General features: G+C 41.6%; 1 gene segment (V, D, J or C); it reads left to right on the top strand.

Moving 5' to 3' along the window:
• The first annotated feature begins 30,028 nt into the window (after positions 1-30,028).
• On the top strand, positions 30,029-30,568 carry LOC134612149 (immunoglobulin heavy variable 5-10-1-like). The segment is given in 2 exon segments: positions 30,029-30,104; positions 30,186-30,568. Coding segments are annotated over 2 exon segments (444 nt in total).
• Positions 30,569-72,089: the final 41,521 nt, after the last annotated feature.

Raw genomic sequence — 72,089 nt, forward strand, 5'->3', positions numbered from 1 at the left:
CTAGTGGTGTTGTGCAGAGAGGCACTGAGGCTAGAGGTGTTGTGGAGAGAGGCACTGAGGCTTGTGGTGTTGTGGAGAGAGGCACTGAGGCTAGTGGTGTTGTGCAGAGAGGCTTGAAGACTATGGTGAGGCCTAATAGAAAGCAGTTGTTGTTGGGGGATTCCATCATAAGAGGTGTGGAGATGGACAATGGTGGTCTTGTGAGGTGTCTTCCTGGAGCTACTGCTCACAGAGACAGGAGACGTATCTGTAATATTGTTAAGCAAGCAAAGCAGGAAGGGGAATTGGATGTACTTGTCCATTTAGGGACAAATTACTTGGCTTGCAGTGAGGTTTCAGAGGTTAAGGAGGTTTTTAGTGTTTTTGCCAATGATATACGGCAGGTTGCTTCCACACTGTCATTCTCTGAAGTTCTGCCTGTGCATAACACTCAGAATGACAGGCGGATGCGTATTAGGGACTTTAACTTGTGAATGGTGTCGGGAGGAAGGATTTGGCTTTATTGCTCATGGTAGCTCTGTTTGGAATGGAAATAAACTGTACAAAAAAGATGGTTTGCATCTTTCTCAAAAGGGAACAAATGTTCTCAGTGAGCAGTTCAGAGGTTTTGCTAGGATGTATTTAAACTAGGATGGGGGGGGGGGGGGCAAAAGGGTGATAAAACATCAATCCAATTGTCCCCCAAAACAAGGACAGAAGGTGCCTGTAGCAAGTGTGTTAAAAAATGATAAGCTTAGAGTCATGTCTACAAATGCTCGCAGTTTAGGGAATAAGATCCATGAACTTGTGGCAATAATGGCAACTGATAGTGTAGATTTAGTCGCTGTTACTGAGACATGATATAATGAGAAAAATGACTGGGACATAGCAATACCAGGGTACTCTTTATATAGAAAAGACAGGGAAGGCTAGAAAGGGGAGGGGTGGTCCTGTATGTGAAGGATAGCATAAAATCTAGCCTAATAAAGGTTAGTGAGGCGAACATAGAGTCCGTCTGGGTTACGTTAGAATTTGGTAATCACACAGTAACTCGTGTAGGTGTGATTTATAGGCCCCCAGGACAAATTGAAGAGTTAGATAATCTACTAGTTGAAGAAATAGCTTAAATGACAATGAAGGGGGAAGTTATCATCATGGGTGACTTTAATCTTCCTGATGTGAATTGGAAAACAAAAATAGCTACTTGTGCCAGGAGCACACATATTCTAAACTCCCTACTGGGATTGTCTCTAAAACAAGTCATTGAGGAGCCAACTCGTAAAGAGGCCATACTAGATTTAGTGTTAACAAATGGAGATTTGGTATCAGAAATTACTGTAGGTGAAAGTTTAGGATCCAGTGATCATCAGTCAGTGTGGTTTAATATAAGAACAGTGACTGAGTCACACCACACAAAAACTAAAGTTTTAGACTTTAGAAAAACAAACGTTTCTAAAATTAGAATATGTGTAAAGGAGTCATTATCAGACTGGAGCAATTTAAATGGAGTCCAAAAGAAATGGGATTATTTACAAGTTGCACTACTGGAGGCAACAGAAAATTGCATTAGGCTTGTCAGTAAAAGCAAAAAATTCAAGAAACCACTGTGGTACTCCGCATATGTGGCCAAAATAGTAAAAAACAAAAAAGTTAGCATTTAGTAATTATAAAAAAACCAGAGTGAGGAAGACAGAATGACCTTTAAGATTAGGCAGAAAGAGGCTAAGCAAGTTATAAGAGCTTCCAAATCACACACAGAAGAGAAAATAGCACAGTCAGTAAAAAAGGGGGACAAAACCTTTTTTAGATACATAAATGAGAAAAGAAAAGTAAAACAAGGATTAGTTAGATTAAAAACAAAAGAAGGAAGGTATGTAGATGAGGATTAAGGTCTAGCTGACTGCCTCAATGAATATTTTTGTTCGGTATTTACAGATGAAAATGAAGGAAAGGGACCTCAGTTAAGAAAAAGGATAAATGAGTCATTTATTACACGTGAGTTTGCAGAGGAAGAGGTTCTATTTCAACTGTCAAAAGTAAAGACAAATAAGTCAATGGGACCTGATGGAATACACCCAAAGCTATTAAAAGAGCTTAGTGGTGTACTAGCAAAACCATTAACAGATTTATTTAACCAATCATTGTTAACAGGAGTAGTCCCAGAGGATTGGAAGTTAGCGAATGTTGTGCCCATTCACAAGAAAGGTAATAGGGAGGAGTCGGGCAACTATAGACCAGTAAGCCTTACTTCAGTAGTGGGGAAAGTGATGGAAACCATGTTAAAGGATATGGTTGTTGAGCATCTACAAACACATGGATTTGAAGATCAGAGACAACATGGGTTTACTTCAGGGAGATCATGCCAAACTAATCTTATTATTTTTTTTGATTGGGTAACTAAAATTATAGATCAGGGTGGTGCAGTAGACATTGCTTACCTAGATTTCAGTAAGGCTCTTGACACTGTTGTACATAGAAGGCTTATCAATAAACTACAATCTTTGAGTTTGGATTCCAATATTGTTGAATGGGTAAGGCAGTGGCTGAGTGACAGGCAACAGAGGGTTGTAGTCAATGGAGTATATTCGAAGCTTGGGCTTGTCACCAGTGGGGTACCTCAGGGATCTGTACTTGGACCCATTCTCTTTAATATTTTTATTAGTGATATTGCAGAAGGTCTTGATGGTAAGGTGTGTCTTTTTGCAGATGATACTAAGATATGTAACAGGGTTGATGTTCCAGGAGGGATAAGCCAAATGGCAAATGATTTAGGTAAACTAGAAAAATGGTCAGAGTTGTGGCAACTGACATTTAATGTGGATAAGTGCAAGATAATGCATATTGGACGTAAAAACACAAGGGCAGAGTACAGAATATTTGATAGACTCCTAACCTCAACATCTGAGGAAAGGGATTTAGGGGTGATTATTTCTGATGACTTAAAGGTAGGCAGACAATGTAATAGAGCAGCAGGAAATGCTAGCAGAATGCTTGGTTGTATAGGGAGAGGTATTAGCAGTAGAAAGAGGGAAGTGCTCATGCCATTGTACAGAACACTGGTGAGACCTCACTTGGAGTACTGTACACAGAAGGGTTACTAAACTGGTTCACGGATTGCAGGATAAAACTTACCAGTTAAGGTTAAAGGATCTTAACATGTATAGCTTGGAGGAAAGACGAGACAGGGGGGATATGATAGAAACATTTAAATACATAAAGGGAATCAACACAGTAAAGGAGGAGACTATATTTAAAATAAAAAAACTACCACAACAAGAGGACATAGTCTCAAATTAGAGGGGCAAAGGTTTAAAAACATTACCAGGAAGTATTACTTTACTGAGAGGGTAGTGGATGCATGGAATAGCCTTCCATCTGAAGTGGTAGAGGTTAACACAGTAAAGGAGTTTAAGCATGTGTGGGAAAGGCATAAGGCTATCCTAACTATAAGATAAGGCCAGGGACTAATGAAAGTATTTAGAAAACTGGGCAGACTAGATGGGCCGAATGGTTCTTATCTGCCGTCACATTATATGTTTCTATGTTTCTATGTTTCTATAAAAATATGTGAATGAGCTAAACACTTTTATGATATAACCATTTAACACTGATTGATTTTAACAAAGATTATTATCTGATTTAATAAAATCCAAAATTCAGCTTAATTTATTAATGCATGGAAAAGCCAGCCCAAGCATCACAAGAATTTACACTTACTTTTATTTATTTTGAGAGATCCATGAGATTTACTAATCTGACTAGTAATATTGGATGGTAAAGTCAATGCAAAATATAAATTTCCTGGCATAAAACATTCAAAGTAGTATCCACATCAGATCCGCCAGACCAACCCTATGTTCCTCAAAAACAAAGTGACAATTTGCTGTCACTCCTTTTCCAACAGCAAAATTACATAAACATTTTAATAAGTCAATTCGGATGCTTAGCAGCAGCTGGTAAAAGTAGAATTGGAACTAGTTACTAAATATTCCTTAAATAATGGGATATGTAAGAGATGTAGCAGCTGCTGGTAATTCCTTATCACTAATTTCGTAAATGACTTGTAGCCATTACCTAAAATTGGTGACATGCACATTAGCAAGTAGTAGTTGGCCAGTAAATAGAAGCAACAAGTATGGAGTATGCTTAATTATAAGTATTCTTAGGGCAGGAGTAGGATTCTGGCATAACAGTATACAGGTTTTGTGTGTACGTTGCTGAGTCTATCTAATAAATGTCAAAATTATTGCTATTTGTATGTTCTATTGAGGGAGTTGTTCTACTCACTTGCAGAGTTTTCTACACTAATGTAATTTATTATATAGGGACAGTAGTAAGTGCCTTTTTTTGTATAACCTTTTACCCGGTGAGAAATAAAATGTAATGCCTGCCTCTAATAAATTGAAGGTAATGTGTTTTTCCATATCTGCAAAGTTATGACAAAATGCTATTTACTAATTCATGGAATTCAGCAATAATGCCAATTTTTTTTATTAATCTATCACAGGAAACCATAGAGACTGCAATCAGCTATTTATTAGCCATTAAATGTTTCCTATATGGTTTTGTTGTTTATATTTATAAAAAAAAGTCATTCTCTTCTAAATATATTTTCTACTTAGACCAGTTTTATCATCCTACTAGGCGTGTGGTGCAAGTACAATTAATTGTATTTGTGCCAATGAGACAGTGAATGGGAAATACAAGATTTTATTATAATAAATACTGGGGTCTCATACACTTCTTATAATTAAATAAAATGTAAAAATATCACAGGAACCATTAGGGAGGCCCAGCAAGTATCATCCGCTGCGTGGAAGACAGCCATAGCTAAGCAGTTTACTTGTGGATATACTATTTTCCTACTACTGAAGTCTGTGAATAATTGAGGTTGGACCAGACTGTAATATCTTGAATCTTTATCTTTTCTGTTTCCATTTTGTGCAATTTTCACTGGGATTGTATGGTTATTCCAGTGGTTTTGTTTATGCATGGTGACTTGTGATATTCAATATACGATTCGTAATTGCGTATTTTTATTGTGAACAGATGCATAAACTCTCATTTGAGATCTTTAGCATCTTGCACACTTTTTTTTTTAGCTATTAAACTATAGGTAGTGTTGCATTATTTGGTCCATATCCTTTTTTTCACTACTTGAATTGTAACGTGGAGGGTATTATGTCCTTAGCCACCTTGAGGGTTCCCAAATGTATTTGCCCTAATAAACTAATAATCGTCTCCTCTTTTTTTCTTCAAGGTTTAATCTTATTTTTTCTTTATTCAGTCATTAAAAACATTGACAAAACAAAAACCAACATACACCATATCCCTGCAATTATGATAAAACTGAAAATGCCTGATTTAAAAAAATGTTGAAGATATAAAACCTCCAACTCAACACTTCCATACCCTGCAGCTGGAGGGAGAATGAATGAAGAGATTCAATCAGAAGTGGTTTTATATATGATCCTGCAAACTTGTAACCATTCACAAACATTGTAACTTGTTAAAGGGACTGTAACAGGCTTTATATCATTGAAGTGGTTATAATGTCTGTGATCCCCTGGTTCAGTCCTTCCATTCAGTTTAAAATGTTTTTCTTTTTTAGCTATAATTACTGACTTCTAGTGTATTCCTGACATAGTGTAAACTTTGAATTATGCTGGAAATATGGATCCAGTTACACTTCACAATTCAGTTTGTAAGCCGTGATAGGAAATACTAATTTCAAGCATAACTATTTATTTAACTAAAACAGTTACTGTTTTAAAACGATGTAAGTGAGAAAACCTACACCTCTAAGTGGATCGCTAAAACAAATCAAAAACGTACCACACGTTACTTGGTTAAAGGTATTGGTGTGGAGTACATGTAAAAAAACAAAAACAAAGGTTACAAGATAGTGCAGATGGTACTTAAAAGTGGAATCCACTATATAATATAACAAACAGGACACTCACATTTAAAGGAGCCTGTGTGTGAGTACTGGCTCCGTAATCAAGCTGATGTGCTTATATGGTAGCACCACTCTTCCGCTGCGTTGTGGAGTGATTCTCATAGACCAAACATAAGTGAAAACAAACCAATGTGTAGCCTGTAAAACTGGAGGGGGGAAATGTAGACAACAAATGGGGTGCTCACCTAATTCTGAGCCGAGTGGTCCTGGCTCTGAGGTGTGCAGGTGTTGTGCCAAACTGGGTGGGGATGGCACTACCCCTGTGAAGATTCCTGGGGGCTCCAAAGAAGGACTTGAATAGGATGTTTTGGATAAAAAAAATAATAATAATAATTAACATCATTATTAATAATCTTTTGCCATGTTGCCTCGAAAGCAGAAAGCAGAATGAAGTTATGGGCACAAATATCAATATCATATTTTTTTTTTCTATTTATATTGATAAACAAATCAATAATAAAGTAGTATTCTGTACATTTAGAAAACTGAAATATGTAAAGTACCCTCAAACAGAGAGCTGAATTCTGTATCTCACCATACAGACATATGGCTGAGCAAACTACAAGCGTTTGTTTGTTTGTTTGTTTGATTCGATACTTCGATATCCCGGCTGTGTCAAAAAAATAAATAAATAGATGATTGATGGTAAAAACGATGATTGATTGCTAGGGGACAGCCACAAAATATAAATTTTATTCACAGATAAAGTGGGAAGTGACCAAAAAAGGGAAAAAAGGAGACCCGGTAAAAATTCTATAATTGTATATGATTTATTTAACAAATATATAATATATAAATATAATGTATTGTTTTTAATGCTCATCCTCTTTTATTATTCATTGGATACTTTTTTCTCACATAATATGTGAACCAAATGACTGGAAAATTGCTTCTACCAGTGTACTGCAAAAATATATTATGTATACATTTTGAGATACTGATTGCCATATTCTTGCTCCCTTTTTGGTTTGTCCAAATGTTTGGATTGGCTGATTCTCTTAGTCAGGACAGAGTGCTGACCACATTAAGACTGAAGATGTGGGGACCCAAAAATCTATGAATAATGAATAATGAAACGGTAATGTGGCATGAGAAAGGAATTATAACTATATGAGGCATAAGTTATAATGCTGTTACTATACATGTACTGGAAGTTACAGTAGTAATGCATAAACATGTGATTAGCTTTCTAAGTAACAGTTTAAAAAGGGTAACTAGCATATGTGATTTTGAGTCAAACCTAGCTTCATAGTTTCAGAACATAAGTCATAGTGAAATAGTCTGGACTCTGATAAAAATTACAGATCTATTGCATGAAACAAACAGGTGGCAGGAAATTACTGGAAACCCTATGTACAATGAAAATCAAGCCAGTGGTTTGAACTTAAAGTAAAACGATGCTTAAAGAAGACCAATACGTTCTAGCACCCTTACAATACATTGAAATAAAAATTAATGGTATACAAAAGGTTCATTTTGATTTTAAAAATCAAAATGTGCATGTAAAAAATCAATGTCTACCAAGTGTATTTTAGCATATTCTCATATGTATTTGATATGTTCACATTTATTCACCAATAACACAATAAAGTCTGATTTGTTGGAAATTCTAAGTAAATTTTTACTTTTAGGCAATTAAGCTCATGGTAAATATAGTGCCAGGAGTGCCTGGGTGCCCTCCACTGCCCCCTTTGTATTGCTGCTTACCGCCTCCACTTCCATCTGTCAAGATCATGACGTTTCTCAGAAAGTTGACCTTCACAGCTTTGAAGCTAATCCCTGCATTGAATGGCTTAGTTCAGAGGAGCTAAAGGAAGTTCCTACTGTCTGGCTCTTGAAATATGGTAAAATATACCTTAAGATAGGGGGTTCCAGAACATTCTTGGCACCATGACCCCATAATAATGAGACAGCAACCCCAATGTTCAAAGTTAATTTAAGAAATGTTTCACAGAATACGATAATTGTCAGGTAGCTGTAGCTGAATCCTTATCTCAGCATCATTCTCATGCCAAATTAAAAACCTTATCTCCTTCTCAGGAACATAGTTGTGTCAGTTTTGATGCTGACTACGTGAATTTCTTGAGTCAATGTGATGTCAACATTGGTTGCTTTACAATTGCCAAAATTATTGTCACCTCTCAGTTCCAAGTTCCTGACTGTAGTCAGTTCTAAAATAATAAATCCATACAAAAGTTAACTGTGCACTATCCCAAATCACCATGCACAATTAAATTATTGGATTTTTTTTATTATCCCTCCAATGGCTTTTAAAGTGTTCTCACCTGCCACATGAAGGCAAAGCTCTTTGTGTGTCCTACACTAATAATTCACCTTGCTTTCAGTTAAAAGGCAAATGTTGTTTATTAGTCCTGCATTATTATTGACACGGGAATACTGCTATGGAACGTGATTTTATAGACACTCTGCTTCACAATTTGTGTGCAAACAGCCCCAGGTCACCACAACACTGAGACACACACACACACACTCTCTCTTTCTCTCTCTCTCTCTCTCTCTCTCTCTCTCTCTCTCTCTCTCTCACTATTTTTAGTGCATAGGAGGTTTAAAAAGTGAATAATAATTGGCCCCCTGGACCCTGCATCTCCACCCACCCCTCCCCAACGCAGTGTAAAATCAAAAGTAGAAAGGGCCCTTGTGCAAGAATTGTATTTATTTTTATTGCAAGGGTGTCCAAAAGGTAGATCCCTATCTGTCATGCAAATCCAACAATGCTTTAACAGTTAAGGCTCTACCATTTTTCCATCCATGCAGGGTTGTATTTAGCACTTAGCAGTATTTGTGTGTTTGAATGTAAGCATTTTTGTATATTTATGTGAATGTAGGGGTGTGTTTGTATGTGGTGTTGGCATTTGAATGCAAACATGCATTTATGTGTAGTGTTGGTTTTTGAAGGCAAGAGTGTGTATAAATATATGTTAGTGTTTAACACAGAGGTGTGTTTGTATGTAGTGTTGATGTTTCAATGCAGGTGTGTGTTGGTATGTAGTGTTAAACTCTGAATGCAGGGATGTATTTGTATTGGTGTTTGAATTCTGAGATGTATATACATATGCACATATATTGCCACACATACATTGTGATACACACACACACACACACACGCATAAACACACTGAAAAACAAGCAGATACACAGATATACACACTGAAACACAGACACGCATGCAGATATACAGACACATATACACAAACTGCCACACATACAGATACAGACAGTGCCGGACTGGGGAAAGAATTCACCCGGGCATTTTTTTATTCACAGCATCCCACTGAAAAGGGGCAGGGGCAGGGCCAGATAGGGTGTGTTTTGTCATCGCCAATCACAAGCACGCCCCATCTCAAAGTGAGCATGTTGGTTCAATGCTCTTCCAGGGCATGAGAAAAGGGCCCTGTATTTGTTCTGCACAGCGCAAGCAAATGTAATAACATGCTTGTGTTGTGTTTGCTTGAAACTTGTCTCACGTGTTTCCATACTTGGGATCACTGTATCCCATTTAAGGAGACACAATGTGTTTGCGTAAATGGAATCTAGTGTGTGCATAGGGGATCCAGAGTGTGTATGTCAGAAATGTAGTGTGTGTGTAGGTGGTGGTGTCTGTGTGTAGGGGATCTAGTGTGTGTTTGAAGGACTCAGGAGTGTGTATAGGAGATCTAGTGAGTGTGTGTGTGTGTATGTGTGTAAGATGATTCAGAGTGTATATAGAGAGCTAGTGTGTGTATATCTGTAGATGATCCAGAGTTGGGTAATGAATCTAGTGTTTGTCTGGAATTTAATGTGCTTAGGGGTGCAGTATGTGTGTGAGGGGTTCTATAGTATACATACATATATGTTTGGAAGTATTGTGTGTGTGAGTGGTGCAGCATGTGAGGTGTGTGAGTGAGGGGTGTAGTGTGCATTTGTGAAGAGTGTGCTGTGTATGTGGGAGGGTGCTGTGTGTGTGTGGGGGTGCAGTATGTGTGTGTGAGGGTGCAGTATGTGTGTGCGAGGGTGCTGTGTTAGGGTGCTATGTGTTAGGGTGCTGTGCGAGGGTGATGTGTGTGTTAGGGTGCTGTGCAAGGGTTCTGTGTGTGTTAGTGAGGGTGCCGTGTGTATTAGGGTGATGTGTGTGTTAGGGTGCTGTGTGTGTGTTAGGGTGATGTGTGTTAGGGTGCTTTGTGTGTATGTTAGGGGTGATGTGTGTGTTAGGGTGATGTGTGTATTAGGGTGCTGTGTGAGTGAGGGTGCTGTGTGTGTGTGTTAAGGTGATCTGTGTGTGTTAGGGTGCTGTGTGTGTGTTAGGATGCTGTGTGTGTTAGGGTGCTGTGTGTTTGTTAGGGTCATGTGTGTTAGGGTGCTGTGTGTGTGTGTGTGTAAGGGTGATGTGTGTGTTAGGGTGCTGTGTGAGTTAGGGTGCTGTGTGAGTGTTAGGGTGATGTGTTAGGATGCTGTGTAAGGGTGATATATGTGTGTGTGTTAAGGTGCTGTGTGAGGGTGATGTGTGTTAGGGTGCTGGGTGAGGGTGATGGGTGAGGGTGATGTGTGTGTGTCTGTGTTAGGGTGCTGTGTTAGGATGCTGTGTAAGGGTGATGTGTGTGTGTGTTAGGGTGCTGTGTGTGGGTGATGTGTGTATGCTAGGGTGCTGGGTGAGGGTGATGTGTGTGATTGTAAGGTTTGTGTGCTGGGGGGAGGCAGGTAAATGCCAATATTGATGTATTAATTTTTATAATAATAATAAAAAAAAAGACATTATACCCCCCTCCCTTCTTACCTGTAGCCTGGAAGGGGGTCGTGCTGCTGACATCCATCCCTGGTGGTCCTAATGGTAAGTGAACTCTAGCCTGTGGGGCTAGAGTTCACTCTCGCGAGAACCATGGCAACGGTCCGGATCTCGCAAAAGAAACCCGGTGGAGCTGCAAGTTAGAGCTCCTCCAGGTTCTTCTCCTGGCTGGCTGTCTCCCTCCCTCTCTCCCCCGCCGGGGGGACAAACATGTGGGCCGGTGAGGAAGATCTATCATCTCCCCACCGGCCCTTCATGGAACACAGCGGGGCAAGCGCTCGGATAGCGCCAGCATTCATGAACCGGCTGGATCTCCCCGGCCTCAGCCCGTGGCCATCGAAGCCCACCGGGCATTTGCCCGGTTTGCCCGATGGCCAGTCCGGGCCTGGATACAGACAGATAGATACACAGACTGACACAGATACACACACTGATACATCTTGCAAACAAATACAAAACATGACACAGAAGCAGATACACAGATACAAACACTGACACACATGCAGATACTCAGACACACAGATGCACATGCAGATACACACACTGTCTACATACAGGTACACACACTGACAAAATACAGATACACACACAGATATACACACTGGCACATACACATATATATATGCATACTTACAACATACAGATACACAGATACGTACAAAAAACATACAGATACACAAACAACTACACTGGCAGACAAATTGACACACAGAGACACATACACTGACAGACATACTGACATAAACACACAGATACATACACTGGCAGACATACTGACACACATGCTGACACAAACAGACACATACACTGACAGACATGCTGACACATAAACTAATACGGACAGACACACTGACATACAAGCATATATACATACACAGACACATACAATGACAGACATACTGACACACACAGATACATACACTAATAGGCATAGTGACATGCAGATACATACACTGACAGACATTGGGACACACAGACACATACACTGATAGACATACTGACACACAGATACATACAATGACAGACATACTGACACATACATTCAGACACACATACACCCTCCATTCTGATCTTTTGCCGGAGGGTGGCTTCCCCGTTATCCAGAGGCAGGCTGAGGTTGTTTTGAGTTAGGCTTTGTCTTTCCCGGTCCAACCCTTGATCTCAGTGCTCCCTCTCGCAGAGCTCTGTGTTCTTTGGGAGGAAGTTACTGGCTGTCACTTCCTCCCATGCTTCAGACTGGACCGGGCCCCTGCTCTCTGCTGACAAAAGTCTATCAGGTGGCCCTAAATGCATTATACAGAGTGCAGTGGTTATGATGCTTTAGGGTTCTTTCCATTTTAATTGGACAAATCCATAGGTGGGTGAAATGTGGAGGTTTGTATCCTCTTTTAAACTTTCATTAAAAATCAAATGAAAATATATTGCACAATAAACAGCCACTTGGGGTCATTCTTTACTAGGGGGAGATATTCAAAAGAAAATCAAATAAGAATGCAAGGAAAATGCAAGAATGCAATAAAAAGAAAAGTTAGAGCGTACTTTAAAGGAAACTATAGTTTCAAAAACTTTTTTGTGTTTTTGGTGTTTAGGCTGACCTTTAAATGAATAGATCATCAGTGGGCCCCCTTAGTGTGCGATTGTTTCCCACGTGAGGAAAATAAATTGTTGAGGGTAGTGAGCCCATGCTGCAGCTTCCTTGGGCCCCCAGGAGCTTCCCAGTTTGCCCCGCATTAAAGACGGCCCTGCTTTTGGTGTAGCTCCTGTCATAGAATGGATTTTTGCTGGAATGGTGTAACAGGAATTGTAGTATGCTATATAGTCTTAGGTCAGCTTGAATAGGCCCTAGAAGCCTTTACGATATGAGTATAGAGTGCATTAAAATAAACGTTAACATTAACCCAGAGACTGTCTCAAAGGAGCTACACTACAGGTTTAGAACACTAATTTTCTGGCATTAACAGTGCAGCATAGTATTTTACTTATTGTGAAAATATTTAATATCTCTTTGTGGGCCTATTTATTTTGTAGCAGAGAACTCATTTTAGAGATACTAGATAGCAAAATAGTGCATACTTTAAAAACTGAATTTTAAAGTTTCAAATTACACAGGTTTGAGGAATTCTGAAATGTAAAAATTATTGTAAAGTGGAATAAATGAAGAATAGTCTATTGGCAAAGTATCATGTATTAAAAGAACACACCGGCACCATAACCACAACAGCTATAATGGTTATGGTGCTTGGGGTGTTTCTGTACTAATTACTATATGTATTGTTATTAAACTCCCACTTCTTGGTATACAACATAAAACTGAGGTTTTTGCTCAAATCCATTTCCTTTAAAAGTTCACTGCTTCACATGAATGATTTGTGGTAACTGTATGCTTAAAATATCAATGTTTGTGGTATTTTTTTCTTCCACTCTGTTACTTGATTTGAAATAGGAAATGCACCTGTATCCTCTTTTAAACTTACATTAAAAATTAAATGACAATATGTTGTACAATAAACAGCCACTTGGAGTCATTATTTACTAGGGGGAGATATTCAAAAGAAAATCAAATAAAAATGCAAGAAAAATTTAAAGTTAGAGCGTACTTTAAAGGAAACTATAGTTTAGAAAAATTATACCCTATTTCGTATTGCTTTATATAAAAAATCATTAAAAATAAGTAAAATAAAACAAACCAAAAAATATTTTCACCCTTTAAAATTTTGCTGGAAAACCTCTCCCTCACCAGAAAAAGGCTCCACCAACCAGGAGCCTTTATTTTGGTCTTATCTTGTCACTCCTGCAGCAGTTTCTGGGATGAGTGAATGCTTTAGAAACATTTATGTGTTTTTGGTGTTTAGGCTGACCTTTAAATGAATAGATCATTCGTACGTAGCTGCATATTTAATATGGTTGCACTAACAAAAAAAAAAACAAAAAAACTTAAAAGTGCTCTTTCACCTAATATTATTTACTAAAAACATTAATTTTGTGTTATTCTAGTGTATTTTTTGTCATCCATTTTGAGATAAAAAAAATTGAGATATGGACGATCCTGGTGATATAATGCACATGCATAAGTAAATTTAGTAATGTGAATGATCCATAGAGGTCATTTTTGGCCAGTGAAACTGCAAGAGTTCTGGGGAGAAGAGTATGGTGGTAAAGACAACATTTTTCAGGAAAGCTAAGTACACTATGGGAACACTAGGTGGTTAATTTAATTTTGCTTTGGTTCACCTATTTTTGTCCAGATAGCACAGAGTGATGCTATTTAGAAGATATTCGTTATAGGCATTTGGAGCAGTATTTATCTTTTTCTCCTCTCTACTCCTAGGGACAGTATAGAACACCCTTGAAGGTGTTTTCTTAGGAGTTGTAGGGACATATAGTTGTTTCTCTCTATTTTGTCCTCTCTGTGGCTGTATCTGTATATAGATTTTTTGATTTATTGATTGATTTTCTGATTCAACATTGATAGCCCAGCACACCCTTGGGGGTGCCTTATTTAGGAGATTCAAGACTCAGGGTTTATACTCTATATGGTACCTCGTCTCCTTTTCACTCCTAGGGACAGTATAGAACACCCCCGAAGGTGTTTCCTTAGGAGCTGTAGGGATACATATTTGTTTCTCTCTACTTTGTTCTTTCAGTGGCTGTATCTGTATATAGATCCTTTTTATTTACATTGATAGCCCAGCACACCCTTGGAGGTGACTTATTTAGGAGTTTTAAGATTCAGGATTTATACCCTATATGGTACCATTTCGGTAAGTGTACCATCTATACTCTGGTGGACTCTCTAATTTTCCACTGTTTAGAGAATCCACCACTATTACTCCAGCCTCAATATTCTATCTTCCCCTTTTTTGTATCTTATTTCTTTGGTACTCCTTCGGTATTTGTGTGTTCTCTTGGATTTCTGTTCTGCTAAGAACATTATAAAGTATTTTGATTAGAACCCAATACCCTATACCTGGAGTTACCAATTAGATCTATATAGATACTGCATCTATTCATAGTGCGTCTGGTCTAGTCATTATTATATGTATTAAGTTATTCAGTATGTATTGTATTAAACCCAGTTTATGAGCCTCACCTCGGTGAGTCTCCAATATATTTATTTTCTGTTCAATACTTTAATTTGGGTACAAGCCCTATATGGTGGAACTGGAACCACCAAACTGACCTCAGTCTGCCACACACTCTCATAAGTATATGAGGTGTTTGACACACTTCTCCTATTTTCATTCAAGCTAAGTACGAACTGAAAAACATTTGCAAGGTTAGCAGTCTATTTTTTTGCTAAATAAAGCACTCCAGTTGAAGCAGTATTACATTTATTATGTTTAATGTGACCCTGTCAGAAGAGAGTAACATCTATCTCTGTTCCTATATTCCTCTGGAAATGTGCTACACTTAAAATAACCATAAATACACTGTGGTTGCAAAGACAATTAATGGACCCACCAGGGATCTCCTCCTCTAGCATTGCCACTCCGTTTTTGAGAAAGATTGCTATGCTTTTGGCCTCTATGCATTTTTTTTTACAAACTAGTTAATATTTACACAACACAATCTAACATGCAAGCATTAATAACAGCAAAAACGACTCTTACTTTATAACCCTAGGTTGAAGTGCATATTTTTTACGAGCCAAAATACTTCTTGTTCCTTAAGTCTTTTAGCTTGGTTACCACCACATATTATTTCAGGAATATGTTCATTGATTTCAATGATACAATGTATGGTGTACTAGGATGGAACACTTGGGACTGCCAATGTTTGTGTATGGATGCTTGACAAAGGCCCTAAGGGGTCGAAACGTTGCTTTTTAGTTCCTGGTTCTAATAAAATTGCCTTTGCTTTGGAATTCGTTGGAGTGCCTGCATTATTTTCTACACTCAAAATGTGTATGAATTCTTGACTTATGCTTTAAAGGATTTTGTCCTACTAGATAACAATAACATGTCAAAAAAATAAGTCATATGGGATGTCACACATTATAAGATCATTGTAACTATATTCCTGAGAACTCCAGGTCGAATAAAACATGTCACCCTTCATCATAGAGTTCCACATGACAATACAGTGATGGAGGAAAATACCTTTATTTAGCAGGGCTGAGGAACTGTATATGTGAAGGATGATCTTTGTGTGCCCTATTAACCATGATCTTGTATTAGCTTGCCTCTCAGGTTGGAGCACCATTTGAATGCAACCATAGGAACCTATTTTAATGCATCTATCTTTAAAGGACCACTCTAGTGCCAGGAAAACATACTCGTTTTCCTGGCACTAGAGTGCCCTGAGTGTGCCCCCACTCTCAGGGACCCCCTCTCGCCCGGCTCTGGAAAGGGGAAAAGGGGTGAAACTTACCTTTTTCCAGCGCTGGGCGGGGAGATCTCTGCCTCCGATCCTCCTCCGTTCTGCCCCGTCGGCTGAATGCGCACGCGCGGCAAGAGCTGCGCGCGCATTCAGCCGGTCGCATAGGAAAGCATTTACAATGCTTTCCTATGGACGCTTGCGTGCTCTCACTGTGATTTTTCACAGTGAGAATCACGCAAGCGCCTTTAGCGGCTGTCAATGAGACAGCCACTAGAGGATTTGGGGGAAGGCTTAACCCATTAATAAACATAGCAGTTTCTCTGAAACTGCTATGTTTATAAAAAAAAATGGGTTAACCCTAGCTGGACCTGGCACCCAGACCACTTCATTAAGCTGGAGTGGTCTGGGTGCCTAGAGTGGTCCTTTAATACTCCTTAGTACAAGACATTCCAATGTCTTCTAACTACTTTGAGAAGAGAAAATTGTTCTGTGCCCAACTGACAGTCTTTTGTTTTTTGGACACTAGCATCATGTATATCATAGTTTTAAGGAGGCTAGCATTAAGAAAATAAGGAAAAATAAAAGAGTACAGAAAAAATGCGTCTTTAAAAAATCTATTTATGTATGTATGTAAGGCAACCAAAATCTATTTATATATGTATGTAAGGCAACCATTTTGCATATAAAAGCAAAATGACTGTTAATAATTTCCTCTGTGAGGACTATGTATATCGAGGATGCTATGCAAAGATAGATGTCAAGACCAAAAAGTTGTTCAACAAAATGTATTATTTGATACACAAAAAATAGAACAAAAAGTGCAATATAAAATTAAATCATCTGTATGACACCAAATATTAAAATTCCAAAGATAATTTTTTTTTTTTTTTAGCTGCCAGACATAAAAGGTTATTCCGGTTATTTCTAAACCTATGTGATAGAATGTCCAAAAGAAGATAAATGTCAGCGCTGTGCAATAGCCCCAAATAAGTGTTTGTGGGGAAGCTGGGTATTGAGATAAATGTGTATGATTTCCACCTCCACAGCGGTGGTTTAGGAAATTAGGAGTATTCTGTGTAAACTTTGTATCCAACAGCAGTGCTCACAGTAACATATCTTCAAAGATACAAACCAAGCTGAGAAAGTGCAACACAGTTTATTAATATCATGTAAAAATAAAACTCCAAATCCTTTAAAAAAACTCATCCACAGTAAAAAAAGATGGTGTTAAATCCTACTTTCCATCCAAGGATCCAAACAGAGCAAAGGATATGTAGCAGATAAGCAGTGTGCTGAAAGTATTACCACTCCCATGGTGCAGTAGAAATCCAGAAAATGTCCAAGGATCTAGCCGAAATGCTGCAAGTTCAAATGGAGGGATGACAAAGCACTTAACTGCTAACTCATCCACGTGTTCCGCCCGTACTCAGCGGGCTTTTTCAAGATCTACTTTTAAAATGTATTATTTATTCTGAATTCTTTTTTTTCTTTTTTTTTAACTGGCTTAAACTTATATTGTTCTTTACCTCCACTGTTAGAGGCAGGGCCGGACTGGCCCACCTGGATACCAGGAAATTCCCCAGTGATTCAGTGCACCTTGAGCTGGCAGTGCAGCACATTACTCTTTTTACCTCCTCTGACTTTTTTGTTTGTGGCTGGAGCCTGGTGCAGAAAGTTTGCTGGGTGGCCGTAGTGAGGCTGCTAGAGGCTGGTGGGAAACAGGTGACAGCTGATTTGCAGCAGAGATAAGTGAGAGAGCACTGAATGTCCCTCCCTCTTAGTTTCCAGCTCTGCATGGACAATCTGGCAGAGCCAACCCACGCATTGGAGCTCCACCCCTCAGCATCACCCTGGTGACCTTTCACACAGGAAGGTGAAGAGCTTCATGAAAAAACCTTACATTGCATTTGAAGTCCAGTTACAGTTACATTGAAGCTACAGGTACTTATATATTCATTAAGCAGCCCTTGATTGATAGTGATTGTGTGTGTCAGTGAGTTTGTGTGTGTCAGTGAGCTTGTAGTGAGTATGTCTGTACTGTGCTTAAGTGAGTGACAGTGAGTTTGTAGTGAGCTTATGTGTGTGTGTGTGTGTGTGTGTGTGTGAGCCTGTGTGTGTGAGCCTCTGTGTGTCAGTGAGCTTGTAGTAAGCATGTCTGTAGTGAGCTTGTGTGTGTTAGTGAGCTTGTAGTGAGTTTGTCTGTAGTGAGATTAGGTGTGTCGGTGAACTTGTAGTCAGCTTGTCTGTAGTTAGCGTGCGTGTATTTGTGTCACTGAACATGTCTGTAGTTTGCTTGTGTGTGTCAGTGAGCTTGTGTGTGTCTGTCAGCTTGCATGTAGTGAGCTTTTGAGTCTAAGTGTTTGTTGGTGAGCTTGTAACAAGCTGTTGTGTGTTGTGAGCTTGTTTGTAGTGAGCTTATGTGGGTCAGAGAGGCTTGTGTGCAGTGAGCTTGTGTGTGTGTGCCAGTGAGCTTGTCTGGTAGTGAGCTTGTGTTTGTGTCATTGAGCTTGTCTGTAGTGAGCTTTTGTGTGCGTCATTGAGCTTGTCTTTAGTGAACTTGTGCGTATCAGTGATCTTGACTTGAGTGAGCTGGTGTGTGTCCGTCAGTAAGCTTGTCTGTAGGGAGTTTGTGTGTTTCAGTGAGCTTTGTGTGTCGGTGAGCTTGTCTGTAGTGAGCTTGTGTTTGTCAGGCTGGAGGGTGGGTATAACAGCACTGTAATACCCATGGACCATCTGAATTGAGGGGCTGCAGGAATTAAATATAACAGCTTCCAGAGCACATCAATATACAAAATACAAACACTATGTGACACAATGAATTATAGGGCTGGAATTTTTCCAGGCCTGATTTCTTTTCCCATTCCGGCCCTGGTTAGAGGTTAGTAGATACATCTGTATAACCTCTGTACACTGATCATGTTGGCAAGTGGAGGAGATATATTTTTTATTTTTCTCTAAAGTTTAAGAATCGGGTATGCACACTATTTAGTGATGTGATAAACTAGACGATAGCAGAAACAAAGTTCGATTTCTCTGATACCTTTATCCTTAGGTGAACTCCTGTGATAAATATTGTATTTAGATTTCAAATTTTGTACTTCACATATGTTTTTCACTGCATTTACATTAAAAGTTACATTTTAAATTTTAATAGGCTGGACTTTCATGCTCTCTACATCTGTTGTATTCTATTCACTTGGGTCCATGTCCTCTTCTTTCCAGCCCCTTAGACTCTTTTCCTCTAAATTGTATCTTTAATTTGGTCTGAATTATTATTAACTCAGAAACATCACTATACTTTGGGAACATTAATTATTATGTTACTTAGGGTGGGGACATTATCTAACTTTTGATTGATTATTTCATGAACAGTGGTGTTTGTATAGATATCTGCTTTGACAATATCCTCTAAAATACATTCACTAGGCGATAAAATGTCTATAAGGACTACATTTCCTTAAAAATCTGTAAGAAATTGAATTGGATGCCAGAAAAGTAATTTTTTTAGAGATTCAAGGCAGATTTGGAACATGAGATGTTGATTTTACTATATTATATGCTTAACAGTTGCTTAAACATAACACGTTGTGGTATTTCAGTTGCAGCTTTCTCATAACAGGAGTAACAGCTGTTTCCTCCTTCATATGTAGAAACTGAAATGTAATCTTTGGTGAGAGGCCACTTGGTGTCACCATATTCTAAGAATTGATGAGATGACTTTAGTTTTACACACCGCGTCATGTTGGAGCTGTATGTTGCCCTCTGTTGGGGTTATTTCCTAACCACTGAATTTTGGTATGTAATTGACTGAATTCAGACTGCATTGACATTTCTCATATTTACTAAAATCAAATGCGGTCATAATTCTGTCAGCCAGAGTAAATCTGCAGCAATCACCTCGGTGCTTTCGGTGTTCAGATTAAAATCAGTGCTTTCACATGCAAAGTGAGTGTATCTGCCTTCCCACTCACCAGTTTCTCTGCTGCAGACCACTGACTAGGCGTGTATGCGCATGCACATGACAACACGTGCCTACGTATCTGTTTGCCGCGTGTGCATGAGCCAGTGTGCGTGCATGCAGCTGTGTGCGTGTGCACGAGCCCTCGTGCACGTGTGCACCAATTCATTGGCTTCTCAATGAGGAGCCTCTGATAGGGCTTGCTAAGGCTGCAGTTAATGAGATCTGCGGCATTTCCAGGCTCTTTCAACATATACCCCCCATTAATACATGCATGAAAATGCATGCATTTATTCATTGGGGCTATATCTACTAAACAGTGATATCTTTCCCCACCCCATGTGGGAAGTGGAGTGGTCCTTTAATGCATCCGTGAGGATGCACATTTGTAAATTATCAATAATTTGTTTTCATGTAAGTGAATGTTAAGTTTAACCCCTTAAGGACACATGATGTGTGACATGTCAGGATTCCCTTTTATTCCAGAAGTCTGGTCCTTAAGGGGTTAAATACCAATAGTTAAAAAACCCTCGACAATGCAGGGCTTAATTATGTGGTGGCTGGTCAGCACTTGCTAGCCAGCTGCAATGCTAAAATAACAAAAATGAATAAATAAAAAGCCTGTGTTGGTCAATAAGTCTCCATATGTGGATGGGGCCTGTGGTGGGATCAAGTGGGCATTGAGTTGGGATCTTTTAAACATGAAACATGGGTGGGAAGATCACTGGGTGAGGACTATTTTACAAAACAGAGACATGAGACTTGGTATTGGTGCTAATAAGAGTATTTTTCTCTCTTTCCCATTATTTTAGATTATTTATGATTTTTTTTTTTATACAAACATTTTTAAGGATGTATTCTTCTTATTATTGAAAGATTATATTTTACCCTAATCGTGTTATTATTTATTATTAGGGAAAGGAAAATATATTCATATAGTGTAGACTAGTATAAGATATGTCATAGGATTATCTTTGTATCTGATTAGAATACAATGTGTTTCTTATGACCAGAATATTGCTTTTAGAGAGTTTTGTATAGTGGTGGAATGAACATTAAAATGCATGAGGAAGTATGAAGTGGTGGACTCATATTGGAATGCAACATGGCAGATAAAAGTTGAAGTGCTATCATGTGATACATATAAAGAAAGCTGCCTACTTCTTACAATCTTACAATGCCTTGCCCTTACAATCAACCATGGAATGAACACCAGACTAATTAGAAGATTGAAGGAGACTTGTGGGTATGCAAAGGCAGGTTGAGGGAAGAATTTCTTTATGGGGAAACTGAGGAAGACCAATTTGATGGTGAAATGTGTATCTGCATTATTTGGATTTGTAATAAAACCTTTCTTTAATATTTGATATTACACAGAGTCTACACATTTACTACCAAGAATCAAAGACTGGAGTGCACCAAAGGTGCGATATGGGCATACTTTAGATCCATACATAAGGACTCCATGCATACTTTAGATCCATGCATGTTAGTGCATTGGTATACATACAGAATAAAACAAACAAAATAAATACAATTGTGCTCAAACGTTTGCATACCCTGGCAGAAATTGTGAAATTGTGGCACTGATTTTGAAAATATGACTGATCATGCAAAAATATTTCTTTTATTGAAGGATAGTGATCATATGAAGCCATTTATTATCACATTTTTTAAATCATAATGATAACAGAAGTCACTGAAATAGCCCTGATCAAAAATTTACATACCACTGAATGTTTGGCCTTGTACAGACACACAATGTTTTCACACAGTGAAAGATTTCAGCCACATCTGCCAGAAGACTTGTTCGGGAAACAAAGAAAAACCCACAGTTAACCTCAGGAGAAATACAGGTGTGGTTGTTTTAAGGAGCACACCATGACAATACTTGAACAAAATGAGCTGCATGGTCGAATTGCAAGAAAGAAGCCTTTACTGCACCAATGACACAAAAAAGACCAGTGAAAATCACAGTGAGAAGCGCGGAAGCGCCTCTAGCATCGGTCAATGAGACAGCCACTAGAGGCTGGATTAACCCATATGTAAACATAGCAGTTTCTCTGAAACTGCTATGTTTACAGCAGGCAGGATTAACCCTAGATGGACATGGCACCCAGACCACTTCATTAAGCTGAAGTGGTCTGGGTGCCTATAGTGGTCCTTTAACACGAGTCACAGCTTCTGGCACACTGTAATTTGGAGTGAGGAGACCAAAATAGAGCTTTATGGTCACAACCATAAGCACTAAGTTTAGAGAGGGGTCATCAAGGCCTATATTATTATTATTATGATGTTATTATTTATATAGCACAAACAAATTCCGCAGCGCTTTACAATGGGTGGACGAACAGACATGTAGCTATAACCAGACAAGTTGGACACACAGGAACAGAGGGGTTGAGGGCCCTGCTCAATGAGCTTACATGCCAGAGGGAGTGGGGTAAAGTGAAACAAAAGGTAAGGATAGTATTAGTCTAATGACAGTTGCAAGAGAGGAATCAGTCGGCAGCTATTAGCAGTTTAATTGATACACATTTATGATCAAGTGGGTTTTTAATGATTTTTTGAAGGAGTGGGGACGATGAGCCTCGCCGACGCATTCATTATGGACTGTGACATCGCAAGTTGGGAGCACGTAAGACCACTCAGCCTAACTCTGCGGCGCGCGAGGGAGCTGAGCAGAAAGCTCAGAGGAAGAGCTCCCTCGCCAGCCGCCTGCCCGCCAGTGCCACCCGCCCAGCAACAAGCCCAGCATGTCTGTTAGCCGCAATATTAGGGCGCAATATTTCAGTGACCGGCAGGAGGGAATCACTCCCTCCTGCCAGGCCACCATCTCGACTACCCGACGCGGCATGCGGCAGTGGTGTGATCAGGCGCGGCGAGGGAGCTCTAACCTCTCTGCTCTGCTCCCTTGCGCGCCTTTTGCTGATGCCGCGGGAGCCGGAAAATGACATCATATTCCGGTTCCCGCGGCATCAGTAGGCAGCCTGCGAGGGAGCAGAGCAGAGAGGTTAGAGCTCCCTCGCCGCGCCTGATCACACCACTGCCGCATGCCGCCCAGCAGCCCCAGGGAAGGATCCATCATCCACACCAGCTCTCCAGGTAGGGAGGCTGGGTGGAAAATGTTTATTTATAAAATAATTAGTGTGTGTATGTGAGTGACTGTCTCTGTGTGAGTGAGTGAGTGAGTGAGTGAGTGTATGTGTGTGTGAGTGACTGTGTGTGAGTGTGTGTGTGTGTGTGACTGTGTGTGAGTGTATATGTGTCTGTGTGAGAGTGAGTGTCTGTGAGTGACTGTCTGTGTGAGTGTATGTGTGTCTGTGAGTGACTGTCTGTGTGAGTGTATGTGTGTCTGTGTGTGAGTGTCTGTGAGTGACTGTCTGTGTGTCTGTGAGTTTCTGTGAGTGACTGTCTGTGTGTCTGTGAGTGACTGTGAGTGTGTGAGTGTGTCAGTGTATGTGTGTGTCTGTGAGTGATTGTATGAGTGTGTGTCTGTGAGTGATTGTATGAGTGTTGCATGTGAGTGTATGAGTGTGTCAGTGTATGTGTGTGTCTGTCAGTGTGTGTCTGTCAAATCAGTGAGTATCTTTGTCATTGAGCCTGTGTGTGACTATCAGTGTGTCTGTCAATGAGTGTCAATCAGTGTGTGTGTGTCAATGAATAAGTGTGTGTCAGATCAGTGAGTCTATGTGTTTGTCATGGAGTGTGTGTGACTGTCAGTGTGTATACACCCCTGAGTGTAGTGTGGCGGAGCGCAGTACAGGAGCTTCTGCTTCCTGTACCCGGCCAAACTGACCGGAGGTGCTCACTGAGACAGCACTCCCTGTCAGTCCGGCCAGGTACAGAAAATTGAAGCTCCTGTAGGGGATATCCTCCACTCGGCAATGCTACAAGAGAGGTAGGAGGCACACCAGGAAGGGGAGTGCGACCATTAAAGGAGTGAGGGGTGCACCAAGGGACAGGGAGGGGAGGGGAGAGAAACACCAAGGGACAGGGAAAAGAGGGGAGAGGTTAGAAGAACACTAAGGGACAGGGAAGGGAGGGGACCACTAATGGACGGGGAGAGGGGCTGGTTAAGAGGCACATAGGTACCCAAAAATCCTTGCACCGACCCTGGGTATTGGAGCCTATATGTAGACTACAGCTGACTGAGGAAGCTCATAGACAAGTGAAATGCATTTTGGCGGATTTGGACTTTTATTTGGCCTTCTATTGATACTTTTTATACTCCAAATTTTGGTTTTATTCATTACTTTTATTTGGAACCAATAACATTATTTTTTAGATCCATCTAAGTCCTTGAATACTCTGGGAATTTCTGTGGGGAAGTGCCATCCCTATATATTGGCACATTGCTGATCACCCTCAGAGCCAGGAATTTAAGGCTCTCAACAAAGTGAGCATAATATTTAACCACCAACATATTTATTGCCAGTTTGCACAGTACTACCCATTTGGTCTGTTTCCCTTCTTTCCTGTGGGGGCCAGGGGGGAGGACAGTAGGGCCTCCCCCCATTGTAATTTCTGGCCCCCACCCGTCGCACAGGGGTGGGGGCCAATAGGTTTTTTTTGGGGGGGGGGGGGGGGTTACAGTGAGCAGCCACTGATCATTTACTAATACTAAGTAATCTTTACTTAGTATTAGTAAATGTGGCTGAAAGACCAATTTAGGTCTTTCAGCCTTTTAGTAGATAACTCCCTAATACCGTGAGAATTAGGGAGTTATCTACTAAGCGGCTGCAAGATGCTACCGCGGATCGGAGTTTGCATGCCACAGTCCAGGTGTTAGTCCTCTTGAAACAACTTGTGGGTTTTAAAATTCGCCTGCCTATTGAAGTCTATGGCGGTTCGCCCGGTTCGCGGGTTCGCGAACATTTGCCGAAATTTGCGTTCGCCGTTTGCAAACCGAGAATTGTATGTTCGCGACATCACTATGTGTAAATATGAGACATTGTTTTTGTTCAAAATTAAATTTTATTTGCATACATTTTTATTAGTACATTATCTAAAATCTCTCAGAACAGCCCAGTCCCTGGACAGCCCCTCTCAACACCCCAAACATTAAAGTGTCACTATTTATCCATTAAAAAAAGCTGCTGGATAGATATAATAGACAGGTATACTTGTGTAGCTACTGTATACCATTGCTTAAGGTTTTCCATGCATATTGCTAGTTGATGAACACTAATAATAATGCTAACATCTAAAATAAATGCCACATTCCTAAAAATAAGAGTGTATTAGACAAATTAATATAATGAAATAGACAACGTCATATTCATATTTAACATAGGGTGCAAGTTAAAATCAGCATAAAAATATAATGACTGATAAATATAATGGCCACTGAGTTAATGATATACCATAAATCAGTGTTTTTCAAACTTTTTTCATTTGTGCATTCCTTGGCAGGCCATTTTCATAAATTCTATCACTCATGTTAGAAAAATATTTGTAATGTATATAGTTGCTGTTATTTCAAATGTATAGGCTTTGACTGCACCATCTCTCCTTCTTCTCTGCCCCAGGTCGCCTGTTCTTCTTTTGCCCCAGGTCCCCTGCTCTTCCTCTACCCCAGGCTCCCCTGCTCTTCTTCTGCTCCATGATTGCTTTGATTGCAAGGGTTTTAGTAAATAACTTGTTAGTGAATCAAAGTAATTAAGTGGCTACTGTTATTAGCAGTAACAACTGCAAAACTACTTCGGAATTATGAATCAACATAAATGGTCTAGAGCTATCGAGCTATTAAAGGGACACTATAGTCACCTGAACAACTACAGCTTAATGTAGTTGTTCAGATGAGATCTATAGCTCCCTGCAGGCAATCAGAGAAAATACAGTGTTTACATTGATTGATAGGAATACCTCCAGTGGCCGTCACTCAGACGGCCACCAGAGGGACTTCCTATCATGTATGACCCTAAATAGGCCATGTACACATCAGCTCGCAGCCGCGCACACCGCGCGCATGCGCGGTAGTGCGCTCAGGACTTCATAGGGCGACATAAATGCCGCCCTATGAAGTATGTGCGCATGTGCGGCAAACGCGCATGCGCACAAGGGAGCAATGACGCTTCCAAATGGAAGCGTCTGATTGCTTCCTGCTCACGCCCGCCTATTTCATCATTTTGACGAAATAGGGGGCGTGGCTTCACGAGGCTCCCGGCTCTGGAACCAGGTGAGTAAAAAGGGCTGCCTGGAGAGTCCCTTTAAGCTTATTCAGAATTCAGATACATTTTCATTCTGATACAAAAATATAAGTCCTGCGCACACTCCCATCACTACTGAGCCAGCAGCAATGACTACAGTACACATCAGCCCCAATATATAGTAAAAACCAAAGAAAAGAAAAAGTTACCTGCGCAATCTCCTTAATCCCTATGCATATTTAGACAAATGGAGGTCATTTAGTTGCTCCAATGGCCATTGGAGGAAATGCCCGCCTGCCAACGTCAAGGCAGACCCCCCTAAAGCGGGTCCTAACATTGACCCTTCAGCCTGCTTCATTGAGCTTCTGGCAAAGATATCTCTAATGAGACAGAGGGGTATTTTTTATATACACCCCTATATACTTATTAACCCTTAATACGGAACACATGGGATGGGCGGCAGCTTTGTAACAAGGCTGTGTGATACAAAGTAGATACAAATGCAAAAAGATAAGTCATGCGCTCACTCCCATCAATACTGGGCCGGCAGCAATGACTACAGTACACATCAGCCCCAATATATAGTAAAAACCAAAGAAAAGAAAAAGTTACCTTAGGCAGACCCCCCTAAAGCGGGTCATAACACTGACCCTTCAGCCTGCTTCCTTGAGCTTCTGGCAAAGATATCTCTAATGAGACAGAGCGGTATTTTTTATATACACCCCTATTTACTTGTGTACTGTAGTCATGGACCGAGGACGGACACTAGGACGGGCCGCCATTTTGTCCTGTATGCTGCCAGGTGCGGGGCCCCTCCATAGTCCGACGGAGCCTCCCTGTAAATGATTCCCTAACCTTGAATGACGGGCTGTTAATGTTGTTGCTTATTTGATATACTCCATAGTTTGGTATACGAACATCTAAACCTATCTATTACCGAACAAACTACCGAACGACCAGACCACCCAAGGCAGGCGTGTGCTGTTCATTGACCTCTTTCACCTTTGTTCGCACCTCTGTTACCGCAAGTATAACAACATTCTGAGCGGTCGGCTGTGAGGCCGCCGTTCGTATGGCCATCCTTAGCCGCAAACACATACAGTGGTGTTTGGTCATCGAGTGCAAGGAACTAAAATCAGGCACTCGACGGTGCCAACACCGCTAGAACTTCCACTTTCACAGAAGTTCAGTAAAATACATGAGAACTGAATGGCGTTCGGTGGGAGCAAGCTCCCAAACAAGAAATAAAGACTGACTGTATTCACGAACGGTTATGTTCGGTACTTTTGTTATATTTTTCACCGCCGAAAGAGACCGATCACACAGTCTAATTTTGTGGAACTCTTTTGGGCAAGGGTCTCGTGTGCGGTCAGTCAAATTGAGACTTCCATGGAAATCCTGAACCCCTGAATTGTTCTGATTGATTTTTGGATATGTTGGGACCCCAGATCGAGGCTACCAGGGGATATGACTATATTGGGGTTTCCATGTGTTTTGGGGTATTTTTAATATGTTATAAATATTGTGTTTTCTGTGCCTGGAGATAATTGCATTTAGTACAGTGCTTGACTCACTTATCTCCCAGGTACATAGGAGGGATTAACAAGAACAGAACAGAACAGAACAGAACCCCTTTTCAGAGGTAATGAGTGATACTATGCAGTGCCTAAATACAAAACAGCTCAAACACATAAAGTGGAATACCCTTATTTCCACAATCAATTAACAATATAGAAAGATATGGTATAAAATGTACACCAACTAGTGGAGCGCTTATACAAATATAAAGTGATAGAGGGGTTCACTTACCCCAACAATTTATTTGATCTCACACTTACAAGTATGCTTGCAAACATGTGTAGAAGGGAAAAAACAAAAGCAAAGAACATATAGTGTAGATGGTTGTGACGAAGTGCCCTTCGCCACCTGTGCCTGGAGAGGACTAATTACCAGCCCCTTGCCGTATGACTATGGTCCCTGGGAGATTTTGCCAGTTAGAAACACCATTTGGACTTATTGGTGTTTTAAAAGACTGTTCTGGCCCTTTAAATGGTACTGGCACAGTTCTGCAACTTCCAATAACTGTCATATATTCAAACACTGTCTGTCTTTTAACTGTCATTTTGTTTTCCTCTGAGGAGGAGTTGTTTTGCTGCATGAGTGCCGTTGCTTTTGTGTGCTCATTAAACAGACCTGCTTGACCCTTTCTTGAAACTTTGGCTCATGCTTGGGGGCTTGGATAAGTCTGCAGTGCTGATGGTGTCGTTTGGAGTCCTCGGCAAGCACTAGGAGCATCGATTGGTGGAGGTACTCGTTCGGAGTGCCAGCGGGTCCATCACATTTGGTGGCAGCGGTGGGATGGTGTCCTAGTGTGAGGAGAAGCAGCCCAGATACACCGTTAACGTTACGGAGCTACAAGTGAGGGCAACACTAGCACTCGTGCAGCACCCCTGTCTACAGCGAAATCCAAGGCACGGATCGGAGCGTTAGTGGCCCAGAGTGGGGTCAAGCAAACATGACCTATTGCTATGAGGGTGACGCTTATATCACGGAGGTAAAGAGGCGGCTAGTCGAGTATGGCCAAGACCCTTCAGAAGAGGTAAAAATTAGACTGTGTGATCGGTCTCTTTCGGCGGTGAAAAATATAACAAAAGTACCGAACATAACCGTTCGTGAATACAGTCAGTCTTTATTTCTTGTTTGGGAGCTTGCTCCCACCGAACGCCATTCAGTTCTCATGTATTTTACTGAACTTCTGTGAAAGTGGAAGTTCTAGCGGTGTTGGCACCGTCGAGTACCTGATTTTAGTTCCTTGCACTCGATGACCAAACACCACTGTATGTGTTTGCGGCTAAGGATGGCCATACGAACGGCGGCCTCACAGCCGACCGCTCAGAATGTTGTTATACTTGCGGTAACAGAGGTGCGAACAAAGGTGAAAGAGGTCAATGAACAGCACACGCCTGCCTTGGGTGGTCTGGTCGTTCGGTAGTTTGTTCGGTAATAGATAGGTTTAGATGTTCGTATACCAAACTATGGAGTATATCAAATAAGCAACAACATTAACAGCCCGTCATTCAAGGTTAGGGAATCATTTACAGGGAGGCTCCGTCGGACTACGGAGGGGCCCCGCACCTGGCAGCATACAGGACAAAATGGCGGCCCCGTCCTAGTGTCCGTCCTCGGTCCATGACTACAGTACACAAGTAAATAGGGGTGTATATAAAAAATACCGCTCTGTCTCATTAGAGATATCTTTGCCAGAAGCTCAAGGAAGCAGGCTGAAGGGTCAGTGTTATGACCCGCTTTAGGGGGGTCTGCCTAAGGTAACTTTTTCTTTTCTTTGGTTTTTACTATATATTGGGGCTGATGTGTACTGTAGTCATTGCTGCCGGCCCAGTATTGATGGGAGTGAGCGCATGACTTATCTTTTTGCATTTGTATCTACTTTGTATCAAACAGCCTTGTTACAAAGCTGCCGCCCATCCCATGTGTTCCGTATTAAGGGTTAATAAGTATATAGGGGTGTATATAAAAAATACCCCTCTGTCTCATTAGAGATATCTTTGCCAGGAGCTCAATGAAGCATTCTGAAGGGTCAATGTTAGGACCCGCTTTAGGGGGGTCTGCCTTGACGTTGGCAGGCGGGCATTTCCTCCAATGGCCATTGGAGCAACTAAATGACCTCCATTTGTCTAAATATACATAGGGATTAAGGAGAAAGCGCAGGTAACATTTTCTTTTCTTTGATATTCAAGTAATAGTCAAAGTTTTGTATGCCCTGTGCAGCACATGCAAATTTTGGCCATGCCCCCTGTCCAAGTTCTATAAAGTTGAAAACATGGAGCACTAAGTTTGTCATGTTCATGTGAACTCTTGAGTTGTGTTCTAGATTAATGCATACAACATCACAAAAGATGTTTCTGCTCTGTATTTTTAGTCTTTTATCACTCCATGGTAAGCATGAGACACAAACATGAAGAAACATTGTTAATGTTATGGAGTATTTTATAATACTTTCTCATTTTGTTTTCACAGGAGTCAAGTCAGATATTGAACTTACTCAGCCCAGTTCAGAAATTAGAAAGCCGGGTGACAGCGTGAAGATGCCCTGTAAAACATCTGGATACACCTTTACTAGCTATTACGTGAACTGGATTCAACAAGTTCCTGGAAAAGGACTACAGTGGGTGGGAAAAATTAATCCTGGCAATGGGGTCACCAACTATTTGTCATCATTTCAAGGAAGATTCACAATCACAACAGATAATTCTATTGCAACATCATATCTGCAGATAAACAGTTTGAAGTTAGAAGATACAGCCAGCTATTACTGTGCAAGAGACACAGTGATATACATGAAGAGTTCTCCGTACAAAAACACTGCTTATGTCTTCTTACCAGCGGGAAGCAGCATTTGATCAGAAAACAATCTCTGATGATGATGGATTTGCAAAGACATGGAGAAATAAATGATCACCATTCTGTAAATGTAGTTGGTATCAACACTTGTAACTTTTAAATATAGTGAAATATTAATAAAACATATTTTACAAAAAAAAAAACACACTTTAAGAAAAAGTAGTTTTAGCAACACTATATACTATTTGTTGGACAAAATATAACATTTTTCAATCCAACAGTACTGAAACCATGCAAAGGTATTTTCAAATGCACCTAATGTTAGAATTGTGAAAACAATCCCTGGGTTCATGAAAAAAAGCTAATAATAATACATTATTTTATGTTAGAGATTTTTTCTAAACACATGTCTCATCCAGAGCCGGATTACCCATTAAACATCCAAGTCGGCTGGCAAGTGACACCCACAGACAGAGGATAGACTACTAATAACTGGAGATTTAGGCCCGGACAAAGGCCTAAAGCTCCAGTTATTAGTTGACTTTCTTCTAGCCAGTAGGGAAATCAGAAAATCTCCCTGTACTGTGCTGCACTCCCTCATTTTGTCATGCACACACATTTATAGACAGACAATCACCCATGCACACGGTTACAGACAGACAGTTACATACAGAGTTACGGCATAAAGACACACACACACACAGTTATAGGCAGATAGTCACACACACACATACACACACAGTTACGTGCAGACAGTCACACACATACACACACAGTTACAGGCAGACAGTCACACACACAGTCACAGGCAAAGAGTCACACACAGTCACTAGTAGACAGTCACTCACACAATTACAGTCAATTACACACACACACACACTGGCAAACAGTCACACACACAGTTACAAGCAGACAATCCCACACACTCACAGGCAGACAGTCACAAACATAGTCACAAGCATACAGTCACACACACACACATATTACAGACAGACAGTCACACAAACACACACAGTTACAGAAAGTTACCTCTTTCCATTAATGGCACTAGGGGGCAAGTGGAGGCATGGCAGTCCCAGGTCTCTAGCTGTTGGGGAAGCAGGGACTCCTTCCTACTTCTTTCTCAGTGTGCAGCAGTAACCAGGCAATCACACACACACACACACACACACACACACACTCAGTTACAAGCAGACAGTTACACACAGTCAGAGGTAGATGGTCAAACACATAGTTACAGGCAGTCACACACACAGTTACAGACAGTCACACCCATATATACACACAGTTACATGCAGACAGTCACACATATTTACACACAGTTACAGGCACACAGTCACAAACAGACAGTCACACACACAGTCATAAGCAGACAGTCACTCATACAATTACAGACAGACAGTCACTCACACAATCACAGGCAGACAGCAACACACAGTTATAGGCAGAGAGTCACACACACAGTCACAGGCAGATATCTACGCACACACACTCACAGGTACAAGCAGACCATTACACACAGTCGCAGGCAGACAGTCACACACACACACACACACACTCAGTGACAAGCAGACAGTTACACACAGTCAGAGGTAGATGGTAAAACACATAGTTACAGGCAGTCACACACACAGTTAGAGACAGTCACACACATTTACACACAGTTACAGGCACACAGTCACACACACAGTCACAAGCAGACAGTCACACACACACAGTCACAAGCAGACAGTCACTCATACAATTACAGGCAGACAGTCACTCACATAATCACAGGCAGACAGCAACACACAGTTACAGGCAGAGAGTCACACACACAGTCACAGGCAGATATCTACGCACACACACTCACAGGTACAAGCAGACAATTACACACAGTCACAGGCAGACAGCCACACACTGTCACAGGCAGACAGTCACACACACACACACACACAGTCACTAGCAGACAGTCACACAAAAACAGAAACACACACAATTACAGACAGTCACACAAACACACACAGTTAAAGACAGCTACCTCATTCCATAATGGGCTCTAGAGGAGTAGTAGAGGAAGTGCAGTTCCTGGTGTCTCGTTGTTGGGTACAGTGTGCAGTAGTAGCCAGGCAGTGAATTTCCTCCACCCCCACTGCCCATTAGCTATGTCCCACAGCATAATTAGCTTTGCCCCACCTCCCTTACTTGTGGCCAGATTTTAAACTCTGCCACTGCACTGCCAGCCCCTGTGTGTGCAGGCTATATCGACCACTGATGTTGTCCGTGTTGATATGAGCCCCTGCTGCCATGGCACCCTACGCAGCCGCACAGTTTGCACACACCTAAGGCTAGCTCTGTCTGTAAATACTATGACATTTATAGTCTCAGTATATAACATTTTCCAAAGTTTTAACTTTAAAACCCTATGTCACTCGTTAAACTTTTTGCAGAATAACTTCCAACAAATAAGTAAAAAAAAATAACAATCAGGACTAATAAGTGAATTGAAAGTTTAGTTCTCTAGTTGCACTAGTTGTGTAAAAATTATTTTAAGCAAAACTATGACTTTTTTCTCATTTAATATTTTATTCATATATAATGTAATGTCATTCCTACATACAAAATCCCTACAAATTATATTGGGTGCACTTAATGAGAAGATGCGGTGGAAAAGACACATAGCAAAAGGTAAAAACCCATAGCAATAATGAATTAATTAAAAACAGTAGGAATGAGGGGCAGAGCTTGACAGCTGAGCCAGCAAGAGATAGCAAAGCTGAGCTTCGAGACCACAAGCCAGGTTTTACCCATTTTCCCTGCAAATTCTTGCCTTTCTCTGTCTGAGCACAGGCCATACACTCCTGAGTGCCCCACAATCTGTATGTATCATGTCGACAGTCCGCGGTTCTGAGGTGAACTGAAGTTGCGGCCTACGGGCATCTGGGATGGCTTCCTCTGTGGTCAGGCAGTGGTCAGGCTGTTTCATCCTTCATATGTAGTACCTAAAAATTTACTTTGGTGAGAGGCCACATGGTGTCACCATATTCTAAGAAATTATGAGAATATTTTAATTTTCCACACAGAGCCATATTGGAGCTGTATGTTGCCCTCTTGTGGTGTTATTCACTAACCACTGGATTTTGGTGTGCAATTGACTGAATGCAGACTGGATTGGCATTACTCTTATATACTAAAATCAAATGTGGTTATAATTCTGTCAGCCAGAGTAAATCTGCAGCAATCACCTAGATGCATTTGGTGTTCAGATAAAATCAGTGCTTTCGCATGCAACGTATTCAGAAGATTCACAAAGCACTGATTTTAATTTCATAATTTGGGACTAAATGCATCTGGATGTGCAATCGGGATGCACATATGCAAATTATCATTATTTTGCTTTCATGTAAGTGAATGACAATTTTAAATATCAATAGTTAAATAAAACAACAATGTAGGGCTTGATTAAATGGTGGCTTGTCTTCACTTGTTAGCCAGCTGATACACTAAAATAAAAATAAATAAATAAAAAGCCTGTGTGGGTCAATAAATCTACATATGTGGATGGGGCCTGTGTGGGGACGATGTCTTTCGGCGCTGCATCTTGGTCCGCCCATGCTCCTCCCCGTCACCACATCAGCCGGCCAGGGAGACTGATCACGCTCACCGCTGGGGGAGACCTTATGTGCATGCGTGGCAATGCCACGCATGCGCATTAGACCTCCCCATAGGAAAGCATTGAAAATTATTGAAATGCTTTCCTATGGGGATTTTAGCTACGCTGGAGGTCCTCACATAGCTTGAGGACGTCTAGCGATGCTATAGCACAGAAAATCTGTGCTATAATCCCGGAAGTGCCCTCTAGTGGCTGTCTAGTAAAATATATAATTTTAAATGTAAATGGAAACTAAATATTCCAGGCAAACAATGCTTGAAATGCTCAAGTTAATGTTGTCTGTGTCTGACATTATGGCCTCATTTTAATAAGCTTTTTAAATGACGTATCTAAAGACGTCACCAGTATGTAAGTAAGTCTATGGGAATTATTTGGCAGGTATTTGGCAACATGCTTGCCAGATCTGTAACTGTCAAAAGCTGTGCAAATTTCATATGGATGACAGATATTGAATGTATTATTTTGCAGACAAAAAGGGTTTGTATTTTGTGTTCATGATTACCAACGTATATATTGCATTAGTGATATATTGTAAAAAAAAATAAAGAATATAACAATCATGTAATAGCCTAATAGATGAAGTGTAAAATAATTTACAAAAAGATGTACACTAGTTAAAATTGTGATCTAAAACTGAAAAAAAATGGTTGTGTGAACAAAAGATACAAACATAAAAATGTGCTAAACCTAACTATAAAAAAAAATTAAGTTTAAAAAAAAAATTAAGTTTAATAAACTTGCTTAGATATATCAGGAGGTTAGGTTAGAAGTCATATGAGAATTTGTGAAATGTAATTATGTTTTTGCAAAATATTGAAGACTTTTGGAACATGATGTAAAATAGAGTAAAATGCAAATGAATTGTGATAGAGTTTAAATAAAAGCACAGCCATTCTATTGGTGCCACAAAGTAATCAATACGTTCTGATTATAAGAGTGCAAGGATAACTTACTGCAATGTCAATGTTATATACATTGTATTTAATTGGACTGTACATATCAGGTAAGTATAACATTAATAATAATAATAATTAATAATAAATAATAATGTAATACAATATATTATGCTTCATACTTTTCATATGATTGTTTTTCCCCAAAGGATTTTCAGCAGACGTGGTTTTACAACAGAAAAGTTCAGAATTTGCAGAAGTTGGAAAATCTATTCAGTTACAATGTGAAGTCAGTGGGTATAATATCAATGATAACCACATGCATTGGATCCGCCAGGTTCCTGGAGAACCAGCCTTGGTTTGGTTGGCAGCTTTCAGAACTGGATATACTACTTATATATCAGATGCTTACAAAGGAAGACTCACTCCATCTACAAGTGGCTCCACTGCTCTGCTAAAGATTGACAGTTTATCAACATCAGATTCTGCCATTTATTACTGTGCAAGGCAACACAATGATTCAGTCCTAGCTAAATCATGTATAAAACAATCAGTCCTGGAACTACATAACATGTCTTAAAAGAGAGAAATAGAGTTAAGAAAAATAGAAATCGGATAATGCAGACTAACAAATATTTATATCAAGGAAGGGTGTTGCTAGGTTGCAGAAATACTTGGAGCTTGAGTCCAAAAGAAAAAACTAATTGACTACTACACTAACAAAGTGGTGAGAATTTGTCATGATATTAAGCATCCCTCTTTATCCACCTATTATAGCCACTAAAGCTTGCACTTTAATGTAATTCAGATAACCAATAAAGCTTGCACTATAGCTGAATTATATTAGACCAGTGGTTCCCAACTTTTTTTCACTTGAGTACCCACTGGGAGCCCATTTCCATAAATTGTAACCCTCATATTAGCGAAATGTGTGTTATTAATATAGTTGATGTTATTTCAAATGTATACATTTTCTCTGCCCCGTCTCCCCTTTTACTCTGCCCCTAGATTCCCTGCTTCTCCTCTGCCCACAGGTTGTTCCTGCTTCTTCTCTACACCTGTCCAAAGGAAAAACGAATTTTATCACATGACAGAAGGCTTCGTATTTTGCATAATCTTTCTTTATTAACTCCATAGCAGCAAAGAAAAGAGTGACAAAACTGAAAACCAATCACAATGCAGTATAGGGTATAAGAGGTGTGACATATGACATCATTTCCTCTTTCTTTGCTGCTCCATCACAAGAGCAAAGTACACAATTTCCTCTCTGTCATATTTGCCTGCAACTGTGAATTATACATATTCATACTATCACTGTTTACCTAACTGTGATATTATCATACATATTGTATTGTTTTCTATAGATTACCTCTACTGTTTTGGGGGCTACCCCTCTCCTCTGTAGTCTGTTCACCCTCCCCTCAGGGAACTCCCTCCCCCCTCCCCACCCCTGGCTTCTGGGGTATTTCCCGGTCCCCAAAGGAATTTCGAGGCTCCCCTGCTGTTTATTGCTACTTCCCCGTGCCATTACTATTCCCGCGGGCTTCTTCTTTGTGCAGTGCGTTCTGCTCACTCTTTCGCCTCACGTATGGCAATAAAAACTTGCCATGCGTTCACAGAAGGACGTTCACCCTTTTCTACCGAACGCTCACCGTTCGGCAGTTTTACGCGATCGCCACTTGGCGCTCGCATTTGTATGCTTGTACGCACAAACACCCAAACTGCATTACTAGAACGCTCATGTTTGGCTGTTTGTGCTCCCATTTGTGCAAATCCTTGATTTGCCTCCCAAACTAGGGGAGGTACTATCCTCCCCATACCTATGGCTGTTTAGTCCAGCAGCAATTTTAGAGGGATATTGCTACCAGACAAACTCTACCAGACAAGCTACAGATAGGCAATCTCTACAGCTCTGAGTCTAAGCAAACCTGTTACTATACCCTGCCTGTTTTCAATCAATGGGACCAAATCAGGTTAGTGTCTAGCACCTGGGGTTGGTTAAGCCAGTTGGGCTATACCTTATTCTGGCCGGGGTGAGCCCCCATTCATGTGCTGCTGAACAGACCTGTTTATGCAGGACTCCAGTTACCTGGGTGAGCCTCAGTGACAAGCCCTCTCATCAGCTTCCTACGACCTACCAGTCCTTTAATCGCCAGGTAATTCATTACCGATACAATACCACCCCAGGTCCCCAGGCCTCTCCAGTTAACGTGCCTAAGTGCCCTCACACATAGTTCATCGAGTGAGCCCCGAGTGTCAATTCCAGAGCAAATGGAGGATTCACAAAACCTCTCAGAGCTCCAGGCCATGATCGCAGCAGCTGTAGCAGCAGCTGGCCTCCTCTAAGTCCTTCCAGACAGAACATGACGCACCTAAGTCCATCTCCAAACGGACTCATTATGGTGCAGACTCTGAAGACTCTGACTCTTCCAGGGAACGCTCTCATCGGCCTAAACGCCACTGGAAAGGTGAGGCCGTTACACAGCGGAATCAAAAGGAAAAAGCACCTGCTAAACGCAGAACAGCCACGACCCGTACGTTCCACGAACCCACTCAGATTTCCTCAGGTGAGGAAGACACGGAACCCACACTGGCTGTGCTGGATGAATGGCGGGCGGTGGTCTCCGAACTGGAGGACTCTGACAGAGACTCCGCAGCCAACTCTGACCCTTATCTCATAAGGGAGCAGATCCTGGGTGAGCCCCAGGACTCCATGACCACATCCTCCATGACCACAGGAGGGTACAGAGATTTTCCTTGACAGTTCAGGCCTCCAAATGTTTGACCCTAGAAACATCCGTCATCCATGCTCGGAAGAGTGGTCCCCTCCTGAACATTTAGCCAGATTTATGCACTTCTGGCTCAGAAAATCTCTGGACAAGGAAGTGATGAAACTGATGAAATAAGAATGCCCTCGCCCAATTCTGCCAGACAAGGTGGCACACCCCCCCGAATTCGACCCACTCGTGACCACTTTCATGTCCCGAGGGGCTCAGGACCCATGCAAGGGCATAGAACGTGGTTTTAAGGGAGCCCAGGACAAGCTGCTAGATGCCATTGGGCCGCTATCAAGAATTATGGACATGGCGGATGACGCCTATGAGAGGGCTGACGATTTTACCCCAGATACGGTGCGTGAGTGGGCACAAGATACCCGAGAATGGGCACAAAGTTGCTTCTGTTTCCTCGGGAACACCAATGTAGCCCTCTCTTCTGAGAGGCGCCGAGCAACACTTTACCTTATCAACGACAAACTTGTCGAACTTGGGTATAAAGAATTAGGCCCTTTGGCACAGGTCAAACTGTTTGGAGAAGCCTTCCTTAACCCATCTAGGACACTTGACACGTGTGACATGTCATGATTCCCTTTTATTCCAGAAGTTTGGTCCTTAAGGGGTTAAAGAGTTGAACAAGAGGGTCAATATTTTTACGTCCCTTAACAAGGCGCAAACATCAATGCGGAAAGTTTTCCGCGGCCCTAACACCCAAGGTGTTTTTGGCAGGGCTGGCTGGCAGAGGGACTGTGCCGCCAGCCACTTCTGGCCGTCCGGCCCCTGCACATCTAGGACTCCACCGTTCTACCAAACAGACTTGTCTACTCGACATCGATTTCACCAATTCAGGGGATCAGATCATGGTCGTGGCAGCCGAGGACGCTCCCGGGCAAGATTCTCTAATGGTAAGTCAACATTCCTCCCTGCTTCTAACCTTATATCGCAGGTCGTGTTTCTCTTTTTTTCCAGAACTGGGCAGACCTATCCTCAGATACATGGATCCTCAAAATAGTGCGGGGCTATCAAACTGGCGACTTTCACCCTGTTATCAATCTCAGGGAGCTCAATTCTCACGAGGTATACCGACATTTCAAAATGGAGAGTATCCACCTTCTCTGGGATCTGCTTACTCGTCTAGACCTCAAAGATGCATACCTTACCATCCCGGTACACAAAAGGAGCCGCCCCTACCTCCGCTTCTTCTGGCACGGGACACCTTGTCAATTTACCTGCCTCCCGTTCGGCCTCAGTTTGGCCCCGTGGTGCTTCACCAAGATGATGAAGCCAGTAGTGGCGAAACTCAGAGCCCACGGCATAAGATGCATAATTTACCTCGACGACATCTTGATCTTCAACGAGGATGCAGGGACTCTGAGGAGGCACACAACCTACACGATACATCTACTCGAGGCTCTAGGTTTCATTATCAATCGTCCCAAGTCCTTGATGACCCCGGCTCAATCAATTCTATTTCTCGGATTCGAAATAGACTCCACATCATGCACTCTGCGCCTCCCGGCCGCAAAGATTGCAGCTATTCACAGAGAAATTCGGAAAGTACTGCGATTGACATTCATACCCCTGTGACTACTGGCATGGATCGTAAGCCTTCTCTCCTCATCCGTCCAGGACATTTTTCCCAGACCCCTGCGCTACAGAGCCATGCAACACCTCGCAGAAAACCTACATACGACCAACCGGTCCCTATGTCGGACGAGATTCAGGAAGAATCACTGGTGGCTAAACTGCATGCAGGCTTGGAACGGCAGGGCCATATTCGGAAACCAGCCAGACTTCGTGCTGGAATCAGACACCAGCCGATCAAGCTGGGGAGCAACGGACGGAACCTCCTCCATGGGAGGGGTATGGACTTCCCAGGAGCTCTCGATGCACATCAACTGCCTGGGACTCTTGGCCAGATCGTTCGCTATTCGCAGCCTGGCAAAGGAATGATCCAACTGCTGCATCATGCTCCAAATGGGCAACATCTCAGCAGTAAGATACATCAACCGCCTCGGAGGCACATGTTCTCAAACACTAGTGGAACTCACCAAAGAGATCTTCGACTACTGCCTACCACGCAACATCACGCTGCTTGCGGCCCACGGGACATCTGTCGGTCAGGACCCGCTCATCTGCAGACTCCTCCGCGGCATGCGCCTTTGACGCCCCCCGGAACCCAAATATTCTAGCCTTTGGGACGTCGGCATTGTCTTACAATTCTTACGGGATTGGCCTCCCAACAAAGATTTGTCATTCCGCCAACTTACCGCAAAATTCACCTTCTTGCTCTGTCTGGTTTCCTTTCGACGGATTTCCGACGTACGAGCCTTCGACGCCAATGCATTTACCTTTTGCCCGGCGGGGGTAATCTTTCAGGTCTCACGACGCACAAAGTCCAACTCTTCCTCGGTCTTCTACCCCTTCAGACCCACAACTCTGCGTGGTCTCTACTCTCCGTCACTACGTGGAAGTCACCGCGATATTGCGGCAATCTTCCAATCGTCAACTTCTCATCTCGTACGTCCGCCCTTACGGTACAGCTTTGGCCACTACGTTGGTCAGATGGGTTAGATGGCTACTATCCCTTGCCGGTATTGACCAAACCTTTGGAGCACATTCCGTTTGCGGGGCCGCGGCCTCTTCCGCTTATACGGCAGGTGCTTCCCTTTCAGACATCTTAATTTTAATAATGACAGGAGGCGAGTGTAACGGCACCCAGAGCATAAAAGGGTTAAACCGCCGTTTAGAAGATCTTCCCCTTCCAGAGATACAGGCACAGCTACTGTAGAACACCAACCTCACGAACTGAATACAATGGAATGCTCCAAACTCCCAAACCGCATACAAAATAGCACTCCAAACTCCCGAACTGGAACCTCACGAATAGCTGCTAGCAGACGAACAGGAAAAGCATACAATCAGCACTCCTGGCAATCAGTCTCTAACAGCATACAGTAAATCCACCCAAAGACGAGACAAAGCTCCGTGTTGAGGTTTAAGCAGTGGTCTGGTTTAATGTGGGCTACCTGCCCGGTATTTATGCAGGTCTTCCACCTGGTGGACACTCCCCTAGGGGACCAGATGGAAGACTGGGACACAAATGGAAAAAAATATCTATCTATCTATCTATCTATCTCATTTCAAAGCTCAGAGAAGTTTTTATATATTTATTTATTCATTTATCTATTCATTTTTTTGTTGGGTCTCCGGTATGTTTTCCATCTGGAGAGAAAAAAAGAAATGTAAAAAAAAGCCCTTTATATGAGCTTGTAAACAAGTACTGTTGCATAACAAATGTTTAATGTCCTAATTTACACAACAAAACTTCCCAGGCAACACTAAGACATTAGAGACATATCACCAAGACACCCAGAGCACCGGTACTAGTCACCACAGTAGACTTTGCCATGATAAAAGGGGCTGGGACCTCCATGACATGGGATACTAATGGGACAGAGGGGCTTTCCCACGTTAGACCCCACATAGACCATCATTCAGCAGACGGACACACCCAACTCGGTCCAGTTTGGCAAGTTTGATAAGCCTAGTTCGTACTTAAGCAGTTCCACAGGGACTGCTGCGTGTGCCAGCTCGCCCTCGTGGGCAGGGCCCAACCGTAGCCCCTCCTGATGATATCTCTCCCCCCCGCCCATACCACGCCCTCCCTCACGCCACTAACTGTAACAAAAACCCTTCCTCCTTACACCTTTTGCTGTATCTCAGCCACACCCCACCACCTCCTAGATGCCCTTTTCACCCCCCCTACCTGAGCGTACCCTTTCCCACCCCTTCTCAACCTCCTCCCACCCTCTGCCTTACACTGCACCAGTGAATCAACCACAGACGAGACATGGCGCCACTAGACCTCAAACTCCAACTCACATCCATTAATGCAAAATTCCTAAATACCCCCGGCAAACACCACGGCATACTCCGATGGGCAAATCGTGGACATCATCCTACTCCAAGAAACACATTTCACTGATTAAAAACACTTCCCCCTCATCAACAGACATTTTAGAAGATACTATCTAGCCAACTCCCCAGATACAAAAACAAGAGGAGTCGCAATCTTACTCCGCAACTCGTGCCCACTAGAAGACATCCAGATCCTCAAAGATTCCTCTTCCTCACGAGACATGTGGGCACAACTAAACTGACCATATGCTCCATATATGCCCCGACACGTCATTCTGGGAAATCTTTCGGAAATACCTCAATGGCTTATCAGTCAAAAACCTGATAATCAGGGGCAACTTCAATTTCGATGGCAGAGCACCGACAGTAACCAGGAACGACAAATTATTTGCTACATTTCTAGATGACATGCCCCTACTCTATGCCTGGAGGGTTCAGCACCCATCGACCAGAGATTTTACCTTTTATTCCCATGCGCACCAATCTTACTCAAAAATCAATGCATGCCCCATCTCACACACAATCCAACCCTGGACCACCCACACACATATTGACAACATAGCTTGGTCGGATCACACAGAGGTCACCATGACTATACACATACCTAAACTGACACGTCCCTGGCGCTGGCGCCTCATTCTCATTATCCTAGCCACCCAAATCCTAACCACGAGCATCCGAGACTACTTCAACACCAACACCACCGAAGACATCTCCCCGGCAATGATATGTGCTGCCCACAAAGCAACGATCAGAGGCAACCTCATAGCGATAGCCACTGCTTTAAAAAAGACTTCAGGACTTAACAGAAACACTAACAGAAATAACAAAGTTGGAAACATTTCACAAACAAAACCAGTCAGAAGCACTTCTAACCCAACTAACTTCCACATGAGACTTAATAAAAACACTGTCGATGGCAGACGTGGCAAGAACCCTCATGTGGACCAAGCAGAGGTTCTATGAAAAGAGCAACAAGGCCGACTCCTTCCTGGCTATAGAAAAAATGTGTAGATAGGTCAAATAAAATAATATAAATAGTAAATAGCAAAAAATATAAAAATGGGCAGCTTATACAGTATATGAGTGACTGATAAAGATGAAGATAATAAAACTATAGTGTGAGCGCACCTAAAAATAAGGAGATGTCTATCAAGTAATAAAAAATATTTAATAATACAATACAAATGATGGCTAATAAATTGATAAAATCCATATGGTTAAAATTATATCAGTTAACACTCAGGGCCTGAACTCTCATTGCAAAAAAGCACTTGTATATGACTTTTTGATTAAACAAAAGATAGATGTTTTTTTGCAGGAGATGCAGGGCCGTCTATAATATGAATAGGACCATGGGCAAAGCATTTTCTTGGGCCCCCTAGGCCCTGCCCCTTCTACCCCCATCCCCAATCACACTGACAGATCTACTGACACATAAACACACAGATATATTAAAACATTCACAGATACATACTGACACACAAATATATACTGGCAGACATATTGACACACATTCAGACATACTGACACACACACACAAATACATACAAACACACACAGACACATACACTGACAGATGTATTGACACACACAGACATTCTGACACACACACAGGGATACTGACACACACAGACATACTGATACATACATGCATACTAACATACACACCGACAGGCATGCTGACACACACACACACTGACATACATACAGACATACTGACATACACACACACACAAACATACTGACATACACAAACATACTGACACACACACACACTGACATACTGACATACACACACACACTGACATACACACAGACATACTGACATACACAAACATACTGACATACACACAAACATACTGAAACACACACAGACATACTGACATACACAGACATACTGACATACACAGACATACTGACACACACACACACACACACAGACATACTGGCATACACACACAAACATACTGACACACACACAAACATACTGACACACACACACAGACATACTGACACACACAAACATACTGACATACACACACAGACATACTGACATACACACACAGACATACTGACATACACACACAGACATACTGACACACACACACAGATATACTGGTGGCATACACACACAGATATACTGGCATACACACAGATATACTGGCATACACACACAGATATACTGACATACACACAGACATACTGACACACACACAGACACTGACACCCACACTAACACACTGACACACACACACAGACACTGACACACACACATACACTGACACACACAAAGACATACTGACATACACACAGACACTGACATACACACACAAACATACTACTGACACACACACACACACACATTTAGCCACCCTCCAGGTTCTTACCTTTTTATGGAGTGTGGTTTTCCTGGGGTCCAGTGGCAGGCTGAGGCAGATGGGAGTTCTCCTCTGGAACTCCCCTCCTCCTGCCTTTCTCCTCCCGCGCGGCTATTATCTCCGGTGGGAGGAAGTGACACACGGCACTCACTTCCTCCCAGCCGGTACAGGAAGGGGCCCGGTCGCGCTGTTTAAGCGTCACAGCGCCCGACCGGGCCCCTGCTAACACATGCTTACCAGGTTGCCCTTAGTGCATGGGCCACCCAGGGGCCCTCCTTAGTTGGCGGGCCGGTGTGGGTCTATGCAGCCGCACCGCCGGGTACATGGGGGCTGCTCTGGGGCCCACGGGGCAGCTGCTCTGGGGCCCCCCAGGAGCAACTGGGCCTGGGGCAGCTGCCACGTTTGCCCGCACTAAAGACGGCCCTGAGGAGACGCATTGGAGGCTAATTGACAATGTAAAATGGGAGGGGAGAAAGATTTCCATACTTGTTTCAGACTTCTCCTAGTGATAGTAAAAAAGGGGGTGGCTATAATAGTGGCAAGTACAGTGAAATTTGAATTAATTTATCAATATGCGGACAGGGAAGGTAGATTTTTAATTATCATTTGTAAATTAAATGAAATTAAATATACTCTAGTCAACATCTACTTGCCAAATACTTTTCCTGTGGTTACACTGAGAAGGATTTTGGAGCAGGTAGTATCGGTCAAGGCTGGAGTATATTTGATGGCAGGAGATTTTAATTGCGTGTTGGATCCAGTTCTAGATAAGAAACTTAGCCCTAATCTGCAAGTGAACAGCTCAGTAGTTAAAATGGCGAAAACTCTTAGAAACATAAAGAACGAGTTTGATTGTTTTGATCTATGGAGATCTTCCTACCCAGAGAAATTAGATTACACTTTTTTTTCCAGAGTCCATTACTCATATCGATATGGTCTGGGGGGATATAAAGGCACTAGAAAACTTAGTGAAAAGCGATATCAGGAATAATACATGGTCGGACCATAGTATCAACATACGGATCATGAAAGATCAGTGGAATACTACAAATAATACGACATGGAGAATTAATGACTATCTACTCCACAATGAAAAAAAACGAGAGGCTCTTAGATCCCAGGTAGAAAAATATTTTGTAGATAATATACCCAACAAAACTTCACACTCTAAAAATTGGCGTTCCTTTAAAGCAACATTAAGAGTCAGTTTAATAAGTCTAGAATCATACATTAATAGGTCCAGAAGAGTAGAATTAATTCCTCTATTAGATCAATTAGAGAAAAAAATCTAAGGAGAATAAGAAAACACCTTTGAGAGATAATTCGGAAGCGATTGCCAAGATTAAAAATCAAATTAATCAAATACAAATAGAGAAAAACGCAAAGATAATGGGGAAACTGAAGCTGAAAGAATATAGTACAGGAAATAGAGCAGACAAACTGTTAACTAAGAAGTTGAGAGAAAAAACTGCCTCCAATGAAATAACTAGAATAAAAAGGAATGAAGAGGTACATATCTCCCCTACATCCATTGATCAATGCGTCAACTCATATTATAGTGAATTATATTCCCTATCAACTCAGGATAAGGAGATAGATAAATATTTAGAGGGTATTAACACTCCAGTAATATCAGAGAACCAAAAAACAGCTCTTAATACCTTGATAACGGCACAAGAGGTGGAGGAGGTCATCAGAAAGCTGGACAATAATAAAACCCCAGGTCCAGATGGATTTTCAAATCTATTTTATAAAACTTTTGGAGATTTACTTATAAAACATCTGGTAGATCTATTTAATAACATTGTAGATAGGGGGCAATTCCCAAAGGAAATGTTGAGGGCAAACATATTACCAATTCCGAAACAGAATAAAGACCTGGGAGCGGTGGGAAATTATAGGCCAATTTCCCTCGTAAATACCGACGTGAAGATATTTTCCGCAGTAATAGCAAACAGGATACAAAAGGGTTTGTTCCGGGAAGAATTTCTTCAGACAATACAAGATGTATAACAGATATTTTAGATTTAGCTAATAGAATAGAAACCCTATGACAATCTAACTGTCGATGCAGAGAAGGCTTTCGATAGGGTTGACTGGGAATTCATGAGTAAATCCCTGATGAAATTTGGTTATCAGGGTGTGATTCATAGAGCCATAATGTCCCTGTATTCTGGTCCTTCGGCTAGGACAGTAGGTCCCAATATATGTGCTGATTGGTTTAACCTCCATAATGGGACAAGACAGGGATGCCCACTTTCTCTAATTTTATACATTATAACTATGGAGATTTTGGCAATAAATATAAGATCAAAATGATCAAATAAGTGGAATCACTACGAAACAGAGAGAGCTGAAGCTAAAACTATATGCACATGATCTGATACTGACCCTGACTAAGCCAGTTACATCTATTACTGCTTTTATGAAAACTGTCAAGAGGTTTAGTGAAGTTTTGAATTATAAATTAAATGAAAATAAATCTATAATTCTAGATATCAACTTAGATACAGCAAGTAGAAACCATATAAGGGACAACTATAACTTTAACTGGGTCAATACAAGTACACCATATTTATGTATATTGTTGACAAAGAAAGCCTCAGATCTAGTGCAGGTTAATTTTTTAAGCTGTTTTAGAAATATGACGAAAGCACTGAACAAATGGAAAAACATAGAAATTACCCAGATGGGCATATATGTTTCGAATGATCCCTTTAAAAAGCCCTAGACCATGGTTGGATATGATTCAAAATTCAATTAATAATTTCATCTGGAAGAACAAGAGACCTAGCATTAACAAAACTCTCTCGGGGAACATTATCCATGAACCAGCGTTCATCTAACTCTTATGGTGCTCGAGTAAAAACCCCACGAACAGAGACCGGTTCTTGACACATTTCTTTTGGAGTTTGTAAACTGTATAAAACTGATGCTTGTGTGCCATTAAAATTGCTGAGGGAAAGGAAACCCAGGACAGTCAAAGGGAGTTAGACCGTCACAATATATAAGAACAAAATATTTATATTCACTATTTGGTGAGGACAAAAAATATAAAAAAATTATCAATAAAGTATTTGATTAACTATATACAAAAATGGTTTAAAACAATAAAAAAAATCCCATACAGAATTGTTCCATACATATTATTCATATAAAATAAAAGATCATAAAAATTGTTTTAGTTACTTAACATACGGTATAAAGATAAAAAATCTTCAACATGAGAAAAAAGTGGAAGCAAAAAGTAAAGATAATAACTACTCTAAAAAGCACCAGAGAACTAGATCTTATTAAGTCCCCCTGGTCAGAGGGTTTTAAACATGGTAATCCAAAAAGTTTCACAGGGTGCTAGTTTTTTTTTATTATGTTCCCATCTCTCCAGTAATTTTCTATTTTTTCCAGACCCACATAATAAAAATCTTTCCAACTGAATTTAGGGCATATGTTACAGTGGATGGGAACTATATGTTTATTAAAAAAAATTCTGATATTATTTTTGTGTTCTAAAATACGTTCTTTTAGCTTTCTACAAGTTCAGCCTACATACTACTTCCCACAAGGACAGTGGAGTAAATATATCACATTTTTTGTTTAGCAATTAATGTTTGATTTCATAGCAAGTTCCCTCCCCGTGACTGAACTTTTAAAAATGTTTTTCTTAGTAATGTTTGTGTCATACATGCTTTACATTTATTAAAAAAATTGAAACATTTAGTTCCACTAGTTAAAGTACTTTTGCGTATATTTTTCAGAGCGTAACTGGGAGCTAAAATACTTTTTAGGTTCCTCGCTTTTTAAAAAATGATGGGTGCCTTTTTTGGAAGTACTTTACCTAAAACTGGATCCCTTAATAGAATATCCCAATGTTTGTTTAAAATTTTCCTAATTTTATGATATTGTGTATTATATTGGGTTATAAAAGCATATTTATAATCATCTTTTTGTTCTTTATCCTTTTCATTCTTTTTATTAACTCTTTCCTATTCAATTTTCCAACTCTTTTTAATTCTCTTTCTAAAACGTTTTTTTCATACTTTTTTTACATCAATTTATTGCACAAATGTTTTGCCTGCTCTTGATAGTCAATATCTTTAGAGCAATTTATTCTGATGCTAATCAGTTGACTCTTGGGTATGGAGTTCAACATGTTTCGTCCGTCCACCTTCGTATTTTAAGAACTTTTCATTACTATATTGGATTACCGGGTAGTGGAACGCGTGGTGGAATGCATGGTGGAACACATGTGTCACCATGAGACCCCAGCTAAAAAAAATGGCGATGGTGAAACGCATGACATCATCACGCACTGGACGTGATGACGTCAAACGGACAGAACCAGGAAGTAATTAATGTAAACATTGAGACCAGCCGGAGAAGAACGAAAGAACCAAGGGGTCAAGATTTTCATGCACTTTGTGTGACAAACTGAGCCTCGTCACCTGTTCTTGGAAGGGCCAGCTGGACAGCCTCTTACCAAAAGATTATGGGCCAGGTCAGCAACTGTAAAGACCCATTTTATATTCCCCCTGGTTCCCCTGGTGTGGCACTTTCCATTCATGCACATAGAACCGAAAGCTAGCTGCCTGGTGGCTGCCGCGAATGCCCTGGAACAATTTTCGGCATGAAAACTGTGCAGTTCCTGGTCTGTCCCCAGCGGCACTTATGGAACTATTCTCGGCATGGGACCATGCGTGTGGTCAGTCAAATTATGACTTCCAGGAAATTCCTGAACCCATGAACCATTCTGGGTGATTTTTGGATATGTTGGTCACCCAGATTGGGGCTATCAGGGGATGTGGCTTTTGTGGTGTTTCATGTATTTTTATGTACTTTTGGGGTGTTTGGCAAATTTGTGTTTTTTTTGTGCTTGGAGATAATTGAGTTTAATACAGTGCTTGACTCAATTATCTCCCAGGCATGGGGAGGGATTGACCTATTTTGTATGGGAGTGTCCTGGACCTGAGAGCCAATGTAATTGTGTATATTATTTTACTGTACTTTACTCTCAGGTCCAGGGGGGAGTGCCACTTGCATGAGGGCCTGCATATAAGGCCAGTTGTGGCTGCCATTAAATAGATTTGTTTTACCCTTCACGAAGTCTAGGCTCATGTTTGAGGGATTGGAGAGATATATTCACTCTGGGGATTGCTATAATTACTATACTCCCTTGGATCACAATGATTGCTCTTCTAAGAGCAGCCTGCTTCACTCTCTGGACTAGGAGAGGTCTACCCACTGGAAGCTAGATCCTGGTCTTGGGACCAGGGTGGGTGGAGGACAGTGAGATTCCCAACCCAGCTGTGGTGGTTTGTGGGGTTTAGGGGTACTCAAGGATTACTAGGAAGCAGCGATTGATGGAGGTACCCGGTCGGGGTCCCAGGCAGCCCATCACACTTTGTATTTATTCCAGACAGGGAAGAAATGCACAGGACTTGATTTTACTTTGTGAATCTCTTGATGCCTGTTTTACCTGCTGTCTTTACTTCTGTGTAAGTACATAAATTCTGCATTGTGCACTTTATGTATACAGTTATCTTATTTGGCTGCACTTTATCTATTTCCATGAACGAGACCTACATCAATATGCATTGCAAAAAAATACATCTTAAAATAATGTTGAGTATCTTTTTAACAAACAAACCCAATAATTCACATTTTTTTTATTTTTATTTAAGTTGCAAAATAACCTTATAAAACCCCCAGGAAGACCCATCATTAGTAGGATTAACTCAATAACTGCACATATGTCTGAGTCTATTGACTATCACTTGCAAAAATATGCAGAGGGGGCACCTTCTTACATAAGAGATTCCTCCCATATTTTGGAGCTAATGGAAAACAAACAATGGGAAATAGACTACATATGCAATAACAATTGATGTAACATCATTGTATACCATTATTAAACACTACTTATTATGCAGCAGTGGAAAAAAATCATAAAAGGAAGATACTCGCACACCAAGCATTTTATTTTACACCACAATTATTTTTTGTTCAATTACATTTTCTACCTAAAACAAATAGATACATCTATGGGGACCAGGTTTGCCCCCAGCTATGCCAACATATTCATGAGAGATTGGGAAGCCAACTCCGTGTGGAAGGGGCATGGCTGGCCTGCAAACCTGGTTCTCTGGAAACAATTTATAGACGACATACTGTTTATTTGGAAAGGAACTCAAAGTGAGATAGAAAAGTTTTAAGAATACATTAATATTAATCACTATGGTTTGAAATTCACTCACACATATGACACCGGATGCATTCATTATTTGGGCATCACATTCTACATTGAAGGTGGTGAGGTTTAATCAAAATGCTATTTCAAAAAAACCGAAGGGAATAGCTTCATACACAAAAAAAGTTGGCACCACGAGAATTGGCTGAACTCCATACCCATCAGTCAACTGATTCGCATCTGAAGAAATTGCTCTAAAAATTTTGACTATCAAGAGCAGGTAAAACATTTGTGCAATACGTTAATGTAAAAAAAAGTGTGGGGAAAAAAAAAGGTTTTAGAAACAGAGTAAAAAATTAATTGGAGAATTGAATAGGAATAAGTTAAAGGACCACTATAGTGCCAGGAAAACATTCTCGTTTTCCTGGCCCTATAGTGCCTTGAGGGTGCCCCCACCCTCAGGGTCCCCCTCCCGCCGGGCTGGATGGAGAGGAAGGGGTTACACTTACCTCTTTCTCCAGCGCCGGGCGAGGAGCTCTCCTCCTCTCCGGCTGAATGTGCATGCGCGGCAGGAGCCGCGCGCGCATTCAGCCAGTCCATAGGAAAGCATTCTCAATGCTTTCCTATGGACGCTGGCGTCTTCTCACTGTGAAAATCACAGTGAGAAGCGCAGAAGCCCTCTAGTGGCTGTCAATGAGACAGCCACTAGAGGCTGGATTAACCCATTTATAAACATAGCAGTTTCTCTGAAACTGCTATGTTTATAGAAAAAAGGGTTAAACCTAGCTGGACCAGGCACCCAGACCACCTCATTATGCTGAAGTGGTCTGGGTGCCTATAGTGGTCCTTTAATAAAAATAACTTTTATTACCCAATATAATACACAACATCATAGAAATAGAAAAATATTAAACAAACATTGGGATATTCTATTAAGGGATCCAGTTTTAGGTTTAGTACTTCCAAAAAAGGCACCCATGATTTCTAAAAAAGCAAGACACCTAAAAAGTATTTTAGCTTCCAGTTATGCTCTGAAAAACATACGCAAAAGTACTTTAACTAGAGGAATTAACGGTTTCAATTCATGCAATAAATGTAAAGCAAGTATGACACAAACATTACTAAGAACAACATTTTTAAAGGTTCAGTCACGGGGAGGGAATTTACTTTAAAATAAACATTACTTGCAAAATGAAAAATATAATATATTTACTCCACTGCCCTTGTGAGAAGCAGTATGTGGGCCAAACTTGTAGAAAGCTAAAAGAACGTATTTTAGAACACAAAAATAATATTAGAATTTTTTTTTTTAATAAACATATAGTCCCCATCCCCTGTAACACATGCACTAAATTCAGTTGGAAAGATTTTTATTATGTGGGTCTGGAAAAATTGAAAATTACTGGAGAGGTGAAAACATAATTTAAAAAAACGAGCACAACGTGAAACTTATTGGATTAACACATTATAATTGATGTTTAAACAGCAATTAGATAAATACTTCCAAAAACATAACATACAGTTATATAATTTTTAATTAGTAGGGTAATAGTTGCTTGATCCAAGGAGATATCTGTTTTTTTTGCCTTCTTTTGGATCAACAGCAGAAACATATGTGAGGAAGGCTGAACTTGATGGACGCACGTCTCTTTTCAGCTGTATAACTATGTAACTATGTAACCCTCCAAACAGATGGACTTAATATAGATATAGATCTCTGGTGCTTTTTATAGTATTTTCCTTTCCTTTTTGCTCTTGTTGAAGCTTTTTTTTCTTTAAATGTTAAGTAACTAAAACTATTTTTATGATCTTTTCTTTTATATGAATAATATGTATGTGATTTTTTTTGAATTGTTTTAAACCAATTTTTTATATAATTAATAAAATATTTTTTTTATATTTTTGTCCTCACCAAATAGTGAATGTATGTATTTAGTTCTTATATATTAATATTGATCGATCCCTAACATGATTATTTCATTAATACGTATTTTTTAAGTTTATGTTTAATAAAGTATTCTTTATGTACATTATTATAAGTAATCATTAACCTCTTTCTCCTTCACCCCTGATACATGTTTCACCCTTCCACCTATCTATTTTAAGAAATTGTTATGACTATATCGGATTACCGGGTAGTGGAACGCATGATGGAACGAATACGTCACCATGAGACTCTGGCTTAAAAAAAATGGCTATGGTGAAACGCATGCGTTGAACGCATGACGTCATCATGCACCGGACTCGATGACGTCAAATGGACAGAGCCAGGAATTAATAATGAAAAGATAGAGACCAGCCGGAGAAGAACAAAAGAATCTATAGGAAGAAGACCTGGACTGATTGCGGAGGGTGAGGAGGGGAAATGTAGGAGGGAGGTAAGGGAGATTTTCATGCACTTTATATTTATCTTCAATTGAGAAACAGTCCCTGAGGAAGTCCCTGATAGGCATGAAACACGTAGGACTTGATTTTACCATATGAATCTCTTGATGCCAGTTTTACCTGTTGTTTTTTTGCTTCTGTGTAAGTAAATCAATTCTGCATTGTGCACTTTATGTATATAGTTATCTTATTTGGCTGCACTTTATCTATTTCCATGAACAAGACCTACATCAATATAACCCAGGAATTGAGCAGATACACATCTAATGGTTTCTGAAGGCTCTTTATTTGGCTTCAATGTGTGAGTGGCCAATTGGCACTCAATATACACCAAATTTGCTTACACTATATTGTTCTTTTCTTGTCTCCCTTAGCTGGATATACCCATTATATTGCATCTACACTGTACTCAGAAATACTGACAAATACAATATATCACTTTGTAAATATTTGAATTACATTTGCAAGACACATTTGTTATTCACCAAACCTGGATTAGAAACCCACACAAGTGTTTTCTATTGTTTTTTCCATTTATTATAGGATGTCATCCTGGGGTAATATGCAAATAACTCGTGGTTTAAGTTAATGTTAAGAAAGTCCTCGGCCACATTATTTAAGTAGCTTAACAAGTAAAGCACCAGAGATTATAAGACTGCAGGAGTAACTAATTGAAATGTTATTACTGTATACATTATGCTTTATGGCACTGTATATATCAGGTGAGTATATAAACCGAACCACAGAGTAAACCAATTAATAATATCCAATGCTTAAATTTCATAATTTTTATATAATCATTTTTCTGTCAAAGGGTCATCAGCAAATGTGTTTTTCACCCAAAAAAGTTTGGAAATTGCTAGGATTGGAGAATCAATCCAGTTACAATGTGAAGTGAGTGGTTTTAACATCAATGATCACCACATGGCATGGATCCGCCTAATTCCTGGAGAAAATTCCTTCATTTGGTTGTCTGCTTTTCGAACTGGACAAGCTACTTACATTGCAGAGAATTTTCAAGGGAGAATCACCCCATCTACAAGTGGCTCCTCTGCTCTGCTAAATATTGACAGTTTATCAAAATCAGATTCTGCTATTTATTATTGTGCAAGAAACACAATGATATAAACCATGCAAAAAACATTAAGGTCTGTAAATAGGCAGTTTAAAATAGGGAAGTTTCTTTAAAAAACAGAAACAGGAAACAAGGAACTGACAATTATTTGCAATGAGTTCAAATACAATGCCTAAAACACTAGTACATCCATTTTCATTGGGAAAAGGCTATTACTGAGCTCAACCATTAATACCCCATTGCCTGTGATGGGGTATAAGTATAATGAGAATAACGAGGATTCTGTCTCTTGTCCTCCTTCTAACCAATCCACTGTATGAGAAAAGGTATCATAAGGTCACCCATAGGCAATGAATGAGGGTATAAATATAAACACATCAGGTGGACATATGGTAGTCCACTTACTTCACCTACCCACAGGTGATGGATCTGGGAGGAATGAGAAAAGGCGAGGAGGGTTACATGTATTGTCCACTCCCTGTGCATGTGCTCTGCACCCATACCCATGGGCAGTGGGTATGGTTGCAGAGAAATAAAAGCAAACTACATGCCATTGTCCTCATCTGTGCATGTCCCCCCTACCCATAGCCGGCGCTACCATAAGGCAGCACAGGCTGCAACATCACGGTGCTCTGGCCCAGGGGTGCAAAAATTATTTGACCAGCAGGAGGTAAAAGCACAGCACAGCTCCCCTCCTGCCAGTAAACCATTATAATGTGGCTGAGCCGCTGACTGAGATAGAGGAGCTTCTGTTTACGCTACTCGGTCTGACAGGAAGTGCTCACTGATAGTACCAAACTGTTTCCTGTGAGACTGGGTAGAGGTTACAGCAACTCTAACCATCCCAACACCCTGACACTAATTATAGTGAAATGAGCTCAAGAAATTGGTAATAAAACGTAAAAGATTTAATATGAAAGATTTTAGACCTGAGTGAGTAGGTTGTTGAGGTTTCTCTGAGCGTTTTCCTGTTTTAAGAGTTCTCATATCTGTCAGTTAGATTTCAGTGTTTTGTTGACATAGAGGTCAACAAGTCAAAGCACTCTGATGATCAAATCTTGCATCCTGCATTACCTCCTGGTAATGTGGCCATGGGTGTGGTCATAAGTCAAGATAACATCCTTATGATAGTTAAATTGGAGTCATATCAACCCCTATCAACCTACACTTAGTTTTTTTTTCTTTATTTTCATTTTTTTGTGACAGCTGGGTACCAAGAGATGACCAGTCACTACACACATACACTACACTACAAGATTTGAATATATTCACCTGCAAAATGCTATTACATGCATTTATTGGATTTGCCAGTTTTCATGAACGATCAAATAGAAATCTAGAAAATCCTATATTTTTATACAGTAGGAATACAAAATATCCAATATACATGTCTCTCCAACCCCTGGTCCTGCCTCTATCTACCTACCTTGTGTCCAACCAAGAAACTTCTCCAATCTTTTATCCATCTCATGTAACTCTCCCTTTAAGCCGTCCTTCCATTCTGCCCTATGGAATGCACGCTCTGTGTGCAACATAACTAAATCTACTTCTATCTATGACTTATTCATCTCACACTTTCTAAACTTACTTGCTTTAATAGAAACTTGTCTATCTCCCTCTGACACAGCTACCACTGCCTCATTATCCTATTGTGGTCCACAGTTTACGCACAACCCAAGACAGCCTGACAGTAAAGGTGGCAGTGTAGGGTTTCTCCTTTTTTCCACTGCTCCTTCAAACCTCTACCCACCACCCCTTCCCACTCTTTCTCCTCCTTTGAAATTCACTCAATTTGCTTATTCAAACCCATATCTGTAAACATTGCAGTTATTTATCGGCCCCTAGGTTCTCCTCATCTCTTCCTTGACCATTTTGCTGCCTGGCTTCCTTATTTCCTCTCAAGCAATATCCCATCTATGATACTAGGGGATTTCAACATTCCCATTAACCCACCTTTGTCCTCATTAGCCTCAAAATGTATTCCAATCACCTCCTCCTTTGGGCTATCGCAATGGGCTAATTCTCCCACACATGTAGCTGGCAATACCCTAGATCTTATTTTTTCAAATGCATGCTCAGTCTCCAATCTCTGTAATATGCCATTTCCTCTATCAGACCACCACCTCCTATCATTTATTATCGAATACACCCACATCCAATACCCTCAACCTAATCCCTCTCAACTCAGGAGCAATCTGAATTCTCTTGACTTCCAGCAACTCTCCGCTGATCTCCATTCTAATTTCTCATCCATCCCTACCTTCTCCTGTTCCTCTCTGGATATCTCCTCATATAATGCTACCATTACCTCTGCCCTAGACACTGCAGCCCCACTCCAAGCACACTCCTCAAGGAGGTTGCGCGTCCAACCGTGGCACACTAAGTCAACCCGCTATCTACAGAGATGCTTCTGTTCAGCTGAATGTATTGCACCTTGTCAGATTTTCTACACTATAAATTTGTGTTGCGCTCATACAGTGCAGCCCTCACTCTTGCTAAACAGTCCTCCTTTTTTTATTCTCATTAGTTCATGCTCACGCAATTCTAGGCATCTCTTTAACACGTTTAACTCTCTTCTTCGCCCTGCTGTGACCACCCTACAAACTAATCTTTCAGCTGATAGCTTTGCATGTTACTTTACTGACAAGATTAAATAGTTAAGGAATGAATTCTCCCCATTTCTCCCTTCTCTATCTCAACCTCACTTGGACCATACCATCCCTACCTTCCAAGACTTCCCTCCAGCTACTGAACAGGAGGTGGCTGCGCTTCTCCTCCACTCTCATCCCATCACTGGTCCGCTTGGTTCAGTACCTTCCTATCTCATCAGAGCTCTCACCCCTTAACACACATCCTAAACTGCTCTCTTTCATCTGGCATTGTGCCTGCTCCCCTTAAGAATGCTGCTGTGGTACCCATCCTAAAAAAGCCATCCTTAGACCAGTCTTCCATTTCCAACTATCGTCCCATATCCCTGCTTACTTTTTACTCAAAGCTTCTAGAAAGACTTGTCTTCACTTGTATGACTCACTTCCTATATTCCAACTCCCTCCTTGATCCTCTTCAATCTGGCTTTCACTCCCTCCACTCTACTGAGACTGCTCTTTTCAAAGTTACAAATGACCTAATTGCAGCCAAATCCAAAGGCCACTACTCTATACTAATTCTTCTCGACCCAACTGCTGCCTTTGACACGGTTGATCATGGCCTTCTACTCCTAACTCTTCAATCTCTAGGTCTTTGTGACACAACCCTCTCGTGGTTCTCCTCCAATCTCTCCCAATGCTCCTCTAGTGTCTCTTTTTCCAACAGCACCTCCTCTCCTTGTCCTGTCTCAGTCAGAGTCCCTCAAGGTTCAGTTCTTGGTCCCCTTTTGTTCTCTCTCTATACTGCCTCTCTTGGCAAAGTCATTCATTCATTTGGATTCCATTACCACCTGTACGCTGATAAGACCCAGATATATTTCTCCTCCCCTGACCTCCCCCTACAACGTGTCACCAATTGCCTTTCTTCTATCTCTGACTGGATGTCCTCCCACTTTCTGAAACTCAATCTCTCTAAAACTGAGTTTCTTATTTTTCCTCCTCATAACACTGATCCTCCTCCTTCACTCTCCCTGCATGTTGACGGTACCTGCCTCAGCTCATCCTTTCAAGCCCGCTGTCTTGGTGTCACTTTTGATCCTGCCCTCACCTTTGCACCTCATGTCCAGTCTGTTGCTAAAACCTGTCGATCCCAACTTAAAAACATTGCCCACAGACACCCCTTTCTTACGCAAGATGCTGCCAAGGAGCTTGTTCACACTCTAGTAATCTCTTGCATCGATTACTGTAATTCTCTTCTAATTGGCCTACTTAGAAGCCGTACCGCCCACCTACAATCTGTGATGAATGCTGCTGCCAGGCTGATGTTTCTCTCCTGTCGCTCCTCTCACCCCTCACCCTCTGTTGATCCTTACACTGGCTTCCTGTCCTCTACAGGTGTCAATTTGTAAAATTGAAACCATTACCTATAAAGCTCTAACCAACTCTAGCCCCTCTTAGATTTCTTCCCTGATTCATAGGTATAGTCCCTCTCTCCCTATAGTCCCTCTACTGGTGACCTTCTCCTGTCTGCTGCTCGCACCCTTGCTGCAAACCTGCAAGACTTCTCACAGGTGGCTCCTTTCCTTTGGAACAGCCTGCCTACACCTGTCTTCAATCCTTTAAAAAGTCCCGCAAAACCCATTTTTCAGGGTTGCTTATGGCCTCTGTAGCAGTTACCCCAGGTAGTCGAGGGGTTTCTACCACTGAAGGGTGTCTTTCTCCCAATCAGTGAGGGGTATTCTCAGCATCCAGTAGTAATCCAAGTGAAGAAGCTCTTACAAGAGCTAGTGTGATAGCTGTTACCCCAATAAGAGACAAGACTCTAGATTGAGGGTGAAGAAGAACTGAAGGTTTAATGGCAGGTACTCTCTTTTTATGCAGTTCTCCCATGCAAGGGAGACACCCACAGACAATTATACAGTAGCCAATCAAACAATGGTTACAACCCACATATTCCCTCCACTCTGCTTGGGAGATAATTGAGTTACTTACTGTAGCTACTCAATTATCTCCAAGCTGCAAAATCATACTTTTTATAACTCAACGATTTTACATCCAATATGAATAAAACGTATATTTTTATAACCAGCATAACTTGGGGACAAACATATTCAAAATTCACATAAATCCGTTTAGGGGTTCGGGAGATAGTCAAAAATCTCTTTGGACCGACCGCATGCATGCCTGTTTGCAGTTCCACAGATTCAGGCTGTGTGGTCGGTCTATCTTTCCATTCATATAAAGTTCAAATTGCACGAACGGATCGGTTCGTGCTTACTATCGTTGGATGCGGCTTGTTCGTGAGTTTATTCTTGAAAAATAGCGCTCTGTTCGCATTAGTTTAGCCTAACACACGGAAGGTAGAAGTTTCAACGGTGTTCATGGAAAAAGTAGCCGAAAATAGTTCCACGCGTTCAACGACCAAACACTGCTGAGTGCGTTCGACTAAACAAAATGGCCACCGTCACGTGTTCGTGCAAACAAACGCTGACCACCCTGTATAACAATTAAACCGATGGAGTGTTCGCGGTGTTACTTGAGTCAGGGAGGTGCCACACTCCTGGGTGGTCGGGCGTTCGATGGAAAATTCGTGATTCGAACGGCCCTTACTATAACATCAAATACAGTGAATTAGACAAATGTTTTAAACGAACAGCTTGTTCACAAAGTAACAGATCCAACAACAGTGGGATTTGTTACAGCCTCCAAGAGTAACTTCTATCTCTCAAACCTTCCTCTTGCTCTCTGCTATAGTGCCACACTCCACTCTCACTTCCAGCTCTGCTACTTTCCCACAATGTCTATTTCCTGTCTATCTCAATACCTTCCCTATTGTGTTTTTTAACCCCACCTCCTCTAGACTGTAAGCTCATTTGAGCAGGGTCCTCAACTACCTATTGTTCCTGTTACATTTTGTTATTGCCTCATTTAGTAAATTTCCCTTTTATTGTAAAGCGCTGAGGAATAAGCTGGTGCTATATAAATGCCAATAATAATAATAATATGTGATCATTTTAAGCCAGACACTGCATGGTACTGATCAGATGGTGCTTATTGCCAATCTGAACAGAAACCAGATATTTTCACCAAGTTTTGGACATTCAGAAAAAGAGAATTAGGCATTTAGTATATAATCATGCAAGAGTAGTTTCTTAAACATTTTTATGAATATGTTAATGGGAATCCCCAATTACATCTTTTTTTTTAAGTGTTCTTAAAGGACCACTATAGGCACCCAGACCACTTAAGCTTAATGAAGTGGTCTGGGTGCCAGGTCCAGCTAGGATTAACCCTTTCTTCTATAAACATAGCAGTTTCAGAGAAACTGCTATGTTTATAATAGGGTTAATCCAGCCTCTAGCAGCTGTCTCATTGACAGCCGCTACAGGCGCTTCCGCGTTTCTCACTGTGATTTTCACAGCGAGAAGACGCCAGCGTCCATAGGAAAGCATAAAGAATGCTTTCCTAAAGACTGGCTGAATGTACGCGTGGCTCGGAGGAGGAGAGGAGTAGGAGAGTCCCCCGCCCGGCGCTGGAAAAATAGGTAAATTTAACCTCTTCCACCCCCTAGAGCCCGGCGGGAGGGGGTACCCTCAGGGCACTATAGTGAGTCCTTTAATGCGAGTATGTTTTCCTGGCACTATAGTGGTCTGAAAAACCAGGGTGTGACTATTATGCGGTGGCGACTATTATGCGGTGAAATACGGTAATTATATTGGTAATTATATTTACATTTTACTACATTTTGCAAGAATGTTCCTCCCTACATGTTTTTATCTGATCTATTTTAGACACTGTAAAGTAGTGATGTACCGAACTGTTCGCTGGCGAATAGTTCCCGGCGAACATAGCGCGGGCGAACACATGCGTGGTTCAATCCGCCCCCTATTCGTCATCATTGAGCAAACTTTGACCCTGTGCCTCATGGTCAGCAGACACATTCCAGCAAATTAGCAGCAGACCCTCCCTTCTAGACCCTCCCACCTCCTGGACAGCAATCATTTTAGATTCATTCTGAAGCTGCATTCTTAGTGAGAGGAGGGAAAGTGTAGCTGCTGCTCATTAGATAGGGAAATTGATAGCTAGGCAAGGGTATTAGGTGTCCACTACAGTCCTGAAGGACTCATCTGATCTCTGCTGTAAGGACAGCACCCCAAAAAGCCCTTTTTAGGGCTGAACATCAGTCTGCTTTTTTTTGTGTAATGTAATTGCAGTTGCCTGCCTGCCAGCCAGCCTGTGTGTCAGGCTCACAGCATATACTGTGCCCACTTGTGCCACCACTCACTCACTGGTGTCACAATAGCTTAAGCTTGACATTTAAAAAAAAAAAAAAAATTCACTGTAATAGATTGAATAGCAGTTAGTTGCCTGACAGCTTCTGTGTCAGGCTCACAGTGGATACTGTGCCCATTTTCCCAGTGCCACCACTCATATCTGGTGTCACAATAGCTTAAGCTTGACATTTAAAAATATATATTTTTTTTCACTGTGATAGATTGAATAGTAGTTAGTTGTCTGCAAGCGTCTGGGTGTCAGGCCTTCAGCGTGTACTCTGCAGACCTCTGCCAGTGTACTTTGCCATTCATATCTGGTGTCTCTATAGCATGCTTTTACAAAGAAAAAAGTTTTTCAGTGTAAGCTAATAGCAGTCAGTGTCCTTAAAGTGGGTGTCAGGCCTTCAGCGTGTACTCTGCAGACCTCTGCCAGTGTACTTTGCCACTCATATCTGGTGTCTCTATAGCGTGCTTTTACAAAGAAAAAAGTTTTTCAGTGTAAGTTAATAGCAGTCAGTGTCCTTAAAGCGGGTGTCAGGCCTTCAGCGTGTACTCTGCAGACCTCTGCCAGTGTACTTTGCCACTCATATCTGGTGTCTCTATAGCGTGCTTTTACAAAGAAAAAAAGTTTTTCAGTGTAAGCTAATATCAGTCAGTGTCCTTAAAGCGGGTGTCAGGCCTACAGCGTGTACTCTGCAGACCTCTGCCAGTGTACTTTGCCACTCATATCTGGTGTCTCTATAGCGTGCTTTTACAAAGAAAAAAAGTTTTTCAGTGTAAGCTAATAGCAGTCAGTGTCCTTAAAGCGGGTTGTCAAGCCTACAGCGTGTACTCTGCAGACCTCTGCCAGTGTACTTTGCCACTCATATCTGGTGTCTCTATAGCGTGCTTTTACAAAGAAAAAAAGTTTTTCAGTGTAAGCTAATAGCAGTCAGTGTCCTTAAAGCGGGTGTCAGGCCTTCAGCGTGTACTCTGCAGACCTCTGCCAGTGTACTTTGCCACTCATATCTGGTGTCTCTATAGCGTGCTTTTAGAAAGAAAAAAAGTTTTTCAGTGTAAGCTAATAGCAGTCAGTGTCCTTAAAGCGGGTATCAGGCCTTCAGCGTGTACTCTGCAGACCTCTGCCAGTGTACTTTGCCACTCATATCTGGTGTCTCTATAGCGTGCTTTTACAAAGAAAAAAACGTTTTTCAGTGTAAGCTAATAGCAGTCAGTGTCCTTAAAGCGGGTGTCAGGCCTTCAGCGTGTACTCTGCAGACCTCTGCCAGTGTACTTTGCCACTCATATCTGGTGTCTCTATAGCGTGCTTTTACAAAGAAAAAAATTTTTTTCAGTGTAAGCTAATAGCAGTCAGTGTCCTTAAAGCGGGTGTCAGGCCTTCAGCGTGTACTCTGCAGACCTCTGCCAGTGCACATTGCCACTCATATCTGGTGTCAAAATAGCGTGCATTTAAAACCCAAAAACTTTTTTCACTGTTATAGATTGAATAGCAGTTAGTTGTCTTCAAGCGGGTGTGTCAGGCCTACAGCGTGTACTCTGCAAACCTCTGCCAGTGCACATTGCCACTCATATCTGGTGTCACAATGGCGTGCATTTAAAACCAAAAAATCATCTGCCCACAGTCATGTGTCTGTCAAGGGCATGTTTGAGCGTAAGAAGCCAATGTCAGAAAGTCACCCCCTTGCCCAGCGTCTGACAGCTGGCTTGTCCAAACTATTATGAATATTTGTATGACCGGGGTGCTAGGACAGCCTCTGGGGAGCTGGGAATTTTTTTGGCATGTTACTGGACGCTCATGCGCAATGCCTGTAGGCTCATGCGTCCTTTTGAGGAGGTGACAAACCTAGTCAGTCGCACCGAAGGCACCATCAGCGACATCATACCATTTGTTTTCTTCCTGGAGCGTGCCCTGCGAAGAGTGCTGGATCAGGCCGTAGATGAGCGTGAAGAGGAAGAGTTGTGGTCACCATCACCACCAGAAACAGCCTTATCAGCATCGCTTGCTGGACCTGCGGCAACGCTGGAAGAGGATTGTGAGGAAGAGGAGTCAGAGGAGGAATGTGGCTTTGAGGAGGAGGAGGAAGACCAACCACAACAGGCATCCCAGGGTGCTTGTTGTCACCTATCTGGTACCCGTGGTGTTGTACGTGGCTGGGGGGAAGAACATACCTTCATTGACATCACTGAGGAGGAGGAACGGGAAATAAGTAGCTCGGCATCCAACCTTGTGCAAATGGGGTCTTTCATGCTGTCGTGTCTGTTGAGGGACCCTCGTATAAAAAGGCTGAAGGAGAACGACCTGTACTGGGTGTCCACGCTACCAGACCCCCGGTATAAGCAGAAAGTGGCGGAAATGTTACCGAATTACAACAAGTCGGAAAGGATGCAGCATTTGCAAAATAAATTAAAAAGTATGCTTTACACAGCGGATAAGGGTGATGTCACAGCACAACGGGAATCTAACAGGGGAAGAGGTGAAAGTCATCCTCCTCCTCCCACGACCACGCCATATCTGCCAAGTGACCCTATGTAGGGGGAACAGTCCTGTAACGGACCGTTTCAGCATAAAAGGGGAAAAATCCGTTTAGGCGATAATCCCCTTTTCTAGAGACAGGCACAGCTACTGCAGAACATCAGAACTCCCGAGCTGGATACGAAATAACACTCCGAACTGGAACAGCTGAACAAGAAAAGCATACAATCGGCTTACACTCTTGGCAGTCAGCTTATAATCCAATCCCCCCCAAGAACGAGACGACACTTCATTTTGAGGGTTAAGCAGGAACTCTAGACTGGGACACCCAGTCTGGCTTTTATTTCCAACTCACACATACAGGCCACACCCAGGGGGAGGCATAAAAGAACCAATGACATAGATGTTACCTCCCACACATCCCCTCCCCTTAGTGTGACACTTAATCCCATTATGCATACAGAGTAAAATATACTTTTACACAACTTTCATAACTTTAAAACCATACATCACATTCACATAAAAATACATATCCACAATCAATCCATTCAGGGGAACAACATATTAAAAAATGGCATGAATCCGACCAGGGGTTTAAAAGTTACTAAAAGTATCTTTTGGGCCTGGGCTTGCAGCATGGCACAATCTGGCTCAAACAGAAGTAAAACATCCCCCACAATGCATCCCGGCTTCCTCCCTTCTGCCCTGGAGATAATTGGAGAAGTAATTCAATTATCTAGGACTAGAGTCAGACTCCATTAACCACATGGTTGCAAAAAGACAGTAAAAGACATAAAATTACATACTGATACATTTAACACATAAAACACACATTTCTACATATCCCCAGTTTAACTGAACACATAAATACCTACATAATATTTAAGACAGTATTACTGTGATATGTTACAAAGTCTTAAAGGGACATTAGTCCCAAAAGTCCCAATATGTCCATGGGCCGTAGTCGCAGGGCAGGAGGCTAGCAGCCAGGCCTCTCCAGTTCACAGTGGCGAAGCTGGTTTCGCCACATTTCTCCCCTTTGCCAATTAGACTAACAGGGTACCTGACTTTCTGCCGGTCAGTGCCCTGGTTAGTCCAGCAACCCACCCACGAAACAGAAATAACAGAGCAGCCCACCCACACTAACCGGTTACTACATCTGGGTGAGGAAGGATTTTGTCCAAGTTCTGGTGTTTCACCACTGCTGGGTGGGAGACGGGTAGGCTGCCTTGGTGGGTTGCTGAGGGGGCAGAGACCAGCGGTACTCTGTCCTGTTGCCAGCACTACCACGGGAGTAGTCTGGTGGGCGCCTGGTTGCTGGAGACTGGCTGTCTCCCCTTTAGGTGCACAGCTCGACTGCCGGAGGGGGAGACCGACTGTCTCCCCTTTGGATCCATCACACTGAGGCTGGAGAACAGGACCGACCGTCCCTATCCCTTGTGCTGTAAGTGCAGAGACTACGGTCCCATCTGCACAGATGTGGGGCTTAACATCTCCCCTTGATGGGTTAGGTTGCCGTGGGAGAGAGGGTGTAACAAGTTCCTCTCTCTGGATGGCAAACTGCCGCTGGGGAGGGGGTTTAGCAGGCTCCTCTCCCTGCCACTCTCTCTGCTGGTGGAAAGGGGGACCAGCTGTCTCCCCTTTCATTCTCTTGTCCGGCTGCTGGGGTGCGAGACCGACTGTCTCTGCTCCCTGCAGGACACACTGCCGCTGGGGAGGATGGACGACACCATCAGCTCCCTGGGGCACACACTGCCGCTGGGGAGGGAGGACGCTGCTCTCCTCTCCCTTCGCTTCACACTGCCGTCTTGGCCTCTCACTTTGCTGCTGGGGGGCAGGAACAACAACCTCTGCCCCCTGTAACTCAGCCTGCCGCTGGGGAGGAAGGACTGCACCTTCGGCTCCCTTGGACACACACGGCTGCTGGGGAGGATGGACGACACCATCATCTCCCTGGGGCACACGTTGCCGCTGGGGAGGGAGGACGCTGCTCTCCTCTCCCTTCACTTCACACTGCCTTCTTGGCATCTCACTTTGCTGCTGGGGGGCAGGAACAACAACCTCTGCCCCCTGTAACTCAGCCTGCCACTGGGGAGGAAGGACTGCACCTTCGGCTCCCTTGGACACACACGGCTGCTGGGGAGGATGGACGACACCATCATCTCCCTGGGGCACACATTGCCGCTGGGGAGGGAGGACGCTGTTCTCCTCTCCCTTCACTTCACACTGCCTTCTTGGCATCTCACTTTTCTGCTGGGGGGCAGGAACAACAACCTCTGCCCCCTGTAACTCAGCCTGCTGCTGGGGAGGAAGGACGACACCTTCATCTCCCTGGGACCCACACTGCCGCTGGGGAGGAAGGACGGCACCTTCAGCTCCCTGAGGTACAATCTGTCGCTGGGGAGGAAGGACGACACCTTCATCTCCCTGGGGTTGCTCACAGGACCAGTCTAGGAGGACCCCTACTTCGGGTTCTTCCTGCCGCCTCGGGGGGGGGCGGCTAACCTCCTCGGATGCAGCCTCTACTCTGCTGCTGTACCACTCTTCCTGCTCATCATACTCTTCGTCCATCTTTGAGTTTTGCTCAGCCATGACCTGGTTCCAGATCCCCTGGAATGTGTCCATGGATATATAACCCCCATACTGGGCCACTTGCTGCCTCACCTTGGCCAAAAAATCATCTTCAGCGTCAGAGCCTTCCATACTTGTCTGCTCCAAGTCGCTGGATACCTCTGCTGCCAGGGGCGCTGCACGAATGCTAACGTTGCCCTCAATTTGTAACTCCAAGGAATTGGTGTTCTGTAGCTGTCCTTCTGGTTGTAGGAACGATCCCGCCGCTTGCCACCAATTGTAACGGACCGTTTCAGCATAAAAGGGGAAAAATCCGTTTAGGCGATAATCCCCTTTTCTAGAGACAGGCACAGCTACTGCAGAACATCAGAACTCCCGAGCTGGATACGAAATAACACTCCGAACTGGAACAGCTGAACAAGAAAAGCATACAATCGGCTTACACTCTTGGCAGTCAGCTTATAATCCAATCCCCCCCAAGAACGAGACGACACTTCATTTTGAGGGTTAAGCAGGAACTCTAGACTGGGACACCCAGTCTGGCTTTTATTTCCAACTCACACATACAGGCCACACCCAGGGGGAGGCATAAAAGAACCAATGACATAGATGTTACCTCCCACACATCCCCTCCCCTTAGTGTGACACTTAATCCCATTATGCATACAGAGTAAAATATACTTTTACACAACTTTCATAACTTTAAAACCATACATCACATTCACATAAAAATACATATCCACAATCAATCCATTCAGGGGAACAACATATTAAAAAATGGCATGAATCCGACCAGGGGTTTAAAAGTTACTAAAAGTATCTTTTGGGCCTGGGCTTGCAGCATGGCACAATCTGGCTCAAACAGAAGTAAAACATCCCCCACAATGCATCCCGGCTTCCTCCCTTCTGCCCTGGAGATAATTGGAGAAGTAATTCAATTATCTAGGACTAGAGTCAGACTCCATTAACCACATGGTTGCAAAAAGACAGTAAAAGACATAAAATTACATACTGATACATTTAACACATAAAACACACATTTCTACATATCCCCAGTTTAACTGAACACATAAATACCTACATAATATTTAAGACAGTATTACTGTGATATGTTACAAAGTCTTAAAGGGACATTAGTCCCAAAAGTCCCAATATGTCCATGGGCCGTAGTCGCAGGGCAGGAGGCTAGCAGCCAGGCCTCTCCAGTTCACAGTGGCGAAGCTGGTTTCGCCACAAGTCCCTATTCTGCTCTGTGTCAGTGTGTATCAGGGATCCTTAGGACAGGTGCCAATCCATATCTGCCAAGTGACCCTATGTAGGGGGAACAGTCCCTATTCTGCTCTGTGTCAGTGTGTATCAGGGATCCTTAGGATAGGTGTCAATCCATATCTGCCAAGTGACCCTATGTAGGGGGAACAGTCCCTATTCTGCTCTGTGTGAGGAGGAGGAACGGGAAATGAGTAGCTCGGCATCCAACCTTGTGCAAATGGGGTCTTTCATGCTGTCGTGCCTGTTGAGGGACCCTCGTATAAAAAGGCTGAAGGAGAACGACCTGTACTGGGTGTCCACGCTACTAGACCCCCGGTATAAGCAGACAGTGGCAGAAATGTTACCGAATTACAAGTCGGAAAGGATGCAGCATTTGCAAAATAAATTAAAAAGTATGCTTTACACAGCGTATAAGGGTGATGTCACAGCACAACGGGAATCTAACAGGGGAAGAGGTGAAAGTCATCCTCCTCCTCCCACAACCACGCCATATCTGCCAATTGACCCTATGTAGGGGGAACAGTCCCTATTCTGCTCTGTGTCAGTGTGTATCAGGGATCCTTAGGATAGAAGTCAATCCATATCTGCCAAGTGACCCTATGTAGGGGGAGCAGTCTCTATTCTGCTCTGTGTCAGTGTGTATCATGGTCTTTGAGGACAGGTGTCAATCCATATCTGCCAAGTGACCCTATGTAGGGGGAACAGTCCCTATTCTGCTCTGTGTGAGGAGGAGGAACGGGAAATGAGTAGCTCGGCATCCAACCTTGTGCAAATGGGGTCTTTCATGCTGTCGTGCCTGTTGAGGGACCCTTGTTTAAAAAGGCTGAAGGAGAACGACCTGTGCTGGGTGTCCACGCTACTAGACTCCTGGTATAAGCAGACAGTGGCGGAAATGTTACCGAATTACAAGTCGGAAAGGATGCAGCATTTGCAAAATAAATTAAAAAGTATGCTTTACACAGCGTATAAGGGTGATGTCACAGCACAACGGGAATCTAACAGGGGAAGAGGTGAAAGTCATCCTCCTCCTCGCACGACCACGCCATGTCTGCCAAGTGACCCTATGTAGGGGGAACAGTCCCTATTCTGCTCTGTGTCAGTGTGTATCAGGGATCCTTAGGATAGGTGTCAATCCATATCTGCCAAGTGATCCTATGTAGGGGGAACAGTCCCTATTCTGCTCTGTGTCAGTGTGTATCAGGGTCTCTGAGGACAGGTGTCAATCCATATGTCAAGGTGTCAATCCATATCCATTGTGATTTAGGAATGTTAGGTGATTTCTGCCCTTTATGGATTAAAACCAGACTCTGCATCAACTGTGTAATTTTCCATGGGAGTTTTGCCATGGATTCCCCTCCGGCATGCCACAGTCCAGGTGTTTATCCCCTTGAAACAACTTTTCCATCACTTTTGTGGCCAGAAAGAGTCCCTGTGGGTTTTAAAATTCGCCTGCCCATTGAAGCCAATGGCGGTTCGCCCGGTTCGCCGGTTCGCGAACGTTTGCGGAAGTTCCCGTTCGCAAACCGAAAATTTCGTGTTCGCAACATCACTACTGTAAAACATACAGAATCATTGTACATTTGTTGCATTATCTTTTTAGGAAATTACATTTATTTATAATTTCTTTAGAAATCAAGTTAATTTGTTTAAGCTTAATACTAATATGTGGAAATGTTTTTTATTAGTATCCCTTTTCAGTTACCTTTTGATCTATACGTAAGTGGGTGATTGACTTTGTACTATTAACTCTTTAGTATAAAATCCTCTACCTGTTTTACAAAGTACAAATAATAATTTATGATAATTAATAATGGCCATTTCTCTTACTTTCAATAGTAAACTGTGGCTTCTAGTTGATACTTCCCCATCTCTGTTTTTCTGAAGGGAGAACTTAATGTACAGAGATAGATAATAGCCTTTTAGCCAATATTTTAGGAAACAGGAATAGTATAGCTATATTTCATTTTTAGCTATGTGTAAACAAACAAGGACAAGGCAGAAAAATGTGATTTAGCAACTTCACATACCACTCTGGATATATTATGAGTTAATAAAATGCACTGATTTATGTTCTAGAGTCTATCCATGGATGTTATGTTCTGGTAATTACACAAAAGATCTTTACACCCATAAACAGCAAATTTTTTTGTATGTTTTATTTGCTTTTCTCACAGGAGTCAAGTCAGGTATTGAACTTACTCAACCCAGTTCAGAAATCAAAAAGCCACGTCAGAGCGTGAAGATACCCTGTAAAACATCTGGATTCACCTTTTCGGACAGTTACATGGAGTGGATTCAACAAATTCCGGGGAAATGACTACAATGGGTAGGGGAAATTGATCCTGAACATGGAAGTACTAAATACTCCTCATCATTCCAGGGGAGTGTCCCAATCACTGCAGATAATATCATATCTGCAGATAAACAGCTTGAAGTTAGAAAAAACAGCCATCTATTACTGTGCAAGCCTCAATGATATAAGTTATTAGTTATTCATACACAAACAATTACTACTTACATCTTCTTACCAGCAGGATCACAGAACATGCTTCAGTAATTTACTCAAGTCGTCTGTAAATCAAAAAATAAATAAATACTCACCAATCTATAAATCTGCTGCAGAATATGTTGGTGCTATATAAAAGGTGATTATACTAAGAATATCACATAAAAAAAGCGTACTTATTATTATTATTAATATGTACTATTTAATAAAATTGATTGTTAAACATAAAGATAAAATTATTTCTCGATGTGAAAAATGATTATTAACGCATTATTTTATTTAAAGAATTTTCTACCACATGCATGTACCTCACCATTATACTGGTCCTTATTTCTCTGCTAAGATTAATTTAGTCCCTCTACAGCTTTTATACCCCTACATACTTACCTTCTTAATAAATTCAGTAATGAATAGTTATCAATGGGGAACAAATGCAGTCCGCAATACCCATTGAAATGGTATGTTTTTCTTTATGGTTTTTGTTTTTTTGCCAGGCAGCTGTGTGTGTGGCTATTGAATTTTGAGCTTATGGATTTCCTAAATACTAAAACAATGGATCCTAAATAACCTCTTGCAGTTTTTATACCTTACCCCAAATATGTATGTGTTTTTGTCATCTCCTTGCTGCTAAGTATTGCTTAATTAATGAAACACTACATGAAACAGAAGATTACAATTAGAGTAACTGAATCACAATTATAAACACAGTTGGACAGATTAGTTATTATTAAGCTGATTTTCAATTAGCAGTATGTGTAAATGATAAAATCAGCTTGAAATTAGCAGATGCATGTACTAAAAGCATCAAGAGGAAAGTCATATATTTCCAAAGAGGTTGAATAGTTAGAGTCTGTTTTGCAGGTCAGAATGAGCTTTTATAATAACCAGCATGTTCCAAACTCCATCTGGCAAGATTAAGAGTTTCCAAGACAAAACCTTCATTACTTTCTACCCATGAAGTGAATCTTCAAGACCCGTGCAAGGCAGAAAAATGTGGCTTCTCTGAACTAATTAATCCCCCCCCAAATTTTTTTTATTTTTTTTTTATTTGCTTCGTCTAAATTTAATTTATAGACTGTTTTGGTTCAGGTGAACCATAAATGTGTGAAAATTAGACTGTGTACTAAATAATATACACATAAATGGCTCAACATTTCCACTGGCCACTAGTCACTGGTGAGTGGCAAGTGAAAATTTAGACCTGGCTAGTAGAAATAAATTCATCCCTGGTGAGTATGCAGTGGCATACAGTAGCAAGTAACTTTAAGGTCTGGCTAGTAGCATAGGACTTCACATTTTAAGCCCTGCACTTTATATAAATAGTAAAAAGATACATTAAAATTAAGCTATGTGAGCTCATAGAGGGCTTCTAAGGGCTTCCCATGCTATTCAAGCTTAGTCAGAGCTTGTAAACCAAGCAACAAGAGAGCTCCAATTCACACTTTATTGGAGAACAATGTCATGGTGGGCAATAAACCTTCCTTATACTAATATAGGGGTCCTATTGACTCTCAGAATAGTTAGTCATTAAAAAATACGAATAAACCTGCTTCCCAATGCAGATTTATTGTTGGTTTTGTATTGAGCAGCAGACCAGTTTGATTGGGTTCGGCTACATGAATTTCATCTGACATTGAATCCAGCCAAAATGTGAAACAAAATTGACTGTAAAAAGTGTGTAATTATAAACTGTTTACTGGTGGTAGCATTAAAAATGTCTATGTGTTTATATCAGAATGAATAAATGTCCAATGAGCTTGATTCAACATTTATGATAAGGATGGTTGGGGTGGGAATTAAAGGGATACTTTACTACAAACTACTGTAGTGTAATGAAGCAGTTTAGTGTATAGACCAGGCTTCCCCAAACTCCGTCCCTCCAGATATTGCTGAACTACAACTCCCATGATTCCATGAATGAAATAGATAGGCTGATAATCATGGGAGTTGTAGTTCAACAACATCTGGAGTTTAGAGAAGCCTGGTATAGATCATGCAGCTGCAGTCTCACAATTCATATCTCTGCCATTTAGAAATTAAATCACTTTTGTTTCTGTTTATGCAGCCCTAGCCACACCTCCCCTGAAAATGACACGCTACCAATGTGATAAATGGGTTTATTTTCAGATGTGATAGTAGAGTGTGTTTACATTAGACATTTTGTATATCCTGCTCTATTACACATGAGGCTTCTGCAGGCTCTAGCATGCTATTAACAAACTAGGGAGAAAAAAAACCCACTGACAAACAGAATATGCAAAACAGAAAGTTTAAACATTAGATCTCTCTTTACAGGAAGTGTGTAGGGAGACTGTGTGGGTCACATGTAGGTGTGGTTAGGGTTATGTAGCTAAATCCAAAAGCCACTTCTCCATACTGATTCTTCTTGGCCTCGCTGCTGCCTTTCACACGGTTGATCATGCTCTTCTTCAAACTCTTGAATCACCCAATCTCTGACTGTCCTCTTGTGGTTTTCCTCCTAAATCTCTCAACGTTCATTCAGTGTCTCCTTTTCTAATGATACCTCCTCCCTGCTTCCTGTCTCGGTTGGAGACCCCCAAGGCTGTGCCCTTGGTCCCCTTCTATTTTCTCTTTATTCTGCCTTTCTTGGCAAAGTTATTACCTCATTTGGATTCC

The sequence above is a fragment of the Pelobates fuscus genome, chromosome 5 (assembly GCF_036172605.1).
Source record: "Pelobates fuscus isolate aPelFus1 chromosome 5, aPelFus1.pri, whole genome shotgun sequence".
NCBI lineage: Eukaryota > Metazoa > Chordata > Amphibia > Anura > Pelobatidae > Pelobates > Pelobates fuscus.